This window comes from Choristoneura fumiferana, chromosome 18 (genome assembly GCF_025370935.1).
Source record: "Choristoneura fumiferana chromosome 18, NRCan_CFum_1, whole genome shotgun sequence".
NCBI classification, from domain to species: Eukaryota; Metazoa; Arthropoda; class Insecta; order Lepidoptera; family Tortricidae; genus Choristoneura; species Choristoneura fumiferana.
The window spans coordinates 22,556,983-22,613,246 of NC_133489.1; the positions used below are offsets into that span (position 1 = coordinate 22,556,983).

Below are 56,264 nucleotides of genomic sequence, written 5' to 3' on the forward strand. Positions count from 1 at the left end.
AATCTGAGGATGGAATCGAGTCAGAGGAAGAAGATGATTCTACCGATGACGATGATTTATTGAGAAAAATACTCGAAAAAAAAAAATATTTTTTATAATTATTTCTTATAAATACAGTATTCTACTTAAAAAAACATACACTTTTTTTATTGCATGCTATTTCCTGAGCTTTAAGTTCAATGATTTTAAAAAAATAACGAAAAAAATTTTTTTTAAGTGTCAGATTAGGCGATCCCTCCAGATAATCGTCAGATTATGAGACAGCACGTCTAGGGCATGAAGATGAACCATATATACTTATTTATCTGACGCGCTTGAGGATTTCAAAATTGGCGAATTTTTTTATGCACATTCTAATAATGGCTACGAATTTGCGTCACATCCAAATCGTTAGATTTTATATAAGAGCCTTTTTTTTAGGATCTCTTAACTCCCCTTAGAAAAACTGACGCGCTCGATGAAAAAATTTTTTTTTCATTTTCAACCCTTACGTACGACCCCCCATCATGGAAACAATCAGATTAACATACGTACATTTTTTAAAAATACGTAGGACATGGATGATATCAATATCTGACGCGCTCGAGTATGTCCATGCAACAGTTCTCTTTTTTTTTTGAAAATCTATAACAATTCCCCCGACCCGATTGAAAAGGTATATATTACATGACATTTTTTTCTTCTTATGACTAAGCTTCGCAACCCAATAGGTTCTCTATGTGACGCTCGAGTAAATCCCGATTTAGCATCGTGGGCTCCCTACTAAATGAACTTGCTTGGCTTGAGGTGAGGCGACAGCAATAGATTTTACAAATACCTATTTTTTTCAGTTCTCTCGGCCTTAGAGTTTCCTCATAAACTATACGACTGTGGAGAATGGAAATATCGACTTCTCTGAAATCAAGGTAGGTACGCGGAACAAAACCTAAATTTAAATCATAAAACGAGTAAAATCTAGTCTTTAATAAATTCAAGGTATACCTACGACCTAAGTTACTGCTCATTCTCGGTTACAACCGGCGATGTTTCTAACTTGAACTATTGCTTGAGTAAACAACACGAAGCCACTAAAACTACGGAAAACTTGATCAAAACACAACTTATAATGGAATTTACGAATTTCCATCACTTCGCCACTTCGCATTTACATGTCGAAACTTAATAAATAGCAAACTTTGGTTGAAACAGCCTGTAAGTGTTTTATATATGCCGTAAGCCGAGTAGCGAGTCTATGTAGCTGTATATAAACATTATTCACCTGACTGCCCGAAAGGTTATGTTTTTTCACCCGTGTATGTTCTTTGGTCTTCGGTGATCTAAATGGCTGGATGGTTTTTAATATAATGAGGTATCATTAGATTCGACAAACTGTCGGAGTGACATAGGTTATATAATACTAGAGTTTACCCGCGGCTTCGCACGCGTAAACTATCGATCTGGTACAATGACAGTCCGGGATTTATAAAATTCCCCAGGGATTTCCAAAATTAATCGTCGTCGGTCTTCATTGAGGTCGTGTTAAGAACAACTGTCAAAAACTTCAAGAACACACCCAGCGCATGAAAATTTCAAGATTTAATCCCATTTACCGGAATTGTTAGAAGTAATTATGCATATATTATGTTATGTTTTAGAATAAGTAAATTATTGACAAAGTGCAAAATTATAATTTAAGAACTATGGCATTAGGTTATAACCTGTAATGATAATTGCTCGTGTATGAAATAAATAAATAAATTCCAGATGACCAGCTATCTACATACCAAATTTCTGTCCAGCCGTTTTAACGTGAAGAAGTAACAATACACACACACACACACACACACACACACACACACACACACACACACACACACACAACACACACACAAAATTTCACATTTATAATATTAGTAGGATGCTGAGCAGCAAAAAATCTGGCCCTCAAATGCAGCAATCGGTAATTTTGCCAAATTTTGTGCCCTGAGTGTATATTTCAAAAATGGCGTCCGTGAGAAGAAAAATAGAGGGGATATTTTTTTGTTATTTGTAACGATGTAGATATTAAATGAAAGTTAACTGATAATTTATTATATGTATAGATAATTACATGTATAAAAATAAGCATTGAATTAATAAAAATACCTATCCTAAACTACTACTTACATAAAATATAATAAAAACTAAAACTAATTACTGAAACAGTAGGTACCCCTTATGTATACCCCTTGTATATTAAATGTAACTTAATAATTAGCCCATTCCAAATATATAAAAAATGTTATAACACTTTCAATATGCCATTTCACAGAAACATCAAAAAGATTAAATTAAAATAAAAAATCTAAATAATTAAGAAAAAAACAGGACATAAAAAAGTCTTCTTTATTATTAAGAAGCAGGCTACGCTACTCCGAGTCAATGACATAAACTTTCCAAGAAGATACTTTGTCATGATATTTTATTAGGCGCTTCATATATTACGTTTTACAATATCATCATCCCAGCTTTATATACGCCCCACTGATGAGTACAGACCCCTCGGAATGAGAAGAACTGTGCCGTAGTTTCCGCGCGGGCCTAGTCCAGATTAGGATGTTCACATACACCAGGGTTACTCAGTGGGGTACGCGAACCCCTAGGGGTTCGCTATTCGACGGTAGGGGGTTCGCGACAAGGTTTACGTGACTCCAAAAACCACCAGGCTTAAGATTGGTTTTTGAAGTATTTTGTATTATTTATTTTTAGTTTCTCCAACAGTCAATTTTATTACTTTCTTTGGGGGGCGGGGGGTTCGCTATCGTCTAGAAACTTTAACAGGGGTACGTGGAGCCATAAGTTTGAGAAACCCTGACATACACCATTGAATTGTTTTGAAAGTTTCTGCAGATTCACCGTAAGCTTGAAATTAATTTCAAATTCATTTCGCATATGAAATTTGAAAAACTCAGAGATGTAAGCTCGATTTGAACCCATTATCCTCTGCTTGAGAGATCATCAACCACTAGGCCTCCACGGTTCTTAGTAAAAAAAATTTTGACGACCAGTTTTCCAAGTGCTTAGCGAACCTGACTACGAAGCTTGAGGCCCCGGGTTTGATTCCCGGCCGGGGCAGATATTTGTATGAATAATACGAATGTTTGCTCTCGGGTCTCGGCTGTTTAATAATATATTATGTGTTAATTTATTATTATTTACCCACTACATAGCCGAAAAGTCGAAAATCACAGATACAGTCCGCAGTCCCGGGTTTGAATCCACGACCCTCTAATTAAGAGACCGTAGGTCAAATCACTGTCCATCTACAACGATTTTTTATTGATACCATAGACTTTCTAGAAAAATCGAAAAAAAAATACTACCAAAGGCCAATAATTTAATAACATCCTTATTAGGCCCTTATTTCACCACAACTTGTTCTACACAGTGCCAAAGATCCCTGTATCTCCAAACAAACGCGACTCCTATGGGAGCCTGTGGGTTCGAAGATAGAAAAATATCAGCCAAATTGCTAATGGTTAGTTGCCGGCTCGATTAGCCCCAAGAGGAATTAACCAATAGAGAGGTGATTTGGACCACGCAAAATATGCCTTACATTAGTTTAACTATTTTTGGATAAAAAATAATGTCTCAAACTATCTCCATTTCGCATATTAGGTATTTTAATCAGTTCAGCTGTTTTGGCATGAAAGAGTTGCAGACATGGAGACAGACAGTCATAGTTACTTTATACCATTACCCCGATTTTCAAATTTAGACACGAATTGAAAAAATGGTTTACAGAAATGTGTTTTTATTCTATAACGGATTCTTTTAACTGTAATACAATTATTTAATTATTATTATTCTCATTTAAATTTAATCTGATCAGTTGACATTTTTATCATAATTATTCACTTGGACATAATACCTAACATTGTCATTATTTTTATTTTATTTTTAGGTTATAAAACTTTATATTTTGCATGCTATTACAGTTAGCTAAGTGTGTGAACATTTTTTATTGCTTTAAATTTAAGACCATTATAACCAACACTCATTGCAAATAAATGAATTATAAATTATAAACAGATATAAATATGACAACTATACATGGTTCTATGACGAAAAATGTTTAAAGTTAAAATTAAAATAAAAAAACAATGTATAATGTTAGTGCCTATGGATTATATATTCCACTGCTCTGAAAGGCCTCCCCTCAAAATGTCTAGTGAACGGAAACAATTCGGTTTAAAATTTAGTTTACAGTATCTCTATAGTATTTCTAATACGCTTTTCTCTATACAGTAGGCGTGGCACTACAGTTGTGTGACGTATTTCTTTTTTTGTCATATATATTTAAAGGTAGCTTAAAAATTGCATTTTCGTTTGATAGCACGCATTGTCAACAACGCAGACGCAGACGAAGCGTTGGCAGGCCTCCCACCAGGTGGACTGACGACATCGTGAGAGTAGCGGGAAACCGGTGGATGCAAGTGGCGAGGTGTCGTTCATTGTGGCGTTCTAAGGGGGAGGCCTTTGTCCAGCAGTGGACGTCTTCCGGCTGATGATGATGATTGTCAAGCTTAAATTTAAAAAAAAAAACTTAAATAACATATTTTACGACATTCTGACTCTATTATATAATTCCTCCAAGACTCCATTACATTTAGACAGGGGGCATTAAATCTAGATTTAGATCGGGGGCCTGGGGCCGCGGATTGCCCCTTGGGGACCCACGCTCGCCTGATAGATAGATTGCCCCTTAATGGGCACTTGTATAAACAATCTGTAGATGTCGATACAAGGTCTTAAAGTGTCGGGTTTTGTTTATGTGGTTTAGCGGTTGACCTCGGACATGTATTGCTGCATGATCGATATTCCCTCCTGCGCAGATCACCACGATGGGTAATCCGTTCGGAAAGCGAAACCAGGTAGACGTAAGTAGGGTTGTAACGGAACTTCGCCTCCGCCTCCGTTACTCCGGAAGTTCCGCAAGAAATCGTACCTTCGCCTCCGCCTCCGCATCCGCAATTTTTTTTGCGGAGTTATAACGGAGGTTTATTTCTCATTTTATTATCTCGGCGCGAAGCGGGAACGCGGTCGGGGTATGTCAAATAAAACACGACAGGAATCAACATGTCTCGTTGCTTGGACGTACGAAATTTTAATGTATATGTTTGATGTGCAATTTCATAGTGATTTTGTACAAAGTAATTATTTATTTAACTCACATGCACAATGACGCTGAAAACAAGTGGGATTTGGCAGTTTTTTTAGAAATTTTAGAGATTTTTGAGTTGAATAAAGCATAAACTACTAGTTTTTCCACGTCCATTTTCACCTCCGCATCCGCCTCCGTTAACCTCCGCATCCGCGGAGGTGAAACTCGTCGCCTCCGCCTCCGCTAAGAAGGCCTCCGTTAAACCCTAGACGTAAGATGTATTGGCTCTGTAATATCAGGGAGTGGACAGGGATTAACACCGTCGTCATTGGCGCTTGATATAGAAAAATTTAAAAACCGATAAAGTGCGTCTCGGACAGGTCCAAAATAGGGTTCCGTAGCCATTACCAAAAAAACAAGTAATATTTTTCTAAGGATTTCGTATTGTGTACGGAGTCTTCCAAATTTAGGTATATTTTATACCTTAGGCCGCTATTTACTCTGAAACTACTAATAATTCTCAAGCAATCCTAGCCGTTATAATTTTCTTTTTAATTTTGATATACTTACTAGCATCTTGAACTTCCAAATTTTGGGGGGGGTGCTCGATTTTAATGAAAATTTGCACTTTAAAGTTGAATATTTCACAAACAGATATAACTGAATCGAAAAATTCTCCTGGCAACTCTCCAATGGTTTTAAAAGGCCTACCCAACGATACTCCACACCATAGGGTTGGCCGAGAATAAAAACACCCTCCACTTTACTTTTCACTTTGAATGCGAGGAAAAAAAAACAATTTTCTGTTCAAAATTACAATATTACTTTTTTAATACGTACTCTCGCCTAATGGACAGGCCATCTGTTCAAAATTCAAATATTAGCAAAAAAAAATTTGTTGCGCGGTTTTTACTTTTCTTTTATTGTTTATGAAGTGACGGTTTAAGCGTTTACATATTTAGCCAACAGTTTCAAAATTGAAAACTATTGTAAAACTAATTGGTCTATGCTTCAAAATGAATTAATCCTTAATATAATTGAATAGATTCATATTCGTAAACATTAATTGTTTCATGAAATTAAATTGTGTACTTTTTTAAATATTTTTGCACAGTTTTAGTTTGAGGTTATTTCCACGGCCCAAAAAATCCGCTATTCACAAAAACCCGTGTTGGCTGTTTAGGGGTTTCCAACGTAAATTAAAAAAAAAATCTTTAATCCTTAGAGAATAAAAAGGAGCTTTAGTCCCGATATACAGAGACTAAAGTAACATTTTAAGACCATGAGAAGGAAAATGTATTTTTTATTCGGATAATGAAGGCTAATAACAAAGTTGCCAGCGCAAAAACTAACTGATGACAACTCTTGATGGCAACTTCTCAGACCGCATAAAACATTCAAACTTTCCAATATTAGGCTTTATACTTTAGTTCGAATTTCGAACGTCGTCTCATGCTGTCATGCTCACGCTTATAATATTAATAGGAGAGTGAAAGGAACGGTGGGATACGAACTTCTAATTTCGGAGTAGCCATCAGTTTTATTTTGTTACGTTTATATTGTTTGCAACGTTTTTTATATAGCAGTTTGAGAAAGTTTGTGCAGAAAATTATTGGCGGCTTTGTTCACGTTAACCGTTGAATCGGGCCCCTATTTCATAAATGGGACTAGAGACAAGTGACTATGTCAATTTTTAACCCCCGACGCAAAAAGAGGGGTATTATAACGAAAATACAAACTGAGGCATGGATGCACAGAAAAACCAGAAAAGAGAGCAGCGCTGGGAATCGAATGGGGTACTCAGCAATCCGTGCTAGCTAGACACGAATTTTTCCTATGCATACATAAGTATCTCAGGTTGCTTATTTCTACTGCGCTACTTATGCAGCAGCACTAGCGACATCTATGTTGCGTCGACAGACGTCACACTCTTTCGGAACCAACCGCTCACCCAGACAAGAGATGTCGCTACTAAGCAATCAAATTATGATTGGTTTTTTGGAGTCTTTTTGTATTTTTGTCTTTTTGTACCCGTAAAAGTAACAAATTTGGAGTTGAAATAAAAAAAAAATACAAAAAGACTCCAAAAAACCAATCATAAGGGGTATTATAAGTTTAACCGCTAAGTGTGTCTGTCTGTGACACCGTAGCTCTTAAACGGGTGGACCGATTTGAATGTGATTTTTATTTATTTTAAAGCAGGTTTTTAGCGATAGTTCTTATATATAGACGAACAGATGGCCTAGTGGTTAGTAAACCTGACTACGAAGCTTGAGGTCCCAGGTTCGATTCCCGTGTCGGGGCAGATATTTGCATGAAAAATACGAATGTTTGTTCTCGGGTCTTGGGTATTTAATATGTATTTTAATATGTATCTATCTATATAATTATATTTATCCGTTGCTTAGTACCCATAACACAAGCTTTGCTAAGCTAGCTAGCTTTGCTAAGTAAGCTTACTTTGGGACTATGTCAATTGGTATGAATTGTCCCGTGATATTTATTTATTTATACTTAGATATGTTTCATCAAAATCGGTTCAGCCGTTTTTGAGATATTGAACTAACTCTTTCTTGGTTAGGTTATTCCAAGAAAGTCTTCATAAAGTTTCACTACTGGTTTACTACAATGACGACCAGATGGCCAAGTGGTTAGAGAACCTGACTACGAAGCTTGAGAACCCGGGTTCGATTCCCGGCCGGGGCTGTTCTCGGGTCTTGGATGTTCAATATGTCGCAAATACAAACTGAGATATGGATGCACAGAAAAACCAAAAAAAAAGACCAACACTGGGAATCGAACCCTGGTCCTCAGCATTCCGTGCTGCGTGCTATAACCCCTACACCACTGCTGGACAGGAATCTAGACACGATTTTTTCCTATGCATACATAAGTATCTCAGGTTGCTTATTTCTACTTTGCTACTTAAGCAGCAGCACTAGCGACATCTATGTTGCGTCGACAGACGTCACACTCATTCGGAACCAACCGCTCACCCAGACAAGAGATGTCGCTACTAAGTAATCAAATTATGATTGGTTTTTTGGAGTCTTTTTGTAGTAACAAATTTGTCCAGCGGTGGTGTAGGGGTTATAGCACGCAGCACGGAATGCTGAGGACCTGGGTTCGATTCCCAGTGCTGGTCTCTTTTTCTGGTTTTTCTGTGCATGGGTCTCAGTTTATATTTTCGATATGGTTTCACGGGATACCCGTAAAGTAACAAATTTGGAGTTGAAATAAAAAATACAAAAAGACTCCAAAAAATCAATCATAATGTTCAATATGTATTTATCTATTATAAGTAAGTACCTATCCATAGTACAAGCTTTGCTTAATTTGGGATTAGGTCAATTGGTGTCAAGTGTCCCATGATATTTATTTATTTGTCGAAGGGCCTAAATACTCAGCCTTGGAACCGACGTACTTTGTGCCATTTGCGGTCGAGCCGGCTGGCCTCTGGGGGGTGGACGCCAGGTCGTCGGTTTGGGAGTTGGGGCGCAGGATGAGGGACAGAGGAAGTGGCCCCCGTTCCGGGTCGTACTTAATCCAGCGGGTCTCGTTGGCCATACAAAGGGGCAATACCGCTGGGGTTGTGGGTACTGGGTACTTTTGGGCCAAGTACGATGCGGACGAATATTGAGTATTTTTTTTTTTATTTAATATTTATTTATTATTATCTATTACTGATCGTCAACCACTGGGCCACCACGGCTTTTTTTTCTATCGCCTCTGAAGCAGAGGATCGTACCCTAGCTCGCATCTCTGAGTTTTTCGAAACATGTGCGAAATTACATTTGAAATTCACCACGAGCTTTACGGTAAAGGAAAATCGTGGGGAAACCTGCACACACGTGCGAAGCAATTCAATGGTGCGTGTGAAGTTCCCAATCCGCATAGGGGCCCGCGTGGAAACTAAGGCCTATGCCCTCTCATTGTGAGAGGAGGCCTGTGCCCAGGAGTAATAGGCTAGGATGCTGATTACTGATCGTAAATGGACCACCACGGTCACTCTGCTAATAGTATAGCGACTTAGTAAGTAGCGTTTATACCTGCTGAGCTGGCAACGTTGCATTTTTGTTAGTTTTCTCGATTACCTATTCCATAAAAATTGAATGAAAATTTAAAATTTGGTCTGATAGAATTGTTTTTAATATATAAGTTAATGTGTCTACTCCAATAATTATTCGTTATAGACTTTTATTTTCTTGAAAAACCGTTAATAAACATTAATTAGTTTTTAAAGAATATAAGTCTATCACGCATAATTATTGGAAACAAAAAAAAACTAAGAAAAATGCAACGTCGCCAGCTCACCCTCAGCGGGTATAAAAGCTCTTAGAAGAAGACTATTATTCTCAGAACGCACACAAACTCGCATGAAGCACGCACGCACACAGGTCAGCACCTAACTTTAATGGATCTTAGACTAATAATTGAAACTAAATAATTCGGTTGTAGAAGCGTATATTCAAAATAAGATGACGATTACAAGTCAAAGCCGAAATAAATAAAAAACTATACCCTTTATTTAGATTGCTTTAATAAAATAAATAAATGATGCTAAGGGGCTGTTTCACCATCCATTGATTAGTGTTAACTGGCGGTTAAATGTGATACCGTCTCCGTTAATTCGGACAAAACAAATAGTGACGGCATCACATTTAACCGTCAGTTAACACTAATCAATGGATGGTGAAACAGCCCCTAACTCTACTCTAAAGAAATCATTAACCACCTTGATGTGGAATGAATTATATATTTATTTATAAATGCATTTTCAAAATAGTATAGTATTATATAGTGTGTAGTGTGTGTGTGTGTGTGTGTGTGTGTGTGTGTGTGTAGTTTAGTATTATATATCCTATGTCACCGTGACTATTATAATGATAAAAACCTCAAATTCAATCCGTCGTTTAAATCACCGTAAAAACGCACCAAAAAATAACCCTTCTTCCAGCAGTCGAATAAAAAGTAAACTTTTGTCGCTAAAATAGCTATTTTTCTACCCAAAATGGAACGAAAAAGACGCACTGAGGGACAAATCAGAAAACAATCGCGGTATATTCAAATTTTCAATCGAATGAATTCGACCTCCAACCGTTACGCTACCCAACATTCCAAAATACCACTCGATCGAGATGCCAGAATCGCCCCCCTGTCATTCCCAGTGATCAAGGAAGGGGCGATTATCAAAGCGTCGACAATTTCTCGCGTGGGCTTATTATTTTTAATGAGCACACTAAAGGTGTTCTCGCTTTTTGTACGGTTGACTCTTAACGTCGTAGGTTTAAGGATCGTATTGTAATGAAATTTCTTAGGATGTGGAAAAATTCTGAAATGATTTCTTCTTTATGTTCGTGTAAAGATCAATTAGGTGATAATAGGGTACCTATTGTAACAGTCAACCGCTAGGTGACTCCTGCAGCTAAAGTACCTACTTATATAAGTTTTGTGGACTCCTGACTAAGAGTAGGTATACATGTACCTATTATAAGTTATGTTTTACCCTAAATTACACAATACAACAAAGTAAATACTGATGATACCATAAATACAAATATCGTAGTGAGCATGTTTTTCTAAGTTTGAATAAATTACAGAAAAGTATATTTTATTACAAAGAACTTATAATTCTAAAGACTAGTTTTTTATTAACTAAATTTAACAATAAATAAGAATAAAATCGTAAAAGGTAAATAAACTAAAGATGACTTTTATAAACTTTGTTACGACAGATGTATTTCTAACCTAATTAAATTATTCAAAAACCATTAAATTATACTTTTCTAAGATAGATAATATAAATAAAGCAAACTTTTCTAAGATATATAAATTGTTTAAAACTTAAATTATCTCGCACCTTTTACAGAATAGGACCCATCAGCATCATACATTCCTTTCTTTTTTTGAGGATAATAGTCATCCTTAACATAAGAACCATAACCTTGCCCTTTATAAGGCTCGTGGTCGTGGTGACCATAGTCATGATGCCCGGAGCCGTGATGGCCATGACCGTAGCCATGATAACCGTGGTCATATTCATGATGACCGTGGTCAAAGTCATGGTGATGGCCGAAGTCATGATGACCATATTCATGATGGTCATGGTCAATCTCGATGTATTCATGCTCGTGCTTCTTCTCTTTTAGATAGTGGATGAACCAGAGCACGAAATGCCAGGCTTTTGAGATGACCACAAAGAAGATGATGCCGTAGACTATTTTTAGTACGATCAGCTTCGTGGCCACCGCGTAGAAGAAGTGAACTGGGGACAAGGAGATTAAATCATTTAAAACCATACTCACATCAAGCATCCTGGGTCATTGTTAAAAGTTTGTGCTGGCTCTATTGCTTTGTGCAAAAGACTACAAGTGTTTTTAGTCCATTGTAACGAAAATTTCAAAAATATAGTCCCTATTTTTTTTTTCAAATGTGATGATCAATCTGCAATGTTTGGTTTGTCACTATAAACTCCTAACTATTACTTTAAATAGCCTTATTTAATTTATTTATTTATTTATTTGTTGCTGTTTATCTCACTACCTATATTTATTTTGGACGTATATTATATGTACGATATAATTATGTATGTATTCGTAGATGTATTGCTGTTACGTTAATTTACTGATCTACTTTGATGCACCACTTGTTGTTATAGTCCTTCCTTCTTTCTGTAAAAAAGGTTGCCTGGAAGAGATCGCTCTTAGCGATAAGGCCGCTTATTGCTCACCTTGTAATTTATAATTTGTTTTCTGTATCGCTTACTATGTCTGGTGTACAATAAAGAGTCTTTGTTTTGTATTGTATTGTTCGTAATTATTTTTGTCTACAAATATTATTACTTGTAATAAAGAATGGTATAATCAAAACTGATATGATAGAGGCAAGTACCTGAACGCATTTTCACAATAATCCATTTATCAAACTACCATCAATCTTAATACAGTAATCATAATTATATTTTGCAAATAGGGCACAAATGGGTCTTTTAAATGTCTTTGTTTTTAGTCTGCCAGTGCTTTCGGAACAACCATTTATCGAAGAAAAACGTGTCGAAAAAGAAGCTTGGCAGATTTTTTTTTTACTAAAACGAGTTACTTTTTCCTCTATTACTACAATATTAATGAAAAGTAAATCCGTATTTAACAAGTAAAGGAAAAGAAGAACATAATTAACAGCACAGCAGCTAATAAAAATGTCACTGGCACAATTTTTATTGACTAGGATATAACGCACTCGGAATAGAGCATATATGCAGGAACACAATTTATTTTATTTTATAAAAAACTGAAAAATAAAACGAATTCCGTAAAAATCATCAATATCTGTTTAAAAATAAGGAAGATACGAACAAAAATGAAGCTAGGATTCTGTCTCTTTCTAAAAAAATAAAAATTAGAATGCACTTTCTGTGACCGCATTTTGATGTCATGTGACGTAATTTCACACCTGATATCTGTGTCTGATTGACGTCTACTTCTTTGTTTTTTTTTAAAAGGTACTTAAATAATTCCTGAATAGCCTTACCTAATTCACTGCCTAAAATATCCCAATACGAAGTCCAAGAAATTACTAGACGTGGTGCCAGTGCTTTCGTGGTACTTTTCAAATCCAATTGTATCATGGTACTTATCGAATCCGTGATAAGTTGCGTCAACTTGTTTATATTTCGGCCACACGTCGGGTACGTATTTGAAAATAGCCAGGGCCCAAGCCATGACTACCATTAGTTTCATACTTGCAACCACGAGAGCAATGCCTAGTATAATCTTGTATAGTCCCACTTTGGCAGCCAAAAGGAACGCTAAATGCGCTGCAACAAAAAGTTTTTTTAGAACCTGATCAAGGCCACGATGATTTTCAACTGGCGTGTCTTTTTCATTTTAAAAATCTATGGACATTTCCATTATTGATGTACTATTTTGGCGGAATAATTATAGCTAAATATCTCTTATGCCTCTTATTTCTTAGGCCTCTAGGTTGGCAACGCATCTGCAATACCCCTGGTGTTGCAGATGTTTATGGGCAGTGGTGGTCTCTTACCATCAGGAGACTCAATTGCTCGTTTTCCATCCTATACGAAAAAAAACTCTCCTGATTTTTGCTTAAATTAAAACAATAAGTTAAAATATGGAAATTTTCTGTTCTTTGTTTCTAAGTCAGTACAGAAACAGCACTCTCAGTAATTGTGAATTTTAAAATTAGGTCAATTATTTAATTAAAACTTTCTTAGCTCTAGTTTGCTTGGCAAGCAGAAATAATTTAGTAAGTATTCCTTCTGCTTCATTCATTCTCTTGTAAGTTTAATAAGTTTTAAGGTGTGCTTCCATTGAGGCAGAACTTAGCAGAGAGGTTATCCGACCAATTACAGATGTTAAAATCCATATCTCGCCCAACTATCCCTATATTGTGGCAAGGAAAGGGCCTGATATTAAAATAAACACAAACAGAGAGAGTGACGGTGAAATACAATTTACAATAAGACTAACAGAGACAGATTATTTTTCACCGGCGTCATATAGTTACACCCAATATTTTGCCACAAACAAGCTTGTGGCAAACAATTACTATTTGATGCACTCTCAAATCCAAAAATAAATAAGTTACTTGTGAAGAATTTCATTTTAAAAACAGTATTTTTTTCTGCATTATCATCCAACTCACATAATATGTACCATATTTTTGCCCCTAAGGTCGCAAGAGCGCCAGCGATTTTTTACAATTATACGTAATGTCAAATCAGATCAATAAACTTTATTCCACAAAAATATTCCTTAAAACTAGTAATAACATTCCAGACATGCCAGTAAAATTCTAGATTCATTTCCGAAGCATTGAAATCGTGGTTCACAGCCAGAGGATTTGCTTACACTGGGAATTCAAGATTGAATTATACGAATTCCACCATTTTTACCAGTTGAATTTATAAAAGATTAGAAGAGTTTTTTCTATGGCTATGGACGTATTGAAATTCTTCACTCTTTCTAGATGTCCTTTTAGTGTATGACAATTGCGATCGTGGATAATTATAATTTATTTAATGCAAATGTTCCGTATTTCTATCAATTTACCGTCTAGCTAGCACAAGGTGGTCATTTGTTTCTAAATAATTTTAATTAATCTGAATCGATAGCAAGATCGAACGTAGATATGAACCAAACGCCTTTTAAAAAGGAACAACGAAACGCAAAAAAAAACAAATCCAAAATTCTCAAAAACCTAGCACTAACAAGAAATCAGTGTACTCAACTCCTGTGGACGCCCCAACACTGGGCCCCCAGGAGCAGCGTTCCTAAAACTTCGGTTGAGTCTGCATTACTCTCTTGCTATCTAAATTTATCTCACAAATAGGTATAATATAATTTATTGAAGTAATATTACGAGTACAGTCTGCATTGATTTACACCTTGATTTTTTATATTTCATTTGATGATTTTTCACGTTTTGCGACGTAATTTTGATTTTATAATTATTTTGTATCATTGACATTTTATTATTTTGCTCTATTTATTTCATAAATTGTTTCTACTTCCTAAATTTGACGTTAAAGTTGTAATTATCTTTATTTCCATGATTTTATATTGAAATTTTGCTGTATTTCATAATTTAAGTTTCAGTTATTGCGACATTTTTACGTTTCTTGATATTATTACATTGACATATTTTTATTTTACTGTTAATCAATGCTTTTATTATTCATATTAAATTAAATTTATCCGGATAACTCACGTCTTAAATCGAGTTTAGCTGGACATGTTTCGGGCTAATTCGCAGCCCTTCCTCTCGAAAAAACGCGACTGGCAAGGCAAGTCGCGTTGCTTAATTAATTATGTTAATTTAATATGAATCTCACGGTAGTTTCATATTCAAAGCTTTTATTATTATTTTTTAATTTTATTCCAATTTGACATTGTAATTTTATTTGTATACATTTGACCATCCTTTTGTGAATTTCTTATATATGCTTGTATTTTTTATTTCAAAAAGCTGTAAATAAATATACTGCCCTCTAAGCCGTAAGGCGCTATATCTGAGATACGCCCTTTTAGTTCGATTCCCCTTGCCCTTTTGTTCCAATCGATAGCTAAACGAATTTTGCATCTAATGCGCTAGTAGCGCTATCCAACTTAAAACGTTTAAAAAAATCACTAATAAGTTGTTTCATATCTCAACTTTTCCTTATATTACTATGACTATGAGATTATGCCGTTTGTCATTGTAGTGCTATGTAATTTTTACGAAACCAAACAGCCGTATGTCATAACATAGGCTGAAAACGCTTCAAAATAGTTACCTACCATCAACGGCATTCAATTTACAAAGTAAAAGGTGGTAAGTTCATCTTTATAAAGACAATCTCAAGGAAGAGCATTATCTCAAGTTACGCCTTATTTTCTAATCAAAATAGCGGCGCTTATGTCAATAATATATATGGTCCAAAATACTTGTAAATAAGTTTTAACATCTTTAAAAAGCATTGTTTTTGAAGTTGCGATAATACAATTTACAAAAAGCCGATTTCCTCAAAACTTACTCTGATTGAGATAGAGCTTTTCGGCTTATCAGGGCAGTATATTACTATCAATTTACAATTGCAATATAATTTACACTTATATGTATTCAGGTCACTGTAGTTTTGAACTATTGCCTGTTTAATAAATAAAGTATAAAGTATAAAAAGTAAGCTTTATTAAAATAAAGGAAGAATTACTTACTTAACAATGCATATTTTGCGTGTCCTCGGGGCTCGATTAAATCCACTTCTTTAATTTCTTCTGAAGCCTCAACTAAACCCAAACCAAACCACACGAAAATCACAAAGAAATTCATTTTTTCTTTTTTCTTAGTCAGTCAATAATCTACTTTATTAAGTATTTTTAAAACCTTATAAATTAAATTAAGAAACGTCGTCGTTTATTTTTGAAACTTAATCCACCTTAAGCCACAGTCCATCGGATAATGCCGCGAAAAAGAAAAAATATATATTTTTTATGCTAACTGATTTGGACCAAAGCGTGAAGTGTAATGCCAAAGCGGCGGTATCGACGCAAAGAGGTTTCATGTGATAATTGTGTGGTAAATACTGTAGTTGAGAAAGTGTTACGTACGTCTAAATAATTTTCACGTAATGTTAAATATGGAGAGTATTGTGACATGTAATGTAACATATGTTTGTGTTTTCACTGAAGCGGATATACTGGATGAGAGAAGCACGATGTCTAAATTTACAAATACAATTTCCGAGTTATTTGCGAGTAGCTACGGGAAACTGATTTTTGAAAATACCATCACATACCCTATGAGTTTTGCTCCCACCTTAACCTTTTGAAACTAAGCTAACTGAGTCAGTATTGACCTGATCCAATTAATTCGCTCACTTGATAAAATTATGCGAATTTATTTTATGACAATTAAAGTTATAGTAATTTTCAATTGTACGGACACATCATTATGCTAAATAAGTTATGATTTTTACTATCATTATGCCTGTTCAATGTTATGTGAAATAGGGGACACCTGTAACAAACACACACATTCAAAAACTTTCGCAAAAATAATATTTTTAGGATTTATTTGAGATATTTTGTTTGATTTAGTCTGAAAACAAAAGGTCTTTGGGGGGTCCATATCGGCTCGCATACTTATAAGAAGTCCGAATGTACCTAATGTTTGTCAGAACGATCGTTTGTCATAACTATTTGTTCTCTGAATCCAATAATTATTCCGAATTGTTACAAAACAAACCTAACCTAACCTATAGTTTTCTATAGGTATATTAATGTAATGTAATGGTATTATATTGTAATAGGTATATTAATGTATAGTGTAGTAATGTAATGAAATGTTAATGATTATGTTGTTATTGTTATGTTTATGTTGTTGTTCTTTCCTGTTTAGGTTAACTTGAAAAGATCCCTTTTAGGGATAAGTTCGCCTTTGTACTCTTGTTTTGTTGTTTTTTATTTTTGTATTATTTTTGTGTTTTATGTACAATAAAGTATTTACATACATACATACATTATGATTATGACATGTATTGATTGTGATTTTTAATTTTAATTTTTAACTGTAATTTGTATGGGTTAAAAAAATACCTAAATATAGAAATTTATTATTATTATTGTAGATTGACCATTTAATAATTTCAGAAAACTGTAAAGTTTCAGTGGGATAAAAATTATGACAAACGATGATTCGGACAAAAAATACGGTATGACTATTGAAGAGTATGCGAACTTTGGCGCTCCCGGATACGGAGCCATGGATAATAACCTAGCATGTTTGGGACCTATTAGGCGCACAGACCAAACCGCTTCAAGCAATTTTGGTTGCAACTCGGCATTGCAATCTTGCGATCAAATCATGCAAGGGAAATTAAATAATGATTTATGTATTGTTTTTAACGATTTCTAGATATTGAAGTTAAAATAAAGGGGTTTGTGTATAATATTTAATGGATCACGAAATGTTACAAAAAGGGCATCAAAAAATCTTGTTCACTTATGCTCGTACACCTCATATTATTTATGCTAGATCTACGCGACATAAAATGACTTTTAATGATGCCTAGATCTAGTGCTGAAGTAGTAAGTCTTCGTCTAAGATCAAGACAATCACGCGCCAACAGCCAGGAACAAAAAGTTTTATTTTGTTTATTTAAATAATTCGTGTTTTATATTGATATATTTTATAAACCTAGATAATACTACTAAATTAAAAATGTATAGTAAAATGCTTAAAAATATTTGTTTCGACTGCTGCTGTTTAATTTCCTCGTAGTTGAAGTGAAAAGTGTATAACTAGTTGTTCATAACACCCATTTTTCCCTCGACTTTACTATCAATCCTCGCCTGCTGCTCGAGTAAAATGGCATTTTATGCATTTGTCACAACACTTCTATGTATCACTAAAAATAGACCTTGAATCACAAGGGATGACGGTGAGAAACTACTTAAAAAGTAAAAAAAAAATACAGAAACTGGAAGCTGATGAGTTTCTATACTTTCGAGAGACATACTCCAAGGATTAATTATGCATGCATTAGCCAAAGCCTGTGGCTCTTTCACATTTTTATGGATATAGGTTATGCATCCAAATCACATCAGATTCTTGGCAACGCTCATCCAGTTACCGATGATGGCTCGGCTAATATTGTAAATGGCGGTGTGTGCGAGGCAATCACCGTTAAATTCGGAAATAATGAGCAGTTCGTCTTTACGACGACGATATCGCTGTTAGGGGTGTCCATTTATCGATAGAAATCACTTCAGTTAATGTCAATAATGTGGCAATATCTTGTCATTATAAGCGAATTGGCGATAACGTTGTCTACAATACAAACAAAATGTTAATGTCACTCGGTAATCGTCGGTTTTTTTATTTTCCTGAAGATTGAAATGAGATAGAAAAATAGTTGTTTTTTTTTTTCAAATTCCGAACTTCATTTAGCAAATTAGTTTACTTATGGTGTTGAGTGTAGTCTTAGATGGCTGTATTGGTAGATGAATGTATTATTATTTTAACTGTTACTGATTTGTTTTTCTAATGCGATTTCAGTTTGTGGTCAATATTTTTGAACTGTGACTAGTCAGACTTCTCTGGGACATCTCAGAATTTACTTAACTAGGATGAAGATGTTTTTCCAAAAGTGGGCTGTGTTGATTTGAGATAGTGTAAAAATATTTAAAATCGGTGTAGTACTTTCAGAAATCAACCTCTACATATAAGCTAATCATTTCTTTTAATTATTTTTACAGCTATAATGGTTGATGAATATAAATTTTGTTATTTATTTTACAAGCACATAACTGTATAACGAGATAAATTTTCGTCATCGCATGCTTCTTTTTACTCTGATACTCCCAAAGGAGCCGGATGTACACTGATAAATAAATCGCAAAGTTTCTACCACTAAGGCTAAAGATGTGTATAGTATATGATAAATGTATTTTTTGCAACATCAGTGAAAACCAATACCCATGGAGGTTTAGAGAAATCTCGAGATTTAAATTCGAATCCCACATTTCCTGTCACACGAGCAAAGCAGTGGATAAATTCTAGTTGCAAATTAATAAATGACAACGACCACTGGTAGTAATTAATCGGTAAATAATTGATATCTGCGCTCCCTGCGGAAATAACCATCGCACTGCGGATTTGCATATAAGCCTGTGTATTATACAACGTGTTATTTTTTGTTTCCGTTAACTTTTTGTGTTTGATATACAATAAAAAGTTATAAATACAATGCAATACTATAAGGTAATATTCAACATATCAAATAAAAACATTTTTTTCTAATAAACAATTAGTAGCCTGACTCTTACAGTTTAAAACAGTGTAAAGATTTTTTTATATCACATTTTTAAAGTCCCACTTGATTGTTTTTATTTGGCACAAGATAACAAAGATATAAGCTTTTTTGATGTATTTCTTAAGTGTCACGTCACGTCAATGTAACTCGTCGTTTGTGCATTTTACAATTACCGAACAACGGCTAACCGATCATTATCATCATCATCAGCCGAAAGACGTCCACTGCTGGACAAAGGCCTCCCCTTAGAACGCCACAATGAACGACAACTCGCCACTTGCATCCACCGGTTTCCCGTAACTCTCACGATGTCGTCAGTCCACCTGGTGGGAGGCCTGCCAACGCTTCGTCTTCCGGTTCGTGGTCGCCACTCAAGAGCTTTTCTCCCCCAACGGTTATCTGTTCTTCGAGCGATATGGCCTGCCCATTGCCACTTCAATTTGCATATTTTTCCATCTATGTCAGTGACTTTAGTTCTTCGAAGAATTTCCGTATTTCGGATTGGCTAACCGATAGAATTGTACAATTTGACTTTGAACAATAAGGGTACATATCGATATATACATTAATTCTATCGATATATTATTATACCATTGATCGACCTCTGCGCATCCCTAGCTCACGTTGGAGTTAAATAGTCTGTTCCATTTTGATGGCCGATGAACTTGTGATTAAGCGAATTAATCTTCTACGAGTACATGCCATAACGTGTGCTTTGAGAACTAAAGTTCGTGTCATAGTTATGTCTACTTAATAAGGCCTCAGAAGAAGAAGGATGACATAATTTTTTATCGCTTGACTATTATGGTTTTGGTACCATTGTACTGCCGAGCGTAAGGCACCACTAAAATGTCTGCGGAGTCGCTTAAGAGCGTACTGTCTTGAGAGGTGTTATGTGTTCTATGATAAATTATGCGAAATTACTCTTTTGCCAAATACACTTTATGCGAAATAATTCTTATGCGAAACAAATTTATGTGATGTGTGTTATGATGTGAGTTTCTGACAAATAAGGTTTTGCCAGATGAAAGGTACTCGTGCATTTTACTGTCATAATATTATAATGACTACGAAACTAATAGTAGATTTTAGCGTCCCTCAGGCGCAAAACATTTAAAGTAGAAAATTGGAATTCTACTTAATGTCCGCCACAAACTCAGCATCCGTAATTACAGCATGTTCATACGGCCACTAAAATACGTAGAGTGAAACCAAGCTTCACACTGTCTAATACATTGTATTTTTTTAATATAAACCCTTCTTCCTCGTAAAGAACCATCTTACTTTCCATTACTGGAGCCAAATTATTTCCTGACTTAGTTTTGACGCGCGTTGCAGGACACTGCCGCAGCGCGCTCGTCTCGCATGTTGTACGAGTAGTCGCAATTGTACCTAACACTATACCCCCGCTTCCTGGCTAAAAGAACGCGCAAAATTGCATGCACCCCACAGATATAGCTTACACTAGATTACGCAAATGCATCTACTTCGCGTGTCCGAACCCCGACCAAACGTCGGGTTTGGCCCCATCCCCATACAAAGACTGACCGCTGAAAAGTGACAAGGTTGGTTTTCATACAGATTGAGGTGTTTGCGTTAGTGTGTGGTGATGATTTTCCGAAAATCGAATTTTACTGCAAGTGATTTTTCCATTCGCAAAATTTCCCAATTTTTATTTTTCTGTTAGTTTTTTTACCCGGAGGGTAAATTGCGTTATCTAGTGTAATCTATATCTGTGATACACACACGCTGAGTAAGAAAACCCTCTTTCCGATAACTGTCGTATCGGCTTCATATGCTAGTTACTATTATCAGGGAAAGAGCCGATATGGCATTTTAATTACTTTTACCTTGGATCGCATCACAAATGACTTAGATATTTCGCATTTTGCCACCCTAGGGTTGCAATGCAGCTACCACCTTCACTTTGTTTGATCAGGACCATTAAGTCCGCTATGCACTACACTCACTAGCAATTCCAACTTTGGCAGTTTGTCTGTCTCTAACTAGACTTCCCTGCGTATAATTATGCGTCCTAATTTAGCTGCACAACTGACGACTTACTACTGCCATTTGCCAGGCAGGACCCTCCTTTGCTAATTCAACGAGCAATCTAGTTTACATGTTGAAATTGTCACATGGAACTAAAGGATTTTTTAACTCACGTGGGTATTTAGGTTAATTCTCAAAGCTAGGTGACTTATGTCGGGATATATTATGTACAATCATAAATCAAGCCGCAATAAGAATAGAAACACTTAAACGGCAATTTTACTCATGAGTTTGAAATAACATTTGTCAGTGGTAGCGTGTGCCGATAAAAACAATGACGAAGTTTTGTGAATCCAATTACGGTGTGTATTTTTCTAAAAGTTTTCTTAGGCTGGGAACTGCAACCCAAACCCTCTGATTCTGAGAAGAGGCCTGTGCCCTGCAGTTTGACGGTCTCGGTTTTTTATAGAGCTCAAATAAAATGTTGACTGATTGTATGAACTTAAGTGACGTACTTTTTATGAGCTGTCAAAACACAATTCTCCCATAGAGTTTGAATGGAAATAGCAACATATGACGTCACTTATTCGTCAACTCAATCAACTAACTATTTATTTGTTTTAAAGCAACAAACAAACTTATTTTGCAGTTAATCGAAAATTAATCTGGTTTTCAGGGCTCAAATCAACGAATCGTTGATCGAAGGCTAAAATAAAGCGTTTTTTTTACTGGAGTCGTGTCTTCGAATTATTTTTTAATGGTGTCAACATCCCTATTGTAAATTACGTAAAACAGACAGTCGAAGAAGTTTAAGCGCAGACCCAGTTCGCTGTTCAATCGTTCTGTCCAATTTGTTTGAGGCGTATTTATAGACTAAATTATCATAGTTCACGGCTCAAAATACCCAGAAGATCACGGGTTCACTTCACACATTTAATCGCAGCCATAAATCAAGCAATGACATTAACGTGATGTTCTGTCATACATCATGCCGAGTGGCCGGGTTTAGTGGGCGTTCCTTGTGATGGGTCCTTAACACATAGTACCTATGACTAGAGATGCCATACTCGTAGTTTATCAATCAAGCCTAGCTCCCTGTACAGTCATCAGCATTAATGTCTGCCACAGCGGAGCGTGCAAAAATATCTGAAACGTCCTTCCGGCCCCTGAAATAGAGTCGTATCAGATATTTATGCACGCTTGTTGTGTCAGATATTGGTGCTGGTGACTGTACCAAAAAAATACATGTGTTACAGATAAACATATTTTTTAACTTTTTCAAACAAATAGTGACAAATATTTAGAACTGTAAGTACTTGTAATGTTCGTGGTCCAGGGGCTAGATTATTTGAAATCAATCCATTTTCAGTTCAACTTTTATACATACGAATCTTCTTCTTTGATCAGATATTGATATTTGATATTTTTGAGACTGATCAAGCAACCAAGTAGAAGCAACCCTAGGAAACATTTCTTACCCTATCGTGTTGTTAACTCGTGGAATGCTCTACCCGAACTTGTGATAAGTGCACCTTCAGTGAACAGTTTTAAAAATAGACTAGACAAACACTTAAAAAAGAAAGACTAAAAACACAAGTGCAGTGATATACACGCATCAGCTCTGAGAGCTGCTAGTGTATTATTTTAATAATAATAATAATTATAAATATGTTTTGATTTAACAAGCGTTCGCCATTACTTAATGGTATCAAACACAACTCATTTCTAATTTTTCAAATTTTCTACGAGTATGTGTAATTTTCTGGATGTCCGTTTGAATATATTTTGTCACAAATACTTAACAGAAACTTACAACTCAACATGTCAACTCTAGTTAAGGGTGCTTTGAGATCACATCTAGCCAATTAGACATTTTTGGTGTCTGTATTGTGTTTCTTCCAGTTTTGAAGTAAAGGAAAATCTGATTTAAACAAAATAATCTCAGCAATTATGGACATGTGCCTAAATAAATCTTAAGTAACTCATAGGTGTTTTGAGCAATAAGAAAACGAGCGGAAAATGAAATCTGTTCAAAAATTGGATTAAAATAAACCTTTGTGGATATCGAAACAAATTGGTGGTATTCATTTCAACAAAACCTGAAGCGGTATTTTTGTTAGGGTTCCACAGTCAGCATTTAAAAAAAATATGCGGGTTTTAAGATAAACTATTGTGGGTCGATAAGTACTCTTAACCGAATGATTATAAGAAGTCGTTGATCAAGGATTAAGCCTGAACCTTCATGGCGAGTTTCTTGCAGACATTGAGTCAATTTTTTTTTTTAAAAGAGAGCAATTAGAGCAATTTATAATTTGAAGACGCGTGAATCTTTAAGATCTTTTTTTAAGGAAACAGGTATCCTAACCCTGCCGTCGCTTTATGTTTTTGAAATAATCATGTATGTAAGGAAGAACATATGTGATTTTCCCACTAACGTCGATAAGCCAAAGGCTATTAGAAACACAGAGAAGCTTAAAGTTCCATCTTACAGACTGGCTAAAACCAAAAAGTCGTTTCTGGGAAATTGCATACGTTTTTATAATAATATTCCAAAAAATATTATAAATGAAACAGATACAAAATTCAGATCTATTGTCAAGATGACATTAATATCTAAGGCGTATTATAAAATTAATGATTATATCATGGACAGGGATATTTGGAAATAATTCCGATCCGCATTAGCAATCCCTTCAAATAGCGAACCTACTGTGTTAAAAATAAAGTTGTGTTAAATACTTGTGATGTATAGATATCATTTAATAATATTGTAAATCTGTTTAAAAAATATACCTCGTTGAGTTTCATGCCGGATTCTTCTCAACAGAGGTTTTAGATTGTTTATTTGATATTCACAAGTGCTTGTTTTGCCCTAAATTGAATAAAGATATTTTGACTTTGACTTTGACTTGCCTTCTACACCGTAGTGCTAGAGTTTGCAATACTAGATATTATTATTATCCTTAAGATAAGAGAGTGAAATGTACGCATGATATTGGGGTGTTTGTAGAATACAGCCTTTGGGACACTCGTTGTTTATTTTAAATTTTAAGATTAATTATACAAATTAGTAAATAGGTTTAATATAAGGCAATATTTGTATGCCCTGGGGCACCACATAGTGAGACTCAAAAAACATAATTTAAGACCAAATAAATGTTACCTATGTTGGACAAATGAATAAATGATTATGATTATGACTAAAGTACTACTAGTAGGTACCTCCTCGTACTTTGCGTTGTGAGCTATAGACCTAGTGAGTGTTTAAAATGACTGAAATACTGTAGGTTTCCTCGTTTTCAAACCTTTAAAAATAATGAAAACAATAGCAATAGTAGTCATGTGATAAATTTTGGAGATACCATATGGAAGTTAAAACTCGCAAGGGGTTATTTTCTTGTGTGCCCCCTCATGGTCTTGGTTAAACGGCCCTGAACAGAACCCATACGTTTCGTATCAATTCAAAAAACATCGACGCAGTTACGTTACTACATATTTGAGTCCACCCCTAATTGGGTTCGTTTCTCTTAAAACGCAGCCAGCCCTCTGGAACGAGGACGTCGTTATTTTATTTGCGATTCTGTTTAGAGCTGATGCTTATATCCCACCGGTGGGGCACACACGTGTTTTATTCCCAGTATTTTATATTAATTCAGGATATCTCAGCTAGTTGAGCAAGCTTGCTTTTTACAAAGGTTTTTGTGCTAAAATGCTTTGCTGTGACTTTGAACATGGACCAAACATAGCAATCGCACAATGTACACTCGAATCAACCGAATCCTGACCCCCTGTGGAACCTTTTCGTAGAAAAATTCATAGTGACATCGCATTGCTTGACAAGACAATTTATTATGACACTTACTGTGAGAACTGTCAATCAAATGATTGAATCAAATGATTCGACTGTACATAAAATTTGTTTGTAAATATGAGTGTGTGTGTGTGATTTGCCGATAGATGGACATCTGAAATAACACATAGGCTATTTTTATCCCGAATTTCTCACGGGATCCGTGTAAAATCTCAAAATGTAGCACCATCCTGAATTTTTTCAAAAATTTTCCTCCGACCGGTTAAAAAAAAAAGATTTTAGAGGGGGGGACGCTAGATTTTAATGAAAAATTGCAATTTAAAGTTGAATATTTTGCAAACAAATCACTGAATCGAAAAATCATCTGAGCAAACCCCTAATGGTTTTAAAAGACCTATCCAACGATACTCCACGCTATAAGGTTGGATGAGAAAAAAAAACACCCCCACTTTACGTCTATGGGAGGTACCTAAAAAATATTTTTGACTATTTATTGTACTATTTTGTCGGCATAGTTTACATATTATATCCGTGCAAAATTACAGCTTTCTAGCATTGACAGTCCCTGAGCAAAGCCGCGGACGGACAGACAGACAGACATGGCGAAACAAACTATAAGGGTTCCATTTTTGCCATTTTGGCCCCGGAACCCTAAAAAACAACAAAACTACAACTCGTTTTGAATAATAAAATTAATTGAATGAGGCGTTACTTTGCGGAGGTCCGTATCAATGAACTGAAATATTTACTTTGCTCACCCGCGACTTTATAATAGCTACGTTTATGCAAGAGATGTGTGTTCATGCAGCAATGCGTAAGTGTAGTGTGATGGTGGCGATAGATGTGTTAGTATGATTCGTGTATGTTTTTATAGTGTGGAGGTAGAGAATCTCTGCATGAACACACATTTCTTGCATAAGCGTCGCTATCATAAGGTCGCGGATGAGTAAATTAATTGTTTTAGTCCATTTTAAATATCCAAAATATTATCGGTGGAATATTCATTGCTATACTTAGTCTCCGCAAGTTTTAGGTATGCTAAATCATGCAAATTAATAACTAAGGGCAGACGGCTCTTGAATATTCAGATTAGACTAGCTTCACTCTTTTAGTTTACCCTGATTTTGAATGATTTAAGTAGAATAGGCCGTGGTGGCCTAGTGGTTTGACCTATCGCCTCTCAAGCAGAGGGTCGTGGGTTCAAACCCAGGCTCGCACCTCTGAGTTTTTCGAAATTCATGTGCGGAATTACATTTGAAATTTACCACGAGCTTTGCGGTGAAGGAAAACATCGTGAGGAGGCCTGCACAAACCAGCGAAGCAATTCAATGGTGCGTGTGAAGTTCCCAATCCGCACTGGGCCCGCGTGGGAACTACGGCCCAAGCCCTCTTGTTCTGAGAGGAGGCCTGTGCCCAGCAGTGGGACGTATATAGGCTGGGATGATGATGATAAGTAGAATAAGACAGGATTTTTGCAGAAGACCAAATAAACTAACCACTAAAAATATTACAATTTAGTACAGTCAAAGATATCTTTACACTTTATTACCTTCGCGCTGTCACTTCGTATTTGAACTTTTGTATAATATTTTCAGAATGCATACATTGACAAAGTACAAAAGTGTAAATATATCTTTAACAATGACTGTAGGTAGTACAAGTACTCGTAATCTCCACAAAGTGATATTTTTGATTTCCGTTAACTTTAAGTTAACATTCAACAGATTAAATGAAGTTAATTCTTTTACACCGGCACTAATATGGTCTAACTTTTACTGTTTAGTTAAAAAGGTAATCATTAATTAAGATAATTATTAATTTAATTACGCGTTGTAAAACAGTGCGGTTCTTAATTCATTACGTTTTTTAAAGTCCGTAACTAAAAAGTTTTTATTTACAAACACAATATTTAACAAAAAAAAGTTAAAAAGTAGTTACATTTTTTTATTTGATTTCTTTCATGTGTCTCCGCTCAATGTCACTCATTAAGTTTGTCTGTGTCAGAATTTGACTTTTTTTTATTCGACTGGATGGCAAACGAGCAAGTGGGTCTCCTAATGGTAAGAGATCACCACCGCCCATAAACATATGCAACACCAAGGGTATTGCAGATGCGTTGCCAACCTAGAGGCCTAAGATGGGATACCTTAAGTGCCAGTAATTTCGCCGGCTGTCTTACTCTCCACGCCGAAACACAACAGTGCAAGCACTGCTGCTTCACGGCAGGATTAGCGAGCAAGATGGTGGTAGCAATCCGGGCGGACCTTGCACAAGGTCCTACCACCTGCAAAACGACGCAACAACTTACATTTATAACAACGAATTTGAAGTTATTTATAAAAAAAAATTGGTCAAAAGTTATTCACTAGTTTCTATCAACGATGTGAGCCGTCTGCCGAAACAGAAATCGAGAAAACCACGCGAATATCCGACTAATATAAAGTTTCGGCAAAATCGTCTTGATTAAGTTGGTACGATCGTCGTGTAATGCGCTGCTTACTCTCTGTGCATACCAATACGTTGCCTTGGTTACTACGTTTGTATATTACACAGAGACAAAGCTTTCTACGTAAATACACAACGTAAGAGTTTATAAGTGGTGTAACGTCGCAACAGATTCGCGCTGTCATCGTTCATCCACCATTACCTCTCATATTTCGGTTTATAGATTTTTTTAAGCGTACAACGGCAAAAACTACTAGACACTGGCAAAATTGTCCTCCGATGGACAGAGCCATATTTTTTTAAAGAAACAACAACGTCGCAACAATCGATTCCCACCAAGCAACGTGACTTCGGTGATGATAAATATATTAAAGTTTTTATGTTCAATAAAAGTGATGTCCGTAAACCATACCTAACTCATGCTTCTCTGTCTCCAGGTATCCTAACAATTTTTTTACACCATACTATACTAGTAAGTGTGCCATCCCTTTTGTTGCAACCAGAATTGTTTTTTTTTATTCGACTGGATGGCAAACGAGCAAGTGGGTCTCCTGATGGTAAGGATTACCACCGCTCATAGACACCTGCAACAACAGGGGGATTGCAGATGCGTTGCCAACCTAGAGGCCTAAGATGGGATACCTCAAGTGCCAGTAATTTCACCGGCTGTCTTACTCTCCACGGCGAAACACAACAGTGCAGCAGTGCAGTGTGTGTTATCCTTCGTGTTGTCTTTTTGCAATTGTAAGTACCTACTATTGTTGTCTTGTGTTGTGAATAAATGCATTTTCTATCTTTCTTTCTATTGTGTTTTTTGCTTCTTTAATCGACTTCAAAAAGAAGATTTTGAATTCGGTCTTTTAGAAAGTTTTGAAAATGAGATAGTTTGTTTTACATTAAATATTGCTCGCAACTTCGTCTATGACCTGCACGAACTCTCTACTTTTAGGGATCTAAAGAAGCTTATTTTAATTAAGAATAGTTGAACTTTGCACAAGTGAGAGGATTTTTAGAGTTGGTGAAGTAGAGAGATTCTGGATGCAAAGAAACGAATACACTAACTAGATATCAAAGCTTATTTATTTTTATGTTATTATTTTATTAGTAGAAACATGTACTTTCTCTTACGTTGGTAAGGTATGAGGATCCTTACTGAACCTTCATGACGACATTCTTGGGAAAACAGTAGGTATGTGATGGTTTTCTCTCGCCTTCAACACCGTAGAGCTGGAGTTCATAGTTGAAAATAGTGTCTTTTTTCTGTCATAAGTTAATTTTTTCTTTCTTTCCTTGCGTATGAAGCTCTGTTTCTGTGAGATTTTTACTAATATGAGATTGGTGTGGTTAGGCCTGTGGCTTGAGCTTTATCTAATAGAGACTAACTTTGTGATATCTAATTACGATTATTTGCTTAGGGCTTTTGTGTACGTACAAGTACCTATGCACACAACTCTACCATCTCCAAGTACACTGGCGTGCAAAAAACAGGTCAAATTTCATGCAACTGTGTAAGTAATGTGACCCGTTATTTTTGCTCGTTTGTTTATAATTATTTAAGTCTATGCTTGAAATAAAAACAATAGGTTGTAATCTTAAACTTTAATTCAATAAATACTTAAAAATGATGTAAATTATTTTTAATTACAAATTAAATAAACGAGACATTATCAAAGTGATTCATAACTTAAATACGACTTCCTAAAAAAAAATTACTAAGCTAATTGTCACCGAATTGTCTCTAGGTACGGATTATAATTTAAAAACATTCATCCCTCTTTATATTTAAACTTTTTACCCCAATTTGAAAATGTGATAGATTTTTACAAGAAAAAAATACTTTTTATCTATTTGGCAAAGACAGAAGCTGCAATAATATTAAAAATAAAACGATTGTTAAATTAACTTAACCGCACCTTAAGTTTAACAACCATTTTATAAAAAAGGCGTTCAGATTTTAACATGGTCATGGGAAAAGGCCAGAAAAAGGCCTACGAGTATTCTACAAGGATAAATAAGAAATAAAAATAACTTAATCAGTCAAAGAAAAAAGAAAAATACGTGAAAACTCTAAATATTGACGGCAGCAAACAGTACACTGTTATCTTTGAAATTATAACTTATAAATATAAATATCACGGGACAATTCACACCAATTGACCTAGTCCCAAAGTAATCTTAGCAAAGCTTGTGTTATGGTCAACGGATAAATATAATTATATAGATAGATATACTTAAATACATAGTAACACCCAAGACACAAACATTCGTAATTTTTCATACAAATATCTGCCCTTCACGGAATCGAAGGACCTCAAGCTTTAGTCAGTTCTCTAACCATAATCTGGTCGTCTAAAAACTTGATAGTACAACTGTACTTATTAAAAAGTTTGATCTATACTTATTAAAAAAATGTTCAAACATTTTATTACGATCCAGCACACAATGTGAAAGTGTTATGGTGTTGTGAAAACTGAAGTGCCAGCCCTTTCGGCTCTAAGTAATAATTGATTGTTAAATAGTTGACTGTACCTTGTCTTTATTAGTTTGTTTATAATACCGAATAAAAAAAAAATGTTTTTCTGTCCGCTTGTACTCGTACCTGAGCTATCTTCAAAAAATCTCGTTTATTTCCTCAAGTACTATTTAAAAAATGTTAGAAAAAAAACAAGTTATTTAGTGTTTTAAGAAAAAAGTTAATTTTGTAAAAAAAAACTGTGCTATTTGCAGCCGCCGATATAATGTCATCAAAATATCAACTGTCTTTTAAAAACTTGGGTGACATTGCAAGTTCTAAAAAAACATTATTTTACCAAAAAAAATATCGTACTTTAAGTTTTTCATACTTTTTATGAACTGCCAAATGCGATCGACTTAAAGATTTATTGACAAAGTAACTCTGGAGTGACATCACTAACAGCCAACTCGGTTGACCCAAACCTAAACATTCCTCTTGAATGGCCAATTGAAATTCCCTAAATCGGAAAAGTTCGGTATCACATTCTCAGTATTTAATGGGAAGGGTTCACTGTTATCAGGGGGTCCGTAACTGTACCCTATAGTGTTGTAGTCAGCGGGCGCCGGCGCCCCGTAAAGGGGTGCCGGAGGTGCCGGGGCCGGGGGTGCCGGGGGTGGCTTCATCGCCTCTTTGTTCTTCATGAAGTAACTGATCAGAAGGCCGATTATGTAACAGAACTTTTGGAAGAAAGCCATGAAGAGGAACACTGAAACCACTTTCAGGACCGCCACCTTCGAGAATACCAGCAGGATGATCATAACTGCAACAAATAATAAGATATTATGTTCTCAAAAATGTACGTAATATACTTCATTATTAACTAGATATCAGTTGGCGAAGTGCATTGTTGAGGGTCAATCTAAAATTTATAAAAACCGGCCAAGAGCGTGTCGGACATGCCCAGGACAAACCTATCCAACGATACCCCACATTATAGGATTAGTCGAGAAAAAAAATCACCCCCTCTTTAAGTCTATGGGTGGTAACGTAAAATTTTTTTTTACCTTTTTTATTGTACCACTTTGTCAGCGTGAATGATATGTATATTCATGCCAAATTACAGCATTCTAGTACTAACGGTCTCTGAGCTTACCCGCGGACAGACAGACAGACAGACGGACAGATATGGCGAAAGGGTTCCTAGTTGACTATTGAACCCTAAAAACAGCGACCGTAATTCTTAAGCAATCAACATCATCATTATCAGTCGCAGGACGTCCACTGTTAGACTAACCCCCTGTTTTACCATCCATTGATTAAAATCTAACGGATAAATCTAATGCCGTCTCTGTTTGTTTTGTTCAAATAGACGGAGACGGCATCGCATTTATCCGTCAAATAAAATTAATCAATGGGTGCTGAAACAGCCCCTTAGACTTAATCCTCCTTCATAGAGTTGAATCCAGGAGTTGCTTCGGTTGGAAGCAGCCTAAATTCACCGTGAAACTGCGGCTTTATTCACGTCATCCATCCATCTTGTTGGTGAACGTCCTACGCTGCGCTTGCACAAGCATTTCGAAAATGGAACTAACGCGTTCCATTTTTTGCCACGTACAAGATTTCATGTATCTAGACTAAACGGTTACATTCTTACATTCTGATTCTGTGAAGATATATAAGTATAGGAAACAAAAGTAGCCTAATTCTTATTCTAGAGATCTAGCTAATCTCATCCCAAATTTCATTATACCTAATCTGAGCCGTATTCGAGTGAAAGAGACACACACACTCACAAGCCTTCGCATTTAGAATATTTATGTCGTCTGCGGGTCAACAAAATCAAGTTAGAAAATTACCGACAATCGTTCAAAAATCTACACACACACACAAACATCACGCCTGTATTCACAAATGGGGTAGGCAGAACACACGAAACGTTACCGCTTCGGAGCCACTTTTAGCAATTTTAGGTTTTGACAAAAAAACGGTACAAGAGTGACAGGTTGCTAGCCTGTCGCCTACCGACGGTATACCTTAACCTATATCCTCAGTCGCCTCTTACGACATCCACGGAAGAAATGGAGAGGTGTAATTCTAACCCGACACCACACGGGTTCAAAAATCTAAACTGAAATTAGTCACGCAAATAATACTCTACTTAGAATGCAAATTAGTCCAGTGTCACACGAACGCGTATCGCGATACTCCGTTAATGTGACGCGGACTATGCATACAAAGCGGCCCCTCAGGCATTGTACCCACATTGTACCAGTATTGGCGGATTGTTATCAAACTGCTAAATGTGTTCTTGTGATACGTGTGGGATTGTGAATGTTTTGACAGTAATAAGAGTACGGCAATTAATGGACGAGCGCCGTGTGCGATATGCAGTGACTGCAACAATGTAAAGAACATTGGCAAGCGCAGCGTAGGACGTCCACCAACGTGATGGACGGATAACCTGGTTAAAGTCGCAGTTTCACGGTGAATGCAGGCCACTTACCGAAACAACTAGAGGTCTATGGGTGAGGCTTTTGTCTAACGGTGGACATCCTATGGCTGATATGGTGGTGATGGCGTTAGTTCCTTTTATCTTGCAAAAATTCTCTTTTTACATTTCGCCGTGAAGTCGCTATTTTTATCTTTTTTTGAAGTTTTTAGTTTGTATTTTGAGATTAATAAAAATAGTCATCATCATCATAAAATAAAGAGACCACGACACGTGCGAACGTCACCCAAGTTCATTAGTCTGTTGAATGAATTAATAAGAAGTTTATAATAAATCTTTACAATGCACTTGCTCGGTGAGTGTCTCGTTCCGTAGGTTAACATATCTATAGAAAATTCGTCTTTGCAAATGCTGAAAAGTTATGTTTTAATTTATCAAATATCCAAAACTTATAATAAGTAAGTATATCCAAACTACAGTGCAATAAATAACGAGACTAAAGAGGCGTGTTTTTAATTTAGTTTCGTAGAAATACATAATAAAACTTTCTACGCTACAGTGAACTTTTAATGACTTGACTTTAATTTACTTAATGAATTATCAGTCAAAACAAAATAGTCTAACAAACTTTATTTGTCTCTGAAATCTCAAACTCGTGATGCCTTAATACTAAGCACCTTAATGGTCGATCCCAGCGCCGTCGTAACCTTTTAAAGCAAAAGTGAATAAAAACTTCTTTATCACTTACTCCACAGTCGCGCGACATTTTTCTTCTTTTTCGCCCTCGACTCCTCTACTAATGTATTGTTTTGCCCATCGCAGTAACAGCACACCAATAACGCGAATATAACCACCAAAGTTTTCAACATTATATTACTCAATGACAGCTGCAAACGCGCGCTTTCGTGACTTTTTAAACGGGAAGACTATGGAATAAATAAACCGAACAGCCACGCGTCTTTTTTTTTAAGTGAACTGAACCGTCCAGCCAGGCTTCCCGTAAATAAATAAGGTGTAATACGCACTGGCCGTCATAGAAACCCGTGGATTCTACATATGAAAGTTGTTCATTGTTTTCAGCAGTTTAACGAATATCCGTGACTAATAGACGTGTTCGGAAACGATTATTAGGCTCATTGTTGCACGGTCGCGTTCCTCGTTTGTTTAAATTGACGCTTTAGAAAAATTTCTCCGTTTCAAGCAAACAGCGGTATTTGCATGTTAAGGAATTTCCCTTGCCTTTGTAATGTGGAAAAGTGTCGAACTTTTTAATACAGTTATTGTTTGTAAGGAACAGTGTTTTTGTTCAAACTTTAGTATGATTATTGTGTTGTTATAATGTTTTCTGATGGATTACCGAGTAAATTTTGTTTTCGTTAGAATATTGAAATTGCATGTTTATTATTATAACTATGTATTGATAATTGTTCTCAAAATGAATTGCAAGTAAAATACACAATTTCACGATTAAAATTATGATATTTCACTGTCGAAATGACGTTTTATTAATTAATAATGATGATTAAATCCTGTTATTAAGTAAAGTAAAATGGCGTAGCATTTTATAACCCCGCAGGCATTGCAAACAAAATAAGTCTGGGGGCACGAAGTCGAGCAAAACAAAAACAAAGGCACGGCTGTAGCATACTTTTCTCGAAGCCATTCAGGCTATTTTCAACATATTAAGTACTTATTTAAAATCACCAGCTCAAAAAATCCCAGTACCTAATGGTTCCGACTGTTGAAAATTAAGTTAGATACTTAGAAGAGTTCTAGTCTAGACCATTTCGGGAATGGGTAGTCAACGTGACAAAATGATCAGTTCAGTGCAGTTGGAATGTGCAGGGGTCAAAATGTCTACGGTCTAGACCAATAGGCCTGTTTTTAATTGTTAGTTTTTATTTAAATATCAAGTGTTTTTAATTTAATATAAACCTTTGATACATACAAAAGCGATACGTCTTACAGTTTCAGCGCAATATGATACCAAATACTAACTTTTTTTATAATTAATCTATTTTTTCTGCTAAAAGGTTAGTTAGGTGACAGAAGTAAAGAAGATATGTACGACAGAAGTCACTTTTTATGTATCGTGTACGGTTTTCTACCGCGGCCCGAGACATATTCGAGGGCGTGGGGGGTAATGCTCGTCCCGGAGGGGGCGGGGGGGAGAGTGGATAAAATTTAACTTTGCTCCTACATATCCTGATAGATAAAAGTCTTGCATTAATTTTGCCAAATTTTCAGCGAATTGTACTCAAACAAAAGCCAAGTGCAAAGTCATTCACGTCAGCTGTCAAAAGTCACAAGGTGACAGCTAACTTTTTTTGGGTCCGAACAAGGTATAAACGCTCTTAATTACATAGCAAAAGCCTTGTCCACTTCCATGTAACAGAAGAGCAACGCAACTTTTTCTAATCATAAAAATAACATTAGGCGTCTCTAACAATTTTAGGCTACAACACTGTTTTTTTATGTCAAAGACTGCCCCATCTCGCTACGATGTGCCTGCACTAAGCTTACCATCACCTCAAATTTAAAAACAAAATTCTCACTTTGTTTACTCATTCACTTTGCTGGTTGAATGTTCAATGATCTTAGAAATACTTCGCATGTACCGCTTCGCGGCATATTCTATTCAACATCTTACTCATGAAGTAACACGAAGACATGAAAAGATTGAGCATAAAATTCAAATACAGCGAATATTCTTGATCCTTCCCGCATATTTAAATTATAAACTTCTGTTAAACCGCAGCATATTTTCTTCAGGGTATAAGTTTTAATCTCTGAGTCAAGTTTTCGGTTTAAGTTGCAGTTGGGGGTTTAACAGTCCCGTTTATTTCACTTTAACTTACTTTGATTCGGAATAAAGTTAACTGCTGCCAAGTTTTAAATGGTAACCATTAGGTTTGTATGATTACTTATGGTATTTGCAAGTGATTCTTTTTTCAATACCTATTTATTAGTTTACGTATGCTGACAATTTTAGAACCTAGACAACCATCCATCAGTATAAAGAAACTCCTATACCATCACAGTACGATCCTATGCGATAATTTAGCGCAATACGGTATTTAACAACTCCTGATTTTGCCATGTCTTACTATTATTATGAAAATATAGATATACATTATAGTGTTTAGCGAAGAGAAAATTTAAATCGGTTGTAAATTGGATTGATAGTGATTTTTTGAAAAATCTATATACCTGTCTCTTTCTGAAACGCTTTTCTCTATGCAGCAAGTAAGGGGGTACTGGCGTGTGACGTCACATCATCATCCCATCATCCCAGCCTATAATATACGTCCCACTGCTGGGCACAGGCCTCCTCTCAGAACAAGATGGCAGTACTTATGTCTTTCTCTGTCTAATCTTGAATTTCAAACCTTTATAACTTTGTTATTTGTAAAGGTAGCTTAAAAATTGTTTTTCTATTCGATAACAGGCATTGTGTAGTTTTAACTTATAAAACATATACAAAATAGTCAAATACCGTATTACGGCTACTGATTCCTTTTACGATACAAGTGGGAAAAATGTGATAATTCGAAAAAAGAAGTTATGTATGGAAATTGAGTCACAAATACTCTATCTCTATACAAAACATTTTTTTTTTTCATTTTTCAATTGCAATACTTTTTCACTTGTATCGTATTAGTAATCAATATCCTTATTATAAGTAAAAAGGCTGGATTATTGACATGGATTTCCGTAAAGTAATGCCTCCATTAATCGATCATTTTAGTATCAAATCATCGTAAACCACAGAGCTTAAAATAATCCCTTTAGACATTCCAAATGGTCTTTAGAAGCCAAAGATCCTGTTATAAAACATTCGTAACTATTAGAACGAAGGCGCATCAACTTTAGTACCTATTCTCGTTTACTAGCTCTAATTAAGGCTTAGTTTAGTTCAGAAATAGTAAAGTGCACTGAAGATAATGTTACTTAAGGCTAATTAGTTCTTCCACTATCAGGTTTCTTGCTATTATTCTTGTTTATTATTTTCGTCAATATATAGGTACAGTCGCCATTAGATATTTCGGAGCGGCAAAGGTGATCAAAAATATCGAAACATAAACTATAGTACCTTAATAATGCTGATATTTTAGACCACCTTTGCCGCTCCTAAATATCTTATGGATCTGTACTTGCATAAGGGCTTAGGTGCTCATGAATTAAATTAAATTAAAATTCCTTAGCAATACCTTAAATAGAAACTAAGACGAAAAAAAGTGTAATAGTGTCGATCTCTGTTAACTTAAACTTGCAGTCGGGACCCATCCAAAATCATCATCCTAGCCTATATCGTCCCACTGCTGGGCACAGGCCTCCTCTCAGAACAAGAGGGCTTGGGCCGTAGTTCCCACGCGGGCCCAGTGCGGATTGGGAACTTCACACGCACCATTGAATTGCTTCGCAGATTTGTGCAGGTTTCCTCACGATGTTTTCCTTCACCGCAAAGCTCGTGGTAAATTTCAAATGTAATTCCGCACATGAATTTCGAAAAACTCAGAGGTGCGAGCCGGGGTTTGAACCCACGACCCTCTGCTTGAGAAGCGATGGGTGAAACCACTAGGCCACACGGCTTATCTATTATTATATCCAAAATAGTGACCAGCTCAAAATGCCCAGTATGAGTCCCGACTGTTGAAGTTTTAGTTACTCTTACCTTTACGGTACCTATTCAAAATATTACTATAGTACCTCAACATGTTCCTTCCGTGTAGGTAATCTTCGTATAAAAACGAACTCAAAAAATTACAACAAACACGAGCGAAGACCGCTTCAAATTATTACTTAGACACTAGTATCCATGTTATTAAAACCATACCATAAAAAAAGCAACAAAGTTATCTTAAGCTTTCTTCCAATACGGCTGCAGTCTCGCAAAATGCAAAGTAAATGTTATGGTTGAGCAGCTTAGAAAATCTGCATATTTACCGAGTTCTACTAACACTGGAGTAGCCTTGTCTGAGTTGATAGTGAAATACATTTGCAAAATATTGAAGCTTTAAGACCGTTTATACCTGCTGAGCCGGCAACGTTGCATTTTTGTTAGTTTTTCTCGATTATTCCATAAAAATTGAATGAATATTAAAAATGTTGTCTGATAGAACACTTCTTAATATATAATTTAATGTGTCTACTCCAAGAATTATTCGTGATAGACTTTTATATTCTTTAAAACGAATTAATGCCATCTTGCTCGCTAATCCTGCCGTGAAGCAGCAGTGCTTGCACTGTTGTGTTTCGGCATGGAGAGTAAGAAAGCCGGTGAAATTACTGGCACCTGGCAATACCCCTGGTGTTGCAGATGTTTACTGGCGGTGGTGATCTCTTACCATCAGGAGACCCACTTGCTCGTTTGCCATACAGTCGAATAAAAAAAAATGTTTATTAAAGGTTTATAAGGGAGTTTAGAATTCCGAATGTATATAGCATGTACTAGCTGTTGCCCGCAACTACATCCGCGTAGAATTCATTTATCGCTATCCCGCGGGAAAAACTATTATATGTCCATTCCCGGGACTCAAACTATGTGTATACTGAATTTCAACTAAATCGCTTTACAAACTTTCGCATTTATAAATGTACTCGTGTGTTATTTATTTTTAAATGGGATAAGAGTACCTATAACCTCAAGAATTGTCTTAATTAATAATTATTTGAAAGATTTACGAAAAACTGTCTTCCTATAGTTTTATTTTTGATAATATTTAATGAATTCAAGGTTCAATGTCTCAAAAACAGCTCAACCGATTTAAATGAAACATAGTTAAGAACCACCGCAAAGAAAACTCGCTTTCACGGAGAAACCGCATTAAAATCGGTTCATCGTTTGAAAGCTACGTACAGACATCGGTATCAAACTTATAACACCCTTTTTTTTACGTCGGAGGTTAAAAAACATAAAGAAACAAACCCGGCGGCTCGTCTAGTCTGCAAAATTCGTATGCAGCACTGTAATGCACAATTTCTGCACAATCTTCGGCGATTTGCGCTCACTTTGCGCTCATTTTACCCAAGCGACCCGGGAATTGCTTATAGCACGTTTTATACTCTAAGTGATATGTATTCCATGCCGTCGTTTGGACGGTATTGCAGTTATCATCAAATAAATTAAATCGAGTAAGTTCACGGCATTACTAGGTGCCATTTAAATAACTGAAAACCTAAAAGTAGTTCAGAATCGGGACGGTCGATTATATTGTATTTTAACCAGCTACACTTTTTTTTAACCCCCGACGCAAAAAGAGGGGTGTTATAAGTTTGACCGCTGTGTGTCTGTATGACCGTGTGTCTGTCTGTGACACCGCAGCTCTTAAACGGGTGGACCGATTTGAATGCGGTGTTTTTTATTGAAAATAGGGCTTCTAGCGATGGTTTCTTTGACATGTTTAATCAAAATCGGTTTAGCAGTTTTTGAGATATTGAACTTTGAAGTGACAAAGTCGGGGGTTTTCCAACTTTTTGTTGGTTAGGTTATTATTTAAATTAGTTTACTTACAGCATTTATTTTCACATAAGTACCTCCAATATTTCAAAAAAATATATTCGTACATTTCGCTTGTAATTTGTCTTGTCAGTAGCTTTGTAGTTTTTAGAAGAAAATCAAACTGCCAATATTAAATTATAGTCTGCAATGCAACCTCGCTTAATTATTCAATTGGCGGATATTCATAACTTTTACACGGGAAAAAAGGGATTTAAAAAAAAACTACCTGCTTTAAAATAAAATGTAGTACATTCTTAACTCGATTCAGAACAAACTTTTTTCAGGTTTTTAGTTTTTAATTAACACCTTGTACAATTTTTTTTTTAATATGTAAATCGCGTGAGTTGCGATTTACATTCAAAGTAGAAGGTCTTTGTACAGTCAGCAGCAAAATTGGGTGAGCGATTACGGTGCTCAAAATGATCAACACAAGACTTAAGATAATAAGAGAGTGTCTAGATCATTTAGAGCATCACAACTGCTTATCTAATTCTACTAGTAACTGTACAACGGGAAACAATAATGTACAACTCGGAATGTACGCGCAATAATGTACGACGTGATAATCCGAAGCATTTTGCTTCCAATTATCATGCCGTACATTATCATGGTCACGCATTATCAGGGCGTACAAAATATTGCGCGCGCTGTAATGTACGACGTGATAATCTGAATTGAATCGACATTTTTCGCCGCGGATCGAGCGAGCGCAGCGAGCGTGATCGATATAGTCCTAGCAGATCCGACTCGGCCGGGGTGATTTTTATTTCATTCATAGTAGGCTGGTAGTATTATAATCTTCGGATTTTCCGTCATTATTCGTCATTGCATTGAGTTGAGTGCGGGTAGGTGTCGAGTTGATTTTAGCCATTTACACTGGACTTGCGGAATATCGTAATATGGCAAGTGTTGTGTTTGTTGATTGTAATTAAGAACTGAAACGCATGACGTACATAAATGCTTGCGTACCCCTGCGTTATGTTTAAGGTCTGTTGTTGAAACCATTATTTGCCATCCAGTTCCTCTGTCTAGTTTTTCTCTTTGCAAAATAGGTATTCAAATTTTTAATGGAAAAGGAACAAAGATTAAAAAACTTGCCGCAAATTATCGCATCGTTTCGTAAACGCAACAGATTGACTGAGACTATCGATAATGATTAATATAACCGTCTGCCCTACGGTCCAAGTGATTGTAAATTTAAAGCGCTTAATGTCATAATCTGAAAACAAGTAGCTAGCGAGATATTAGTCGGAGTTACTCGGCCGGGTTAGGTTTTTTTTAATTTCAATTACGGAAATCGTAAGGCATGATAATCGGAGTACATAATGCTTCGGATTATCACGTCGTACATTATTGCGCGTACATTATTGGTTCCCTGCTAGTTCGGTACGGGGTGATAATGCACGGCATGATAATTCGTGCACATGAACACGGATTATCAGGCCGTGCATTAACAAGTCGTACATTTACTACACCCTGTACAACCGCGGAGTCTTCCGGCTCACGATGATGATAAGTCAAAGGCTGCTTGTGTTATGTTTTCTCTTAAAAACACATTTCATCTCGCACGCCCAAGTAAAAAATAACACAATCTTTTAACCCGACACACGACACTTTACGAGTAGGTTAAGTAACTTCACCAAATTCCGGGAAACTTCGGCCTTTATGTTAAAGCTTAAAGAAAAACACTCGCAACAGGAACAAACGAACAGAGTGGCTGCTACATTATCTGTTTGACACAATTCTAGGGTCCCGTCTGCCCGAAAACCAGTCAAGTGCGAGTCGGACTCGCGTACTATAAATTTAAAAGTAAGCTATTCCTACACGGATGAAGACCAAAAAGTTGCCCTTTTATAATAAAAACATAATAAATACCGCTAATAAATGTACATGTAATTTTGAAAATGAAACTACTGTGAGACTCACTCATATTAAATGATATTGTAACGGATAACTCACGCCTTAAACCGAGTTTAGCTCGACATGTTTCGGGCTATTACGTAGCCCTTCTTCTCAGGAGCACGCGAACGCGACTCGGCGGCTGCCGCAACACGCACACTACGCGCCACCGCTCTGCTCGCGCGACTGCCCGACGAAACTAACACCGGCACACAACTACCCACATTTTTATCGTCATTTTTATTGTCAATGTCTAATGTAGGATAGCACACAACACTAACAACATCGCTCCGTAAAGGCACGTTCACACCAACCGATGACGCAGCACGAGTATTTAAAACTGTTTTCCAACTCGGGGGTACAGACCAACCGCAATCCCGGTTAAAATTCGGATGACGACTAATCTCAATGGCTTCACGCACTTTCCGCGGAATGAAAAACTTTTCTCTCGCAAGTACAGGCACCTTATCAAACCTGATGTAATGCGTCAAATTCGAGTCCATTGAATGCTCGGCCACAGCAGAGCCCCTGTCGTCCTGTTTCCTCATACTACGTATTTGCTCCGATATACGTGTGGTCGTAACGTGTTGTAACAGTCGTAACATTTGCATACCAAATTTTAAGTCGATGCTTTAACCATTGAAGAGTTCCGACCTGCGGAGACGATCCTGGCTGGACTACCAGGATGTCACTACTAGATTATTGTACTGTCACACAATTTACTTAAGTATTCTAAATTTCAAGTCAATCTGACTACTGGAAGTTGGTCAAATTTAACGTGCAAGATTTGAATACAGACAGACAGACAGACAACGGGACAGGTGAAACTAAATAAAAGCTTGTATAAAGCATTTGTATCGAAATGGTTTTCAATTTACTATGCATTTTAAAAATAGACAACCCAATTGGCGGCGCCTGGAAAAGGGTTAAGGGTTTGTCCTATTGTCTCTCCAGCTGAGGGAAGTGGATAATTATACGCTAAATTCCATTTAAAATTTAACACGAACATAAATTAAAGGAAAACGTTGTAAAGAAGCCTGACGTATTATATCTACCTATACAGACCGAGATTATCTAATTACTTTATAATGTTCTAAGAAAAATAAATTGCATAGATCCCGCGAGATAGCGATACCTAACCGAATTCTACCCGGACGGAGTCACGGGTAACTGCTAATTTTTAATACTAGTAAGCAGGGATGTTACGGTGCTCCGATTCCGTTTCCGTTAAGTCAGAACTTCCGTTTGATATTAAACATCCGTTTCGGTTCCGGTTCCGTTACTTTTGAAACGGAAGTTATATCGGATGTCAATGTCAATGCTTACTGCGGCGACTGGACATGAGCGGCGTACATTAAAAACATACAGAAGGCTAATTATGTAACGTTTCTGACACTCGCGATCACAATCAAATGATAGTTTTCGCATACAAAAACTGTCGCATACAACATCTAATGACAGTTTTTGTATGCGAAAACTATCATTTGATTGTGACCCTCAGGTTTAGAAGACCTACCCTTAACATCTCGTCCACCTATCGCTCAGGCTCCGATTCTGGTTCCGGTTACGTTTTCGGTTCCGATTCCGTTTCTGGTTCCGATAAACTAAATTGAAAGCATCTGATTCCGCTTTTGGTTCCGATAAAACCACATCCGTTACATCCCTGTTAGTAAGTATACGGAACTCCAACAGTTTAAGCGCTTCCTACTTGACAGCTGTTTTTGCTAACGTGCCAAATCGCTTTAAGAAAGTTAGCTGAGTTTTTTGGCACAGGCGGTGCACGTAGTTTATTCCAGAATTCATATAATATGAAAGATTTTATAGGCCTTTGGCCTCATCTGCACTTAACATCAGGTGAAGTAGGGGTCAATCATGGTGTTTTATATTAAAAAAAAACGCTCATGTTGACACATCAAAACTATCTCTTCATCATCATCATCATCATCATCCCAGCCTATATCGTCCCACTGCTGGGCACAGGCCTCCTCTCAGAATGAGAGAACTTGGGCAATCACGGTGTTTTATATAAAAAAACGCTCATTTTGACACAACATCAAAACTATCTCTTCATCATCATCATCAACATCATCATCATCATCCCAGCCTATATCGTCCCACTGCTGGGCACAAGCCTCCTCGCAGAATGAGAGAGCTTGGGCCGTAGTTCCTACGCGGGCCCAGTGCGGATTGGGAACTTCACACATACCATTGAATTGCTTCGCAGGTGTGTGCAGGTTTCCTCGCGTTGTTTTCTTTCACCGTACCGGAATTATATGTTACTTTGGGCTAATTGGCAAGGCATACGTAGAAACTACAGAGCTCAAGTCCTTTCATTTTAAGAGGTGGCCTGTAGGTACCCAGTTGTTCAATGTGTATAGTGTAAAAAATGTAATTTTTTTATAAAACTAAGTTCGTCATTCAAAGGGATTGTATGAATTTTATCAAAGTTGTTTTAACGGATTAAAATTGAAATTAGTCAGTTAATTTTGTCCCAAGAAAAAAGTTATTTGGCGTTCTGAAGTCAATTATTCAATCCATTACTAAAATGTTTTGGAATTAGAACTTATTGTTAAAAGCGTGATCAATCTTAATTAAGCTCGACATTTAAATTATTTGTTGTTAAAATGTAAATGTAACCAATTTACCCCCGTATCAACGAAAAAGATCTCACAACAGTACGCTTACGAATGAAAAATATAAAGGTTTTAAGGTTTTCCAGTTTTTATTTTCCAATCTCCAAGTTAATCCATTAGGTCGGGATCCCTTTCATAGGATCTGGTTAAAACGTCTTACAGATCTGATTTTCGAGGGTAAACATACCTAATTTTATTTAATTTCGGCTTACAAAAGACTTTTTTCTCTAATAGCTTTTCGAGTTACGAATCGCTGCTTATTTAAAACAGATATGTAGTTTACTTTTCGTTTTCAATTTTGTGTCGGCGTTTCGATGTAGGATTTATAGTTAACTAGTGTTTAACCGTGGCTTCGCATGCGTAAACCATTAGATCCAGCAGATAAATTGAAATTCCGGGATTTCACAAGTTCCCATGGGAATTCCCATAAAATGTTATAACATAAGTTTGCAACTAGGAAGTAGTGCCAAGTCCTACATTTTTTTTGCTGAATTTGAACTTATCAGAACCTTCATTTTAGAATACAGACTCGCACTTGGCTGACTTTTTTAAAAACAAAAACTTTGCATACCAAAAATCTACCTTACCAACAGACCTCTACGCCAATCAACATTCTCGACTAAACAACCGAGAATCCCACGAGTCAGATTACATTGCGCAGCCAGTGCCTATAGATTTATAACTGAACGATCAACCATAGCAATGTACAGTAATTCACTCGATTTTCCTTTTTCCTGACAGTTATACACGGTTAAGGTAGCATTCCGTTCTTAGCGACCGCAACGCGCGATCTACTGCTTAGTATGAATTTATAATGGAGCACTAAATAAACTGGGTTTGTTTTTAACTTAACAAAAAATGGAACCGACTACAAAAACCTTGAAAATAATTTTCTACTACCTAGTTTGAAGTCGGTGCCTCAGCACGAGCCAGCAGGAGTGGAACTATAGTCGTCTACCTGGTAGCTTCAAACTAGGTAGTAGAGATGAAGTCCCACCTACATACTATGTATTGGGCTTCAATCAATCCTGCTGGCTCATGCTGAGGCACCGACTTCAAACTAGAAGAAAATAATTTTCAAAGTTTTTGTAGGTAGTCGGTTCCATTTATTGTAAAAAAAAATTTCATGGTTTTTAGTGATTTGTAGCCAAAGTGCATTATGATAATTAATTCTAGCTTGATACTTTTACGGTTTTACGCGTTCTTGGAAAAGGATCCCGACAGACGGAAAACAAAGTGATCTTATAAGGGTTACATCTTTGCCGACTGATGTACGGAACCCTAAAAAAGAAGCATGGTCCCCCTACAGTCAGAGCGAGGGTCTCAGCTGTCAATCACCTTGAAATTGGTTTCACGCTGTCACACGCGCTACTTTCTATTATTCACCGCTTAGGGTTCCTTCAGCAGGGTCCACTGCACAGAATCCTCACTATCATTTCGGCCTTTATACGTCCTGTTGCACACAGGCCTCCTCTCGGAATGAGAAGGATTGGGCTGAAGTTCCTACGAGTACTATAGGTACTGTTAGAAGTAAGTACCTATCTACTCGTAGGTACTATTAAAATTATAAAAAATATTTACTAATAAAATTAAGATTCACAAAGTTGTTTCAATATATGTAGGTATTACTAATAAATTATTGAACGGAGCTGTTTCGAAAGGGTGCATCTAGTCGCATAATTTTTGAAAGTCATACAATACAATACAAATATTCTTTATTGATCACCAAAAGCAGTATAGAGACATAATTGTGATGTATATCATAATTTTTGTTAAATCTTTTTTTTTCTGCCGAAAACGTAAATTTTTCAAACATTTTAAAGGCAATTCTAAAGGTTTTGAGTAAGGTTTGTTTTTTAACAATTCTGGACAATTAATGAATTTAGACAAAAAAGTGTTATGACAAACAATACATTATGACTTTCAACAGTTTCGAGCCGTTATACGAGCCGATATGGGCTCGTTACGGATATTTGTAAATTAGTAATTTGAGTAATAAATTAATTCATCATCATTCAAGGTGTCCACTGCTGAACAATGGCTTCCACCTTAGGATACCACAATAAACACCTAAGTACTCGCAACTTGCATCCACCGGTTTCCCGCGACTCTCACGATGTCGTCTCGTTAGTAAATTAATTACTGCAAACTCGATTATGACTCCTGAAATAATGTAATATACCTAGCCTTGGTTACAATTGTAACCGAACTAACAAAAATTATGACAAACATACATTATGACTTTCAAAAATTATGCGACTATACGTACCCATCCTCAACGGCTTCGTCAATGTTCGTATTATCGACGAAATGAAATTACCAAGTCATAATTTCTCTACTTTGTCAGAACTAAGTGAAGGATTATTTCGGGATCAAAGTGCGGCGTGGGCGGGTAATATTCGACAGCTACAAAACCTTCGCGCAATCATCGTTAACCGAGTTACTGGCAACACTGAGGGTTGGCGACAGACGCGACACTCCATTTAATTATCCTACTAGCCCTTATCTACACCACTAGTGGGTAACACCTTCAAGCGCAAGCTGAAGGAACTTATTGACGCTCCAAAAATCCCTTCACTAAACCAGCACTTTGAGTACGCCAGCCTGATGTTTTGAACAACTTATCTGTCCCTTGTTTTTACTCATGATTTATTGTAATTTATTTATTTCTTGTTTATTAATTTTATTTACATATTGATAAGTGAAGTATATTTTGTATGTTTGTCTGTCCGCCCGCGGCTTTGCTCAGCGACTATCAATGCTAGAAAGCTGTAATTTTGCACGGATATATAATATGTAAACTATGCCGACATAATGGTATAATATATATTTTTTAATTTTTTTAGGGTACCTCAGACGTAAAGTGGGGGTGATTTTTTTTCTCATCCAACCCTGTAGTAAGGGATATCGTTGGATAGGCATTTTAAAACCAATAGGGGTTTAATAAGGCGATTTTTCGATTCAGTGATTTGTTTGCAAAATATTCAATTTTAAAATTTTCATTAAAATCGAGCGACCCCCCCCCCCCTCTAAAATCTAAACCGGTGGGTGGAAAAATTCAGGATGGTAGTAAGTATATCAAACTTTCAAGGAAAACTATAACGGCTAAGTTTGCTTGAGAATTTTTAGTAGTTTTAGTGTAAATAGCAGGCTAAGGTATAAAATATACCTTACGTATGGTAGATTCCGTAAAAAATACGAAATCTTTAGAAAAACATTGCTTAATTTTTTCGTAATGGCTACGGAACCCTATTTCGGGCGTGTCCGACATGCTCTTGGCCGGTTTTGTTTTCAATTGTAGTTAGAACGTCAACATGTCTCTATGGATATGCTACTACTACAAGTATATGCCAGGGGGACTTTGGTTAAATTTTTAACTTATTCTTACGTAATGCAGCGTCTGTAACGCGTTATTCTCATCTTTGTCATTTTATGACAAGCGTAAACGGTTTATAATCGAGGGCGTCTGAATTTACGGATATTCGTTAACCCGCCGTAACGGGCCCGGGGTTGAACTGGGTTTATTTTTTACTAAAATGGCTGCATACCAGTATTCATACATTGTATGAAGCTATACGAATTTACTGTGAAATAAGCAAACGAAATAAAGGCTCTACTGGTAATTTCTTTACTAATATTATAACTGCAAAAAAGAGTATGAGTTGGAGTTGGAATTCTTAGGGAATTTCCACAGGAATTTTTGGTTATTATTCTTTCACTCTAAAATAACTGCGCTAATTTGGATGAAATGTATGTATGTATGTAAACTCTTTATTGCACATAAAAATACAAATACACAGAAAGGAGAAAAAAGAAAGAAAGAAAGAAGACATTTATTCACTAACACAGAAGACACACATACAGCAAAATTTACACAAATAAAAATAATAATAATAAATTACAGAAAAACACATGAAAATAGTAAATACATATACACAATTTTGTGTGTCTCCGCTAAAGTGAAAGGCGAGCTTATCCCTAAAAAGGGATCTCTTCCAGCTAACCTAGTTAGGAGAAAACATTTTGTTGTATAGAGGTTAAGCAGACAGTGAAATTTGGTACGGGGATAGGTTATACCGATTGGGATAAATAATAAATAAATAAATATCTTGGGACACTTGACACCAATTTACCTAGTCCCAAACTAAGCAAAGCAACTAACTATACAAGGCAACGGATCAACATATACTTATATAAATAAATACATACTTTAATACATATTAAACAACCAAGACCCGAGAACAAACATCCGTTTTATTCATACAAATATCTGCCCCGGCCGGGAATCGAACCCGGGACCTCTTAGCTTCGTAGTCAGGTTCTTTAACCACTTGGCCATACGGTCGTCCAAATTAAATAAAATCTCGAATTCTCATCCGCTGGATATAGAGTTATGAAATAAAGCACTGTTGTTTATAATGCAAAGTGTATAAAGACCACGATGTACCTATTTTTGGGAATTCCCACGGGAATATAGTTGAATACCGCAATTTCAACGAATTGAAAATTGAATTACGCGTGCGCAGACAACATAGATCCAGTCATTTTGTTAGTACATACACACTTTAAAACTAAGTTAGTTCTGTTTAAAATTAAATTAAAAAATAATATCAAATGTCAAATACATAAAAATTTAAAATTACTCATAGTCTTTCGCCTTTCACTATTTTCTAAAATATAACTGAAATAACAAGATAACAGTTTATATAAAAAAGAAGAATAATTAAAAACAGAAAAATATTCAGCCAAATTAATTAAAAAATATTGACTTGAATACACATGATGCATCCGCAACAAGCGTCGTCAAACTTTATAAAATACACAAACAAACAACGTCATAACAAATAACGTACACGATCCCCGCCCAGAGTCCTGCCCGACCGTAAGGTCACCATTACACCAGCAGCATTGCTCCGCTGAACACCAATGGAGACCTGAACTAACCCAGCGGTGCTACTCCGAAATTCGAAAATCGAAGTCCGTGTAGTTCCGACCCTTTGACACTTATACTATTAACTTACTTTTACTTACTTACTGACTTTATTTTAACTTACTTTTTATTTACTTACTTTTTTTTACTTAATACGAGAGTGAGAGGGACGGTACGAAACGAATTTTGATTGTCGAATTTCGCAGTAGGACCTCAGGAATAAATTGATTGAGTTTCAGTCAAAAAGCATTTGAAATACGTACCATTGAAAAGTTACTCTGAAATACTAGCTGCAGACTATTACTATGTAAAGCGCAAATGGAATTCGTTCGCAAACTGCATTTTGTTGATTGGTCAAAATGTAAGCCTTCCGATTGGCTGAATGAATATTAAACAGTTAAAAGCGAGATGACGTTTTTGTAAATTGCACGTGAGTAAATATTTGATTCTTGGTATTCGTTTTTCCATTGAATACTAGCCTTCCCTGCGGTTCCGCCCACAGCTAACAATTGACTTGATGAAATTCGAAGTTTTCCAAAAAATCCAGAGGGATTTCGTGAATTTCGCTAACATTGCATAAAAAAATCTGTGTCGGATTTCATGTCTAATCCTAGTGTTTGAAACATTGGAATTTTATACCGAACACATGGTTTTTATTGGGAAATGGTAGCCTATGTTTTTCCAGGGTTCGTCTGTTGAAGTCGAATTTACTTAAATTCTAGACTGCTAGACTTGTTTTTTTTCTTCTTAGTTTTTTTTTCAAAACAGCCGGGTTTATTTTAAATTATTACTGAATTAATATAGGTATAAGTACATAGAAATATTTATTACTTTGTCACAAAAACTGCGAATAACCTAAAACGCGTATTATCTGTGATTTATCAGAAAACTTTCCTTTTATATCCTTGTAATAGATAATGATTCTTCGACAAAGTTATTTGAATTTATCGCTTTAATAAATCTATCGAACCTTTGCAAAATGGGCCTTCGCATATAAAACAATAGGTCCTGGGCAAAGAGGTATTTGGATGAAGTATAAATATGCCATTATTATATTTATATTTATACTTCATCATCATCATCCCACCCAGTATGTATTACTGCTGAGCACAGGCCTCCTCTCAGAATGAGAGGACTTGGGCCGTAGTTCACACGCGGGAGCAGTGTGAATTGAAAACTTCACACACCAACAGTTATGATAAAAAAAAACTTACAAAACTTGAGGTCGGCCCTGGTTTCGATCCTCGGTATGAAAAACACAAATAATTATATACAAAAGTATGTATTTTTACATGAAATAATGTTATAGGCACTCATATCACAAGCTTTTGGGATCATGATATTAAATAAAAAGTAATATAAGAAAATAATTTAATATAAATTAACTTATACTATAAAGATTACAGAGAAAACCACCGTCAGTTCACATTTTGTCAAAATTACAAATGTGAACCTACTGATATATTTTTAAGTACTTTGGCCATAGGTGCTCAATTGCGAAAATTATCTATAAAAATACCTTTATACTTAACATAAAACCAACCGTAGATACCATAACTTTATATATTCACTAAACCTTGCATAAATGCATAGTTTTAAAAGCAGCACTAATAAGTCTTTCTTTTATAAGGCCCATAGCTTGGTCCGTAACTTGGCCCATAACTAGGCCCATGTTCGTAATGGTGGTGCGGCCCGTAGTGGTCGTGCTCATGGCTATGGTGGTACTCCTGCTTCTTCTCTTTGAGATAACTCACGAACCAGCTGAGGAAGTAGCCGGCCTTGTGGATGATAAGCCAGAAGACGAAGGCGTAGACCAGTTTGAGGACGAAGAACTTCTTTAGGATGATATCAGCAAAGTACACTGGAAATAAAAGGCACAATTCATTACAAATGTAAGCTGCTGGTAGGAGCTGCGTCGAGCCGAGGACAGGGCACAATGGTGCTTACTGAGGGACGTCCAGCAGTTGTCTGTTATAGGATGATGATGATGATGAATAGAAATATATTAACAGCCGTGGTGGCCTATGGATTCGCCCTATGGCCTCTCAAGCACTAAAGGCCGCCGAAGACAGAAAAACATTGAGAAGCATAGTGCAACAATCTGTCAGCATTTCAGACTAGACACGACCTTCAGCAATGAAGATACCGACAAAGAAGAAGAAGAAGATGGCCTCTCAAACAGAGGACGTGGTATCAAACCCGGGCTCACATCTATTCATCATCATCATCATGTCGGAAAGACGTCCACTGTTGGACATAGGCCTCCCCCAAGGCTCTCCACTCAGACCGGTCTTGTGCTATCCGCATCCACAGCGATCTCGCGATCTTAACCAGGACGTCGCTCCATCTTGTTGGAGGCCTACCAGCAGCTCGTCTCCCGGTCCGCATCTCACATCCGTCCAGTGCCACTACCATGAGTTTACAGTGACCGTACTCGATAGCGACGGCGTAAATTATTTGTATGGAGAATTGTACAGCGCCCCTACAAATAACTTCCCATCCCAGCCTATATACGTCCCACTGTTGGGCACAGGCCTCCTCTAAGAACAAGAGGGCTTGGGCCATAGTTCCCACGCGGGCCCAGTGCGGATTGGGAACTACAATAATTTACGCCGTTGCTATCGAGTACGGTCACTGTAAACTCATGGTAGTGGTACAGCTCACATCTATTAAAAATACAAACTGAGACATGGATGCACAGAAAAACCAGAAAAAGAGACCAGCGCTGGGAATCGAACCCAGGTCCTCAGCAATCCGTGCTGCGTGCTATAACCCCTACACCACCGCTGGACAGGAATCTAGACACGAATTTTTCCTATGCATTTTTGACATAATAATACCATGGAAAATACAAACTGAGACATTGCACAAAAAACCAGAAAAAGAGACCAGCGCTGTCCAGCGGTGGTGTAGGGGTTATAGCACGCAGCACGGATTGCTGAGGGCCTGGGTTCGAGTGAAGCTATGGTCTCTTTTAGCTGTATTTTGCCCTAAAAACAGTAAAGTTAAGGGAATGATACGACAGCGTAAGCGAGAAACCGTAGTATCAATGCAAGCAGATAACGGAACTGAGCCGTAACTAAAATATGCAACGATTGGAAATCCATTACGTCCCCATTTGCGTGCCATGCAGCGCTAGCTGTTTAAATAATCTCGTTCCGTACAGCGAATGACAATGGATTGGTATTTTTCCGCGGAAAAGAATGATGGATAAGATCATCAATACTACTTTGACATAACCCCTGTCACGGACGTCGAGAAAATATAGTAAAAGGTTCACAAATCCGCGCTGTGAACAAGTTTTATAGTGTTTAGGATAATGTATCAATAAAACAAAACAGCCAAGGGCGTGTCGCACAAGGAGGCCACGCCTAATGTAGTAAGGTTCCGTTACAGTTCCCTAGTGCTATGAGTCTCTGATAGATAAGATCTGATAGTGATAAGGTATCCATTTTTGCTATTTCGACTGCGGAACTCTTAAACAAACAACAATAAGAAAGTAGAATGAAAAAAATGTTCTTAGAAGTTCAATATATCAATTAGATGCAGGAGTAACTTAATTAACACCAACTCACCAAATAAAGCGATTTTCTTTTTTTTTCCCCTCGCTTCGACTTCGCCCTGTGGCTCAGGAAACGCATTACATAATGCCACAAAACCAATTAAAAATAAAATAACAATCTCAGGACGCATTTTGTTTCCAGCCAGGTATTTTACGCACGATAATGTTTTAATCTTCCTTTTTGGCTGGCTGGTTTTAATCCAGCGTTCACTTGTTTCGAATTTTGAATATAGAATGGTTGTCGATGTATTTTGTTCAGATGACAGTGACATAATGGCGGTTGTCCTCTGCCAACCTTCTGCCAACCCAATAGTTAGCTCCGTGCTAAATGTGATAATCAGTCGAAAGTGAACCTCACAACTTTCCTGAAGGTCTAAATAACTTACGAAATAACAATGAACTTGGCAGTGCCGAGAAGTTTTCCTTTTGTAAAAGAAACCGATGAGAAAGATTGATGGTGGCTTTGGAAATAAATCAGGATGCCATAAAGGGATACCGTTATGGCCGCCGTAAAAAAACAGAAAACGATAGAGTTATCATTTACGCTGCCTACAATTGGGTTAAGCGGATAACATGCAGGTCGGAGTGGATTCATAATCATGTTTGCGAAAGAGATTGATATTCCTGCAACTTAGAAGCTGAGAAAGTTAAGTAATAACCATAGCAATTTAATAGCGTAAATATTTGTATTAAGGTTTATCCTAACTAAAGGATAATTAATGTAGAAGTATAAATGTACTTGAAATTATCTTATAATAATTCCAAAACTAACGTTGATTTGTAGCCCTGTTGTGATTACAAGAATACACCTTTTTCCGGCGCAAGTTTTTCTATGAAACGTTTGTGAAATTCACGATGTTAGTTTTAGGAATTCCCACGGGATTTTCAATTGTTAGAATTTGTTTTCACTTGTACCTAACTGCTACCAGAAACGAGACATACCACACTAACAACCAGTAACATTATCCCGACGTTTCGACCACATTACAGTGGCCGTGGTCACGAGTAGAAGTGCTCGAGGTAATTATTACTTGTTATTACCGTGATGAGTCCCGGTTGTGGTAGTTACAATGGTTTACGCGTCCGAAACTGCGTGTAAAAGCTAGCCAGAAAATAAAACTTTCTATCTTATAAATCACCTGAAGCGATTCAAAGCGATCTCAGAAGCAAGATAATCGAGGTGCCGTAAAATGAACGATTACGGTCCAGATCACCCACGACCAATCCTAGCTGGTCCCAGGTAACGAGCTTCTCGGTAACATGGCCCCTGGGAGGTGGTAAAACGGAGGGCTTTCTATTATTGGTCCGCACAGATTTTGCATGTTCAAACCAACCTTTCCGCCGCGCCGTTTATTCTCGGTCGTTAAGATGATATGTGATATTTGAATGTACTTTTATAACCTGGATTGAAAAGGATGTGGCTGAATGGCCGTTCAAAAACATGTTAGCAAACGATGTACAGAAGAAGCTGCGCGTGCCAGGATGGAACCTTTTCACAATCAATTTCACGATTATTTCTTTGGAAGATGTAGACTGTCAACATGTTTGCTGTGAAAATGTTCCATACAGCACATTGTACCAGCATATTATAGACAGGGTAAAGAGATAGTGTCATTCTACCAATATTATAAATGCGAAAGTTTTGAGCATGTGTGTGTACGTTTGTTCGTTACATCCCTTCACGCTAACCGCTTCACGGATTTGGATGAAATTTGGTATACAGAAAGCTAAACATCTGCAAAATATGGACAAACGGACGGACTATGTAGCAACAAACCCTAAAAATAGTCATACTTTTCTTAAGCAAGTAAAAATACCAGACGTTTCTCAATAAGATTAGTATAACCCTGCCAACTTAACACGAGCCAAAATCCTTTTAAAATTCATGAACCTAATTACGTCCAATCACAGACCGGCTTCGTGTTACGCCACTTGTAATAGCCAATCAGGATGTGTTGTTAATATGCATTGAATTAGCCCCTGACACAACATAATCTAATAGTACTTTAGTCGGAGTAATCTACAATGCTACGTGAGTATAGAAAAAGTCCAAATCTTAACCCAACTGGCACACAAGCTGCTTACGCAGGCATTATAAAGCCTGGGGGCTGGATACTAGTAGTTTAAGTGCTGTATAATTTTCCTTTAGATATACAGTCACATTATTTAAAAACCCTTTAACGGCTTAAAATCATCTGAGTAGCTATAGAACTGCAGAATAAATAAAGTCACCGGCATAACGCGAAGAATATTGAAGTTAAAGTGGCTGTAAGCAGGCCACATCGCTCGAAGAACAGAGGAGTTACTACGAAACTCGAAATCTAAGTTCGGATCGCACCGTCTCTTTCACACGCGTATTAAATGCGTACGAAGTTTGAGTTTCGCATTTCGTAATATAGGGCTAGATAATCGTTGAGAGAGAAAGATTCTCGAATGGCGACCACGAACTGAATTTTTTTTTGTTTGTTTTTTTTTTGTGCCCAGTGTATGAGCGTTTTCACATTATCCGATCCGATATCGGTTTGGACTGGACGATGACGGTAGACCCAACTAGTTTTTTAATTTCCGACAAAATCGTTCCGATACGTGTGATTAAAATGGCGCTACGCGTCGGGCTCTGCGCAAACAGAGACAATTTAGATACACACATAGCACACATACAAACTTTATCGTCCGACAGCCCACGTATCGGTGTCGGCTCCGATATCCGAATGTGAAAGACAGGTACATAAATAACATTTTACTTGCCCCGATATCGTATCGTCGTCCGATACCAATATCGGATCGGATAGTGTAAAACCCTTTTTAAAACTTATAAATGCAAAATCATGTCAATTTAACACATGGTCGGCATAATGGGATTAAAACCCCCTGATAAACTAAGGCTGCTCACGCAGAAGAGTTTAAAAGATGGAAACAACGCTTTGAAATTTATCTGGAGGCAAGTGGTGCAAGTACGAAAAGTGATGCAATACAGATTGCGTTACTGTTGCACTGCATGGGGGAAGAGTGCATCGAAATATAACAATACATTTAATCCGAAGGGATCGGAAACCTATGAAGAGATTATCGGGCTTTTCACGAAACATTTTATTCCCGTTGAAAATGAAAGTGTCAACTCACATTTATTTTTCACTAGAAATCAACAAGAAACCGAAACTTTTGATGCATATGTAACAGAACTCAAGAAGTTAGCCAAGAGTTGCGCTTTTGGTGATCTCACAGACAGGTTGATCAGGGATAGGATAGTAGCTGGCATCTTAGATAAAAGGCTCAAAGACAGACTGCTCCGGGAAACAGACTTAACATTGAACAAACAATAACAATTTGTAAGGCAGCTGAGTTAGCCTCAGAACAGATAAAAAGATTCGAAGGGAACAAGTCGGAAGTACAAATGATTAAGAAGACACAAGAATCCAGACATACTACAAGATATGAGGACAGACCTTCTTCCAGATATGAGGCTGGTCCTAGCAATAAAAAATGAAGATTTTACAAGGGGGTCGAGCAGAGGCCGAGGTCGAGGTAAAAACAGGATATGGGACAGTGAGAGGACCGGGTCGGATGCATGCGGAGTGTTCGAGATGCGGCTTTTCTCATGACAGAAAAAGTGTCCGGCTTATGGGAAGAAGTGCGACAAGTGTGGTAAAGTGGGACATTTCATCAAGAAGTGCTTTGGAACAAGGTTAGTGCAGTACAGGCAGAATTGTATAACAGTCAAAACAGTGATGTAGTTGAGTTAAATGTTTTCACACCTCAAAGTATCAAGTATTACAAAAGAAAAAGTTGTATGAGTATGTATTTTTTTACAGAAAAATAAAAGTATTAAATTCAAAATAGACACAGGGGCACAATGTAATGTTTTTATCCCAAAAATATGTCAAGATATGGGTTATTGTAAATTTGAAAGTCGATTTGGTGTTAACTAACTATAATGGGGAACAAAATTGGTACTGTTGGTCAAATTGACATAAGTGTAAAATTAAAAATAAAGAGCAAATCATAAATTCAGTGTGTAAAGAAAACTGTATACCATTTTAGGTCTGCCCACTATTGAAATGTTGAGTTTGGTTAAAAGATGTGTACATAAACACATAATAAAAATTTTAGACAATGATTGTAATAAATAAATATAAAGATGTGTTCACAG

At 36.6% G+C, this 56,264-nt stretch overlaps 3 protein-coding genes across 4 annotated transcripts; all 3 read right to left on the bottom strand.

Moving 5' to 3' along the window:
• Window positions 1–10,797: 10,797 nt before the first annotated feature.
• LOC141437712 (uncharacterized) lies at window positions 10,798–16,122 on the bottom strand. Of its 2 annotated transcripts, XM_074101187.1 has the most exons (3): window positions 15,838–15,927; window positions 12,650–12,935; window positions 10,798–11,387 (listed from the first exon to the last, which is right to left on the bottom strand). In XM_074101187.1, the coding sequence occupies exons 2-3, from the start codon at window positions 12,744–12,746 to the stop codon at window positions 10,972–10,974; spliced, it is 513 nt and encodes a 170-aa protein (XP_073957288.1). In that variant the 5' UTR covers window positions 12,747–12,935; window positions 15,838–15,927; the 3' UTR covers window positions 10,798–10,971. The 2 variants fall into 2 exon arrangements, with proteins under 2 accessions (XP_073957288.1, XP_073957287.1); XM_074101186.1 differs by lacking the exon at window positions 12,650–12,935 and having other exon boundaries at window positions 15,838–16,122.
• Window positions 16,123–30,335: 14,213 nt separating this feature from the next.
• Window positions 30,336–33,582, bottom strand: LOC141437714 (uncharacterized). The gene is made up of 2 exons (XM_074101188.1): window positions 33,337–33,582; window positions 30,336–30,959 (listed from the first exon to the last, which is right to left on the bottom strand). The coding sequence occupies exons 1-2, from the start codon at window positions 33,455–33,457 to the stop codon at window positions 30,622–30,624; spliced, it is 459 nt and encodes a 152-aa protein (XP_073957289.1). The 5' UTR covers window positions 33,458–33,582; the 3' UTR covers window positions 30,336–30,621.
• A 16,389-nt stretch (window positions 33,583–49,971) lies between these two features.
• LOC141437962 (uncharacterized) lies at window positions 49,972–52,378 on the bottom strand. The gene is made up of 2 exons (XM_074101570.1): window positions 52,128–52,378; window positions 49,972–50,413 (listed from the first exon to the last, which is right to left on the bottom strand). The coding sequence occupies exons 1-2, from the start codon at window positions 52,243–52,245 to the stop codon at window positions 50,160–50,162; spliced, it is 372 nt and encodes a 123-aa protein (XP_073957671.1). The 5' UTR covers window positions 52,246–52,378; the 3' UTR covers window positions 49,972–50,159.
• Window positions 52,379–56,264: the final 3,886 nt, after the last annotated feature.

What these genes read in the sequence shown, in the direction of transcription:
- LOC141437962 (XM_074101570.1), bottom strand. Translation starts at nt 52,245, where the DNA reads ATGCGTCCTGAGATTGTTATTTTATTTTTAATTGGTTTTGTGGCATTA. An exon ending in AAAGAAAATCGCTTTATTTG is followed by an intron (nt 50,414 to 52,127) that starts GTGAGTTGGTGT and finishes TTTTATTTCCAG; the next exon opens with TGTACTTTGCTGATATCATC.
- LOC141437712 (XM_074101186.1), bottom strand. Translation starts at nt 15,952, where the DNA reads ATGAATTTCTTTGTGATTTTCGTGTGGTTTGGTTTGGGTTTAGTTGAG. An exon ending in CGCAAAATATGCATTGTTAA is followed by an intron (nt 11,388 to 15,837) that starts GTAAGTAATTCT and finishes CCTTGTCCCCAG; the next exon opens with TTCACTTCTTCTACGCGGTG.
- LOC141437714 (XM_074101188.1), bottom strand. Translation starts at nt 33,457, where the DNA reads ATGTTGAAAACTTTGGTGGTTATATTCGCGTTATTGGTGTGCTGTTAC. An exon ending in AAATGTCGCGCGACTGTGGA is followed by an intron (nt 30,960 to 33,336) that starts GTAAGTGATAAA and finishes TATTTGTTGCAG; the next exon opens with TTATGATCATCCTGCTGGTA.